This window comes from Hyperoodon ampullatus, assembly GCF_949752795.1.
Source record: "Hyperoodon ampullatus genome assembly, chromosome: 18".
NCBI classification, from domain to species: Eukaryota; Metazoa; Chordata; class Mammalia; order Artiodactyla; family Ziphiidae; genus Hyperoodon; species Hyperoodon ampullatus.
In genome coordinates this window covers 44,712,879-44,776,757 of record NC_136931.1, presented here as the reverse complement: position 1 = coordinate 44,776,757, position 63,879 = coordinate 44,712,879, and the positions used below count along the sequence as shown (strand labels likewise).

At 46.4% G+C, this 63,879-nt stretch overlaps 1 protein-coding gene across 1 annotated transcript; it reads left to right on the top strand.

The window, feature by feature from the left end:
* Positions 1–9,807: 9,807 nt before the first annotated feature.
* On the top strand, positions 9,808–60,982 carry ANKRD27 (ankyrin repeat domain 27; the record flags this gene model as incomplete). The annotated part of the gene is made up of 29 exons (XM_079723187.1): positions 9,808–9,924; positions 24,549–24,659; positions 26,557–26,713; positions 27,444–27,598; positions 28,026–28,085; positions 28,572–28,625; positions 28,732–28,797; positions 28,885–28,961; positions 29,783–29,904; positions 30,976–31,054; positions 31,554–31,686; positions 36,523–36,615; positions 37,680–37,807; positions 38,243–38,325; positions 39,110–39,225; positions 40,221–40,313; positions 41,707–41,904; positions 43,779–43,838; positions 43,929–44,048; positions 44,538–44,660; positions 45,090–45,134; positions 47,327–47,449; positions 54,521–54,718; positions 55,405–55,524; positions 56,722–56,883; positions 57,928–58,039; positions 59,147–59,225; positions 59,414–59,486; positions 60,749–60,982. The coding sequence occupies exons 1-29, from the start codon at positions 9,823–9,825 to the stop codon at positions 60,980–60,982; spliced, it is 3,276 nt and encodes a 1,091-aa protein (XP_079579313.1). The 5' UTR covers positions 9,808–9,822.
* Between the last annotated feature and the right edge of the window lie 2,897 nt (positions 60,983–63,879).

Sequence of the window (63,879 nt, the reverse complement as noted above, 5' to 3'; positions counted from 1 at the left end):
TAAAAGGCGATCTGCGGGACGGGACGGCTCACAAAACCTCCCCTTACTAGTCCAGCCCGCTTTCCAGCAACAGAGCTTGGACCCCACCCCTTGGATCAGATCTGCTCTCGGCCCCGCCCCCTCCCGTTCCGGGCACGCGCAGTCGGTGGCTCTGGGCTGGTCCAGCCTGAGTAGGAAGTGCTGTGTGCCGCCTGAGCCCCACCCCCGGCTGGGCGGACTCAATGATTGCTCTGCGCACACGTCACTCTGAATAAAGGCGACCTCTCATTGGGCTGACAAGAGATCTTGAGGCGCGGCTCCGCCCAACGGGGGTGGGCGGTGGAGCAGATCTGCCGCGTTGGGGTGGTGGGCCTGAGGTCTGAACCGAGGGGCCGGGAGGGGTCGGTGCCGCTCTGGGAAGAGCGGGGAGTGAGACTATGTAGGCTTTTAAGTAAGTGTCCTCCCTCCTGTCGCCTCCTGCGCCCTCCTTCCCTCGGGACTGCTGCGCCTCGGGGGCCAGAGGCCGGGCGGGGCCCCGGAGCTGGAAGGGGGAGGGGCTCTTTCCTTTCCTCAGCCGGCGCCCCAAGCTGGGCTGGCGGTCTCCGGGCGGCCCCCAGGGCCCCGGCCCATCGCCGGGTGGACTGCCCCGCCCGCGCTCTCCGGCTCCCGTCCTCAGCCGGGCTCGCTCTGCCCCTCTGGTGTGTTTGCGGGGCTAGGGGTGGGGTTGACGAAGAATGTGCCCTCTGACTCCCGCGGCTCCCGGACAGGTCAGCAGGTCCAGGATCCCGGGAGCTCAGACTTGGGGCAGGGCTGTCTTTCACGGGCTGGGTGGCCTCCGCGGTTTAAGGGAGGCCTGGCGGGGCGGGTGGAGGGGGAGGGTGGGGGTGGGGGTCCGGAGCCTCGGGTCGAGCTGTCGTGGTCCCCGCGGTAATAAAAGCGCGGGGGAGAGAGGAGGGAATCCCTGCTACCCTGCCTCTCATGGGGCGGGGTCTCGTCTTCCTGCTGGGTAAAGATTTCTCCAGGAAAACTATGAAGCACCAAGAGGTGTTCCGGACTCTGGGTCTGTTCAGTTCTTTTCGTTGAAAATGGACTGCCCATAGGCTCGAGAGCAAGGCCGTGCCGCTCTGGCTGCCCCTGGAGGTGCTGGGGACGTGGGCACTCGCGGCCCGTGCAGGGCCACGGGAGCAAGTGGCGTGTCTTCATTGAGGATTTAGGACATTCAGGGAATGAGGGGCAGGGGAGGCTGTAGGGACTACTAGTTTGCCATGCGAGCTGGAATTTTCCAAGTTTGTGGGTTTTAGGGAGAGAGGCCCCTATTTTGATTAAGCCATGTTCCCTCCCACCAGCCCTAGAGAAGAGTGGCAGATATTAGCAGGATATTTACATTTCCAGGCCGCCTTGCCAGGCCTGGTGTTGAGGCAGCCCCCCGGGGTCCAGAGCGGGTCCAGAGCGCTAGGTTCAGGGCTCGTTCTCACTCAGCAGTCTGTCCTTTAATTGGTTGTTTCACTGGTGGTTTGTGGCCAGGGTTGGGTGGTACTCTGGCCCTTGGCCATTCTCTGAGGTGGAGGGTCTCAGCCACCTGTGGGCCAAATGGGGCTTTGACAGAGGAAGAGTAGTTTTTAGGACAAAATGGGTAAAAGTAGGGAGAGCACATCTCTTTGGGGAGCTCTAGGGACAGCAGAGGGAGATGAAGCTGCAGAGGTGGGCAGGAGGCCAGGAGTGAGAGGCCCTCCATGCCATGCAGAGAAGTTGAGAGTTCATCCGGTAGGGCGTAGGAGGGGAAGTCATTGAAGAATCCTTCACAGACTTCAGTGTTGGAAAGATCGCTTTGTGTCTTTCAGGTGGACAGGTCTGTGGTGAATCAAGAGGCAGGGCCTGTTGGCCTCGGAGGGAGAAGTGCAGGATGGGAGGACACACAGGTACTTCTCAGGAGCCCTAGTGGCAGGAAAGCAGTTGGGCCGCTGAAGCTGGGTGGACACCTTGGGTGAGTTCTCTTCACCTTGGCTTGTCACCTGAAAGAATCCCAGCTGGCAGCACTGCCGGGAGAGCAGCAGTAAGTGTCTGCATAGGGCCTTGGGTCAAGGTCTTGATTGTGCCTCCTTGTGGCTCTTGGACTGTGTTGACCTCATGAGGGTGGCTGCTGGGGCTTTGCTCTTCACATGTCTGCCTCTGTTAGTGTTTCTGTCAGGGCTGTCCCTCTGTTTATGAAGTGCCAGGATTAGGTGGGTGTCCAGTAACTTCCTCCTTTCCTAGGGGAGCAGGGGAATGTGACTTTGCAATGATAGATACCAGATCTAGAAAGGATTCAGACCTGAACAATTGGACGTGATTTGTCCTGAGGTTGCTTCCACATCCGAGACACTGAGCAGTGGTCCTTGGCGTTCCTGCCCTCCTGCCCAAAATACTGGCAGGGATGTGGGTGCTGGTGGCTCCTCTGCAATTCTAGGAGCAGGGTGATGGCAATCCGAGGGGCAGTTATGCTCCTCCAAACTTCCCCGCTCTGTGAGTGGCCACACCCCTTTTCCAGCCCTGAGGCCTTCTCTCCTACCGAGATCCTCCACATTCCAGCAGTCATTGTGTTTAGCCAGCTCTGAGCATGTTCGTTTTTTCTGGCTTTTGGCCAGTGCCTGCAGGACCGCCTGGGCCCAGCCCCTCACCCTCCCCTGCATCTGGGCGGTGGATTTCCAGCTTCTGTGAGAGATGATCCCTTCCTGGGAGCTTGATCTTTTTCTAACACGTCACTATCATTTTGTTCAAGTGGGCCAGCAGTTACTGCATGCCTGCAGTGAGCCAGGCAGCGAGGCTTCATAGTGCTTTGAAGAAGAGCTTTGAGAGACATATGGCCAGGAGCCATAGACATTACAGGCCAGTAGGACACAAGTGACTGTAATACCATACGTTACATCATAAAATTGCTTCCATTTGGTATTAAACATAGATGTATAAAAAGTTTTCCCTTTTGGCCTTTTCCTTCTGAGTCACAAATTAAGCCAGTTGGAGAACATGCCTGGTCGGGGTCTTTGGTCAGGGCCCTGGCAGGGCAGGAGAAGCCACAGCAGTGAGATTTCAGCAGGGAGTGCATCTCTGGGAGGTGCAGACTTTCCTGGGCTGGATTCTGCTGAGCCAGGCTGCACGCTGTCACCAGATGGTCCCTGACAACCCAGACTCATCCGGGCTGGCAGGACGGTTGAAGACCACAAAACCACGAGTGCATACCGCCTCCTAAAATGCCCAGAACTGGTCCGAGGCCTCACGTGGCTGTCTTGTTCAGAGTAACCTCAGATAACTCACGTGCAGGGTTATTTGGTATCTCTGACTAACTTCACTGGATTTTCTATAAATCATCCCATCATTTGCACTTAGGAAGGGGTGGAATTTTTTTTTTAAGGAGTTTTATATATGAGGATTCACATGTCTTTCCAGTTTTACAAGGAAAAGTCAGTTTACTTTACATGTTACTCAATATTTTTTTTTTTTTTTTTTTTTTTTTTTTTTTTTTTTTTTTTTTTTGCGGTACGCGGGCCTCTCACTGTTGTGGCCTCTCCCGTTGTGGAGCACAGGCTCCGGACGCGCAGGCTCAGCGGCCATGGCTCATGGGCCCAGCCGCTCCGCGCCATGCGGGATCCTCCCGGACCGGGGCACGAACCCGTGTCCCCTGCATCGGCAGGCGGACTCTCAACCACTGCGCCACCAGGGAAGCCCCGTTACTCAATATTTTAAAATATAAAACCAATTCTTGCAAGTAAACTTGTCAGATTATTTTAAAGCATGTACCCCTATATAAGAATTCAACTCTGGCATTAAGCATTATTACATATTTTTAACACTTGGACAGAAAGGTCGAGAACAGTGCTGGACAGAGGTCTCTGAATCCCTACTCCTGGACAGAGGATCCAGTCATTGGCATCCAGGAGACTGAATGTCCAAGAGAAAGCAGATGACTTGGATTGAAAACCAGCCAGCTCCATCTCATTCACCAGCAATGCTTGCTGAGAGTCTTGTGTGTTTACACCATTCATGCATTTGAACAGAATGTTTTAATGTGGCATTCAGGGCCCTTCCCTTCCCATGCTGCCCCTCTCTGACCTGCTCTGTTTTTATTCTTATTATTTCTCAGAGCTCATTTTCACGTCTAGTCAAAAAAAGTTTATTCTTGAGTTTTCTATGCTCACCAGGAACCTGTTCCCACCTCCTGACCCTTTGGCCCTGCTCTGGTCCCCTGCCAAGGATGCCTCCCACACTCCCCACCCCAACCCCTTCCCTGTTGCTCCCTTCTCTATCTCGTCCTTACCTCTCCTGGCACTGTTCTGTTTTTGTTTTGTTTTATTATTATTATTTTTTAACTCTTCTTGCTTCCCAGTTAGGTGGTTAGTTCCTCCATCAAAGCCCATCTTGGGGGCAGGGGTGTTGGTGCTCTGCCAGCATCTTGTCTGAGGAGCAAGGAGGAGTGTCCCTTCCCAGCTCTAGTCTGACCTTGTCGCATCCTGTTTCTCATGTGATTTTTATGTAAGGCATCTTTACTTTTGTGCTCCACCATGTAGAACCAGCTGTGTCGGGAACCAGGAAGCATTTTGTTTTCTTGTGACTCTGTCCTAGCAAAATTATATTATCCAGTTGTTCTGGTAGAGACTCATAAAAGGATTATCTGGGTTACAGTAATAATTGAATTCAAATACCTGAATGGTTGCAGAGCTGAGGCCTGTGAAGGGATTATACGTAGCCATTTTCATGCTAGGCTCTTCTCCCTAAGAGGATCTGCAGGGAGCTCAGGGGTCTTCTTTAGGCAGTCCCCAGGATGGCCTGCAGCTAAGACAGCTCAGGCTGGACCAGACTGAGGGAATTTGATGCTGAGCCTGTGTGGCTGTCGTGGGGACTTTTCCTTTAGGAGAAATGAAGTGTGGAGTCTGTGCATCTGTGGCTCATGAAATAACCCCTAATCCAGGCATAATTATTTTACATGATGAATGTAGTGGTTAAAGGGATGGGTGTTAGAATAAATTCTGACATCTGTCTAACCTGGAGTTGGCCAGCTGACCCTCAGTTTCTTCATCTGTGACATGGGGCTAATGATACCTATGGTTATTGTGAGCATTAGTTCTAGTTAATTATCTATAGTTATTGTGAACATTAAAATGGGATGAGGATGTATAGACGTCATCACAGTGCCTGACCAAGGATGCTCTCGAATGGTGGCTGTTTTTAACATTAGCTATAAGGAATAGAATTCATAATGCACGTATGCATACTCTTCTGGTGTTTTCCCAAAATGGTGTTTGGGAATACTGTTACATAATGAGAAAGTAATTCAGTTTTTCACTCATATTTCATTCATCTGATTGTATCAAGGGTAAGTTTACTTGATGCTCTTTAATAGTTGCTAATTTTCTTCTTTTAATGAAGAGAAGAGGCCCCAGGCTCAAGTTCAGAACCTTTGGCAGGCATTGGTATGTAGCCAGATTTTAAATAATGTCAATTGGATTTATAATTTTTAATTTTAAGATGATCTCATTGGGAAGTGATACTATTTTTCCATTTAAAGTAGTAATAAGGGTTCTTTTACAAATAAATTTTAAATGGGAGTAGGTGTTTAAAGGAAAATGTCAAACTTTAACAATAGGGCCATTGTGTACAACTGTACAGGTTATTTACTGCACAGGTGTCCTGCCCGGGGGAGGAGAGGTGTTGGCAAACTAGGCTGATATATATAGCCTATGAGTTGCTTACTAAGCCATGTGCCCTGGCACAGGACTGTACCTACTGGGAAGATGGGGTGCCTTTTTGTAATTCTCACAAAGGCACCATGTGGGCCAGCAGAAAGTGGCGGTACATTGGTGTGCAGTGTGGCAAAAATAGTGAAGGTAGCATGTAAATGGGAATCCTGCAAGACAGGTATTCATATTCTCCATTGTACAGACTGAAATGGAGGCTCAGAGAGGTGAAATGACATGGCTAAAACTCTGACTTCTTTTCTGTGCCCATTTTTCATATTCCTCTCCCACAGTCCAGTAAAACCACACTGATGTATGGTAAGGGGAGCAGACCGGGGCATTGGAGGCCCCATTCACAACAGGAGCAAATCTATACAGAATATATAAATAATGTCTAATAAAAGTTTTATATGATCTATGATCTTTAATGAAGAAAATTTAATTGGAGGACATAAAAGAGGATGAAGGTGGAAAGACATACCATGTTCATGGATGATAAGATTCGTTATTATAAAGACGTTGGCTCTCCAGCCCATAAATTTAGTACAGTTCCAATAAAAATCCCAATAGGAATTTTCATGGAATTGATAAGCTGACTCTAGTTCATGTGCTATCATAAAGAATTAGGAATAACCAAGTAATTTTGGAGAACAAGGGGAGAGGCCTTCCTCTATGAGATGTCAAGACTTATTATGAAGCTGTAGTCATGTAAATGAATGTGGTCTAGCCCTTCCCCATCCAGTGTATTAGCTACTAGCCACATGAGGCTATTAAGCACTTGAAATGAGGCTAGTATGAATTGAGGAGTAAAATACACATCAAATTTTGAAGAGTTAGTAGAAGTAAAAAGAATGTAAAATATGTCAATAATTTTAAAGTATTGATCACATGTTGGAAATGTATTTTGGCTGTATTAGGGTAAATAAAATATATAATTTAATTTCACCTTTTAAAAATATGGCTATTAGAAAATTTTAAATAACATGTAATTATGCATAATGTATATGTAATTACCTTTCTCACATAAATTTGTTGGATGGCTCTGGTCAAGACCATTGAAACAGAATAGAGCCCAGAAATAGGCCAAACATATATGGCAACTTGGAGTACGACAAAGGTAGCATTATCAGCTAGTGTGAAAGGGATAAAATATATAAAAGATGACAATGGGACGGTTGGCTTATGCTATGGACTGAATGTGTCCCCCCAGCCCCAACCCAAGTTCATATGTTGAAGCCCTAATCCTTAATGTGATGGTATTTGGAGATGGGGCTTTGGGTTCTCACCGGGGTTAGATTAGGTCATGAAGATGGGGCCCTAATGATGGAATTAGTCGCCTTACAAAAAGAGGAAGAGACAGGAGAACTCTTTCTCTGCCATGTGAGGATACAGGGAGAAGGTGGCCATCTATGGTACAGGAAGTGGGCCCTTACCAAGAACCAAATCTGCTAGCACCTTGATTTTGGACTTCCCAGTTTCCAGAACTGTGAGGAATAAATGTTTGTTGTTTGAACCCCCCAGTCTATTGTATTTAGTTATCAGCACCTAAGCAGACTAAGACAGCTTACCTTCAGAAAAAAATTAAATTAGATGCCCAATTTATAGCATATGTAAAAATAAAGATGACTTGAAGACCTAAAAATGAAACCCTTTAAGATTCTTAGAAATTACAGGGACTATTTTTGTGGCCTTGGAGTTGGAAAGGATGTGGTTTCAGGTAGCCTTTGCTGCGTAACCAACCAGCCCCCAAATTAGTGACTTAAAACTGCTACAATTTATTATGTCCTATTAATCTGTGGGCTGGCAAGGTGGTTCTTCTGCTAGTCTCACCTGGGCTCACTCATGTGGTTGCATTCAGCTGGTGGGTTGGCTGTCCTCACTGGACTACCTGGGCCTCTCTCTCCCCACATGGGTTTTCATCCCATAGGCTTCTGCATTGCATGGTGGTCTCAGGGTGCCGAACGAACGAGAGTGAAATTTGCAAGGCCTCTTGAGGTTGATACTCAGAAATCACAGAGCATCAATTCTGTCTGTTGGTTAGTTAAAGCAAATCACAGGGATGGGTTAAATTCAAGGGGTGGGGAAATAGATTCCACCTTCTCAGAGGGGGAATGGTGAAGTCAGTTTACAAAGGGGCATGCCAAGATGATAGGCTTTCCTTAGATCCCAAAAGCACTGGCCAGTAAAGGCAAAGACGGACAAGTTCAATCACATTAAAATCAAGCACTTTTTGAGAGAGTGGCATTGACATGTATACACTACCAGATGTAAAATAGATAGCTAGTGGGAAGCAGCCACATAGCACAGGGAGATCAGCTCGCTGCTTTGTGACCACCTAGAGGGCTGGGAGGGAGACGCAAGAGGGAGGGGATATGGGGATATATGTATATGTATAGCTGATTCACTTTGTTACACAGCAGAAACTAACACAACAATGTAGAGCAATTATACTCCAATAAAGATGTTAAAAAAAAATCAAGCATTTTATTTCTGAAAACACCCAGTTGGAAAAATGAAGAAACAAGTCACAGATTGGGAGAAGATATTTGCAACATCTTTTGGTGTCCAGATATATAAAGAACTACCAATCATAAGAAAAAGGCTAAGAACCCATTAGAAGAGTGGTCAAAAGACATGATAAGGTAATTTATAGAATGTAAGGAAATGATGTTCCACTTCATTAGAGAAATGAAAATTAGAAACAGTGAAATACTACTGTATACTCAGACTGGCAGAAATGAGCTAGCCTGACGTTACTAAGAAGCGTTGGCTAGCATGTGACATGAAGAAGGGAAATGCTCATGGACTTTGCATGGAGGTTGGAAGTGGTCCAGCGTTGGCAGCATGTGGGGAAGGTGCAGGTGGATGCATGCCACAGTGTCTCCTAGCAACATTCCTGGATATGTGCTCCAGGAACACATACGGGTATAAGAGCGTTCATTTTAGCATTGTTTTTAATTCTGAAAATGTAGAAGCAACTTAAGTATAGGATATTAGATAAATAAATTGTGTCATGTTCACTTAATACTGTACAGCAGAAATTAGTGAATGAATGGGAGCTGTATGGATCAGCACGGCTAGAACTTGAAAACATAATGGTGATTGAAAAGCGTATGTTCCAAACTACTTATAGTGTGATAACATTTATGTAGATTTTGGAGCCCTTAAAACAAGACTTTAGGACTTCTCTGGTGGCGCAGTGGTTAAGAATCCGCCTGCCAATGCAGGGGACATGGGTTCGAGCCCTGGTCCGGGAAGATCCCACATGCCGTGGAGCAACTAAGCCCGTGCGCCACAACTACTTAGCCTGCGCTCTAGAGCCCGCAAGCCACAACTACTGAGCCTGCGTGCCACAACTACTGAAGCCCGCACACTTAGAGCCCGTGCTCCACAACAAGAGAAGCCACCACAATGCGAAGCCCGTGCACCGCAACAAAGAGTAGCCCCCACTCGCCACAACTAGAGAAAGCCTGTGCACAGCAGCAAAGACCCAACACAGCCAAAAAATAAATATTTTAAAAAACAAGATTTTATATTATTTATGAATACATGAGTTTAAAAAGGAGTACAAACATGAGCAAGAAGGATATAGAAACCACTTCAGATAGTGGTTGCCTCTGAAAGGGGAGGAGAGAATGGGATGGGGGGGCACATGGGAGATCCAGTCCACTCTGATATACTTTATTTCTAAAAAGAAAATCTGAGGCAAATATGGCCAAGTGGTAAGATTCGGTAATTCTGGGTGGTAGGTTAGCATTATTACTCTACTTTTCTGTATGGTAAAAATATTTCATTAAAAACATATGCATATCTTTAAAATGTTATAATTTGGGTCATGTATGATGTTCTAAAAACAGCCATTTTTTACTTTTGCAGTGATTTGGAGTCAAGTAGATTTTCTGAGCATAATTTATACATTTAACCTGTAAAAAAAATTCATCTTGGAATTGGTGGGTTATCTTTCATCTTTCCTGATGGCGTGTTAGGTCTGTAGTGTAGAGTAATATGTGTCAGGGATGCTTTTTAGAAATTGTTAGATCAGGACTTTTATGTGTTAGGTCATTCTGAAAGTGGTCATTTACTGCTTTTTCCTCTCTCGTCCCAGGAGACTCTTTTTGCCCCATCTGAAGTCCATATGGCTCTGTATGATGAGGACCTCCTGAAAAATCCCTTCTATCTGGCTCTTCAAAAGTGGCGTCCTGACTTGTGCAACAAGGTGGCCCAAACCCGTGGCATTGTAAGTGCATTGATCCCGAGGGTGGTCCTTCTCCACTAGGCTTGGACCGAGCAGTGCTGACAAGGCCACAAATATGGTAGACTTCAGTTAAGTTTAGAGGGAGTCAGGTACAGGCCTGCTAAGTGCACCAAGCCCCAGGCCATGCTCGGTATGTGAATGAGCAGAGAGGGACCGCCCCAAGCTGCTTCCTCCAGGCAGCCTCCTGGGACTGCACCAGCCCAGGGTGTAATCCTTTCTCTGAACTCTCAGCCTCTGTTGTCACTGGTCTCACGGTATTCACCTCTGTTTCTCTTGTTTTCATGGGGACCAGGAGGGCTTCTCCAGGGCAGAAATCATATTCCTCCTCGTCTGTGAGATGGGCGCTCACTCCCATAGGATAAGGGAACGTGTGTACACACACATGTACGTCGCCTTCAAAGGCATTTCCTAAAGAGAAAGAACCGAGAGAACTTTTGTAATAGAGGCCACAACCTCAGAAGCCTACAGGAGCAGCCAGGGAACAGGAACAAAAGAGAGAAACCATAGTCTGCTGCCTGGAGGGAGGGCAGGCCCTGTGCTGCAGGTCTTTCTGGTTCCCAGACTGTTGAACTTGGCAGGCATCTTACTTACACACCGTGGGACACAGCGAGCTGGGTGCCTTTGTGCCACCCATCTGCCTTGGGCCCTCTTCTTTTCCTACGTTGTCCTCTTTTCTTCTCCTACTTGTGTTCCTGCTTCTCTTGCCATGTGATACGATCTTAGGTGTGTCAGGCGGCTGAGGATTTGAACCAATGGAGAAATCAGTTAACTCGGGTTTCTCTGCAAGCTTGGAACTGGCTTTTCCCCATACCCAGTCCAATTCTCTGCCCTCAGAAGCCTGATTTTTTTTCAAGTCCCTTCTTGTTTTTATGATTGGTTTTGTGATTAATATCTTTTTCCCAGAATTTTTTTACTTTGGATTTTAGAAGTTATAAACTTCGTTATAAAAAAATTAGAGAATAGAGCTGTTTCCAAAGAAGAAAATAAAAAGCTCACCAAAGGCATTCACTCTCATCCATTCATTTCACAGTAGCAATTACATGCTGCTGTATGCAAGGCACTATGTTTGATGTGGGGATTCAGCCAAAACCATGAATAGGCATCATGATCTTTACCCTCATGGAGCTGAAATTCTAGTGGGAGAGATGGTCACACTGTGGGTACATATTGACTAATTATGGTAAGTGTCACAGAGAAAGAGTAGAGGCTGCCAAGCCATCATGTTAACTGGGAGGGCCTGATCCAGCTTGGGAAATACTTCCTTCCCATCTTTGTTCTATGATATTTAAAAAAAATATTGTCTAGATAAGAGTGTGTCATCATATGTAACTTTCTCTTTTTAAAATGCTACACTGCGGACCCCGCTGTTCTTTCTCAGGAAGCCCTGGGGGACCTGTCTGTCTTGCTCATCACTGTGTTGCCAGCCCATAGCACGGTTCCTGTTGCCCAGTAGGTGCTTTTACAGCTGCAAGTAGTGAAAACCCAATTGAGTTCACTTTAGCCAAAAGAAAATTTTGAATCATTTTGGTCACCTTCCTTTCAGTTACACTGAGGAATGAGAGATGCTTCTTTTTTTTTTTTTTTTTTTGGAGCAGAAGAAGGTTTATTGCAAGGCCACGCAAAGAGACAAGGTGGCTCCTACGCTGAAAAGCCTCGAGCTCCCGGAAGGGTTTTGGCAAAGCATTTTTAAAGGCGGGCGTGGTGGGGGGGTGTCGAATGGTATATGATCAACTTGTACACAGTTCTCTGATTGCCTGATGGTGAGGCAGCAGGGTGGTGTCACGGGTTATCAGTCCTTAGGCTCCAGGAGGCCTGGGCTATGTGCTCATGGTCCTCTAGTAGTTCTTCCATTTGTGGGGGGGCGTGGTTCACATCTGCAAAACAGCTCAGGAAATTTGCAGAGAGATGCTTCTTAAGCTGTGTCATCCTGCATTCCAGTGGGCCCTAGGCCCCTTACTGCAGCCCCCACTGAGATCCATGAGGGGCTGCTTGGGGCCCACATTGGGCAGCACTAGATTTCGGGCCTTCCTTGGCCTCGTTTGGTGGACTCGAGAATCAGCAAGGCCAACTCCTCAGCACAGGTCAGCTGTGGGAAGGAGCTAGCTCTCGCCATCCTGCTCAGCCTGGCCAGGTGTTGGTGACTAGCCCCTGCCAGCTGTTGGCCGTGTGATGGAGCCCCAGCTCGTCCCTGTCTAATCTGTCATAGTGCTCCTTCCGTGTCCGTTGGTTGAATGAAAAAGTAGAGTATCCCAGTGGCCTCTAGAAGAGTGCTCATCCTTTCTGCCACCGCTGAAGGACCCACGTGGCCTCAGCAGGTGAATGCTGAATTTCCTTCCATGGGGCTTGGCCTTTGGGCCAACTTTGACGGCCTCTGAATCTTCCCTGGGGATTAGAGTCCTTTACTGGGCTCTGAAAATGTGAAGTCACGACTTTTGAATGTGTGTATCCCCAGGGTTAACCGCCTTCCCCCTTCCCCCTGCAAGCTGAGCTTGGGCCCCGCCCTCACACGCTGGCTGAGGGTGGAGGTTAGCGGGCTCCTCACCTGCCCCAGCCCCTCCCCGGGTTTGGCCGCCTTTGATGGGACTGCCTCCATGTCCTCCACCGTCCGCTCTCTGACTGATCCGTGGAGGCTCCTCTCTCAACGTCCCTCCATTCCAATCCCAGAGGCCTGTGACACCCACACACTGCTTCTCATGCTTGCCTGTTCTTGTAACCATCCAGCTATTATGCACTGTGGCTTTTTCAGAGCCAGCTGGGCAGGCCTGCTGTACCCCTGGGTCTCTTGTCCATGGAGCTTTGGCGAAAGTTCTCTAGGTTTCCCTGGTGGACTGCGGGTGGGTCCATTTGCCTGTAGGAAAAACAAAAATGACAAAAGGGGATTAAATTTGGTCCTTTTATTGTGGCCCTCTAATTATGGGGTATGCAGGCTTCTGAGGGCTAGCCTGAGAACCCAGCAGCAATGGCTTCCACGTTCCAGAGAACTGACTTTCCAGTAAATACCCATACAGCTGAGCTCAGGGTGCTGAGGTCCATATTCCAGTTCTCAGGATTTGTTTAGTACAGATTCAGGTGACAGACATTGAACATCTAGGCACTGTGCTGGGTTTGCAGGGTTACACGGATGAATGAGGAACACAGCATGCCTTCAGGGAATCCCAGAAACAGGCCATTTGCAGCACAGAGGGATGAGTATTAGAACAGAAGTGGTCATGGGCTCCTGTGGAGTGGCTGACCCAGCCTGGGGAGGAGTCAGGAGGGCACTCTGGGGTGATAAGACTAATGCTGCTTCTTGCTTTTATTCTTTTTTTTTTTAAGTTTGAAGGAGATTTTAATTTTTTTTTTATTAGTTTCTGCTTTATAACAAAGTGAATCAGTCATACATATACATCTGTTCCCACATCCCTTCCCTCATGCATCTCCCTCCCTCCCACCCTCCCCATCCCACCCCTCCAGGCGGTCACAAAGCACCGAGCTGATCTCCCTGTGCTCTGCGGCTGCTTCCCACTATCTATCTACCTTACGTTTGGTAGTGTATATATGTCCATGCCTCTCTTTCCCTTTGTCACAGCTTACCCTTCCCCCTCCCCATATCCTCAAGTCCATTCTCAAGTAGGTCTGTGTCTTTATTCCCGTTTTACCCCTAGGTTCTTCATGACATTTTTTTTTTTTTAATTCCATATATATGTGTTAGCATACGGTATTTGTCTTTCTCTTTCTGACTTACTTCACTCTGTATGACAGACTCTAGGTCCATCCACCTCATTACAAATAGCTCAGTTTCATTTCTTTTTATGGCTGAGTAATATTCCATTGTATATATGTGCCACATCTTCTTTATCCATTCATCCGATGATGGACACTTAGGTTGTTTCCAGCTCCGGGCTATTGTGAATAGAGCTGCAATGAACATTTTGGTACATGTCTCTTTTTGAATTATGGTTTTCTCAGGGTATATGCCTAGTAGTGGGATTGCTGGGTCATATGGTAGTTCTATTTTTAGTTTTTTAAGGAACCTCCATACTGTTCTCCATAGTGGCTGTACCAATTCACATTCCCACCAGCAGTGCAAGAGTGTTCCCTTTTCTCCACACCCTCTCCAGCATTTATTGTTTCTAGATTTCTTGATGATGGCCATTCTGACTGGTGTGAGATGATATCTCATTGTAGTTTTGATTTGCATTTCTCTAATGATTAATGATGTTGAGCATTCTTTCATGTGTTTGTTGGCAGTCTGTATATCTTCTTTGGAGAAATGCCTATTTAAGTCTTCTGCCCATTTTTGGATTGGGTTGTTTGTTTTTTTGCTATTGAGCTGCATGAGCTGTTTATAAATTTTGGAGATTAATCCTTTGTCAGTTGCTTCATTTGCAAATATTTTCTCCCATTCTGAGGGTTGTCTTTTGGTCTTGTTTATGGTTTCCTTTGCTGTGCAAAAGCTTTGAAGTTTCATTAGGTCCCATTTGTTTATCTTTGTTTTTAGTTCCATTTCTCTAGGAGGTGGGTCCAAAAGGATCTTGCTGTGATTTATGTCATAGAGTGTTCTACCTATGTTTTCCTCTAAGAGTTTGATAGTTTCTGGCCTTACATTTAGGTCTTTAATCCATTTTGAGCTTATTTTTGTGTATGGTGTTAGGGAATGATCTAATCTCATACTTTTACATGTCCCTGTCCAGTTTTCCCAGCACCACTTATTGAAGAGGCTGTCCTTTCTCCACTGTACATTCCTGCCTCCTTTATCAAAGATAAGTTGGCCATATGTGCGTGGGTTTAACTCTGGGCTTTCTATCCTGATCCACTGATCTAGCTTTCTGTTTTTATGCCAGTACCACACTGTCTTAATTACTGTAGCTTTGTAGTATAGTCTGAAGTCAGGCAGCCTGATTCCTCCAGCTCCGTTTTTCGTTCTCAAGATTGCTTTGGCTATTCGGGGTCTTTTGTTTTTCCAAACAAATTTTGAAATTTTTTGTTCTAGTTCTGTGAAAAATGCCAGTGGTAGTTTGATAGGGATTGCATTGAATCTGTAGATTGCTTTGGGTAGTAGAGTCATTTTCACAATATTGATTCTTCCAATCCAGGAGCATGGTATATCTCTCCATCTATTTGTATCATCTTTAATTTCTTTCATCAGTGTCTTATAATTTTCTGCATACAGGTCTTTTGTCTCCTTAGGTAGGTTTATTCCTAGATATTTTATTCTTTTTGTTGCAATGGTAAATGGGAGTGTTTTCTTGATTTCATTTTCAGATTTTTCATCATTAGTGTACAGGAATGCCAGAGATTTCTGTGCATTAATTTTGTATCCTGCTACTTTACCAAATTCATTGATTAGCTCTAGTAGTTTTTCGGTAGCATCTTTAGGATTCTCTATGTATAGTATCATGTCATCTGCAAACAGTGACAGCTTTACTTCTTCTTTTCCAATTTGGATTCCTTTTATTTCCCTTTCTTCTCTGATTGCTGTGGCTAAAACTTCCAAAACTATGTTGAATAAGAGTGGTGAGAGTGGGCAGCCTTGTCTTGTTCCTGATCTTAGTGGAAATGGTTTCAGTTTTTCACCATTGAGGACAATGTTGGCTGTGGGTTTGTCATATATGGCCTTTATTATGTTGAGGAAAGTTCCCTCTATGCCTACTTTCTGCAGGGTTTTTATCATAAATGGGTGTTGAATTTTGTCGAAAGCTTTCTCTGCATCTATTGAGATGATCATATGGTTTTTCTCCTTCAACTTGTTAATATGGTGTATCACATTGATTGATTTGCGTATATTGAAGAATCCTTGCATTCCTGGAATAAACCCCACTTGATCATGGTGTATGATCCTTTTAATGTGCTGTTGCATTCTGTTTGCTAGTATTTTGTTGAGGATTTTTGCATCTATGCTCATCAGTGATATTGGCCTGTAGTTTTCTTTCTTTGTGACATCCTTGTCTGGTTTTGGTATCAAGGTGATGGTGGCCTCGTAGAATGAGTTTGGGAGTGTTCCTTCCTCTGATATTGTTTGGAAGAGTTTGAGAAGGATGGGTGTTAGCTCTTCTCTAAATGTTTGATAGAATTCGCCTGTGAAGCCATCTGGTCCTGGGCTTTTGTTTGATGGAAGATTTTTAATCACAGTTTCAATTTCAGTGCTTGTGATTGGTCTATTCATATTTTCTATTTCTTCCTGAGTCAGTCTTGGTAGGTTGTGCATTTCTAAGAATTTGTCCATTTCTTCCAGGTTGTCCATTTTATTGGCATAGAGTTGCTTATAGTAATCTCTCATGATCTTTTGTATTTCTGCAGTGTCAGTTGTTACTTCTCCTTTTTCATTTCTAATTCTACTGATTTGAGTCTTCTCCCTTCTTTTCTTGATGAGTCTGGCTAATGGTTTGTCAATTTTGTTTATCTTCTCAAAGAACCAGCTTTTAGTTTGGTTGATCTTTGCTATCGTTTCCTTCATTTCTTTTTAATTTATTTCTGATCTGATCTTTATGATTTCTTTCCTTCTGCTAACTTTGGGGGTTTTTTGTTCTTCTTTCTCTAATTGCTTTAGGTGCAGGGTCAGGTTGTTTACTCGAAATGTTTCCTGTTTCTTAAGGTGGGATTGTATTGCTATAAACTTCCCCCTTAGAACTGCTTTTGCAGCGTCCCATAGGTTTTGGGTCGTCGTGTCTCCATTGTCATTTGTTTCTAGGTATTTCTTAATTTCCTCTTTGATTTCTTCAGTGATCACTTCGTTATTGAGTAGTGTATTGTTTAGCCTCCATGTGTTTGTATTTTTTACAGATCTTTTCCTGTAATTGATGTCTAGTCTCATAGCATTGTGGTCGGAAAAGATACTTGATACAATTTCAATTTTCTTAAATTTACCAAGGCTTGATTTGTGACCCAAGATATGATCTATCCTGGAGAATGTTCCATGAGCACTTGAGAAAAATGTGTATTCTGTTGTTTTTGGATGGAATGTCCTATAAATATCAATTAAGTCCATCTTGTTTAATGTATCATTTAAAGCTTGTGTTTCCTTATTTGTTTTCATTTTGGATGATCTGTCCATTGGTGAAAGTGGGGTGTTAAAGTCCCCTACTATGATTGTGTTACTGTCGATTTCCCCTTTTATGGCTGTTAGTATTTGCCTTATGTATTGAGGTGCTCCTATGTTGGGTGCATAAATATTTACAATTGTTATATCTTCTTCTTGGATCGATCCCTTTATCGTTATGTAGTGTCCTTCTTGGTCTCTTCTAATAGTCTTTATTTTAAAGTCTATTTTGTCTGATATAAGAATTGCTACTCCAGCTTTCTTTTGATTTCCATTTGCATGGAATATCTTTTTCCATCCCCTTACTTTCAATCTGTATGTGTCTCTAGGTCTGAAGTGGGTCTCTTGTAGACAGCATATATATGGGTCTTGTTTTTGTATCCATTCAGCCACTCTGTGTCTTTTGGTGGGAGCATTTAGTCCATTTACATTTAAGGTAATTATTGATATGTATGTTCCTATTCCCATTTCCTTAATTGCTTTGGGTTCGTTATTGTAGGTATAGTCCTTCTGTTGTGTTTCTTGCCTAGAGAAGTTCCTTTAGCATTTGTTGTAAAGCTGGTTTGGTGGTGCTGAACTCTCTCAGCTTTTGCTTGTCTGTAAAGGTTTTAATTTCTCCATCAAATCTGAATGAGATCCTTGCTGGGTAGAGTAATCTTGGTTGCCGGTTTCTCTCCTTCATCACTTTTATTATGTCCTGCCACTCCCTTCTGGCTTGTAGAGTTTCTGCTGAGAGATCAGCTGTTAACCTGATGGGGATTCCCTTGTGTGTTATTTGTTGTTTTTCCCTTGCTGCTTTTCATATGATTTCTTTGTGTTTAATTTTTGACAGTTTGATTAATATGTGTCTTGGCGTATTTCTTCTTGGATTTATTCTGTATGGGACTCTCTGTGCCTCCTGGACTTGATTAACTATTTCCTTTCCCATATTAGGGAAGTTTTCAACTATAATCTCTTCAAATATTTTCTCAGTCCCTTTCTTTTTCTCTTCTTCTTCTGGAACCCCTATAATTCGAATGTTGGTGTGTTTAATGTTGTCCCAGAGGTCTCTGAGACTGTCCTCTGTTCTTTTCATTCTTTTTTCTTTATTTTGCTCTGCATCAGTTATTTCCACTATTTTATCTTCCACCTCACTTATCCGTTCTTCTGCCTCAGTTATTCTGCTATTGATCCCATCTAGAGTATTTTTCATTTCATTTATTGTGTTTTTAATCGATGCTTGATTCATCTTTAGTTCTTCTAGGTCCTTGTTAACTGTTTCTTGCATATTGTCTATTCTATTTCCAAGATTTTGGATCTGGGAAATAGAATCTTGGATCAGCTTTACTATCATTATTCTGAATTCTTTTTCAGGTAGACTGCCTATTACCTCTTCATTTGTTAGGTCTGGTAGGTTTTTATCTTGCTCTTTCACCTGCTGTGTGTTTTTCTGCTTTCTCATTTTGCTTATGTTACTGTGTTTGGGGTCTCCTTTTTGCAGGCTGCAGATTCGTAGTTCCCGTTGTTTTTGGTGTCTGTCCCCCGTGGCTAAGGTTGTTTCAGTAGGTTGTGTAGGCTTCCTGGTGGGGGGGACTAATGCCTGTGTTCTGGTGGTTGAGGCTCGATCTTGTCTTTCTGGTGGACAGGTCCACGTCTGGTGGTGTGTTTTGAGGTGCCTGTGGCCTTATTATGTTTTTAGGTAGCCTCTCTGCTAATGGGTGGGGTTGTGTTCCTGCCTTGCTAGTTGCTTGGCATAGGGTGACCAGCACTGTAGCTTGCTGGTCATTGACTGAAGCTGGGTGCTGGTGTTGAGATGGAGATCCCTGGGAGATTTTCGCTGCTTCATATTATGTGGAGCTGGGAGTTCTCTTGTGGACCCGTGTCCTGAAGTTGGCTCTCCCACTTCAGAGGCACAGCACTAACTCCTGGCTGCAGCACCAAGAGCCTTTCATCCACCCGGCTCAGAATAACAGTGAGAAAAAGTAGAAAGAAATAATTAGTAGAAGAAAGAGAGATTGAAAGAAAGGAAGAAGGGAAGAAAGGAAGGAAGGAAGAAAGAAAGGAGGGAGGGAGGGAGGAAGGATGGAAAGAAAGAAGGCAAGAAAGGAGGGAGGGAGGGAGGAATGAAAGCAAAAGGGAGAGTGAATGGAAGAAGGGAGGGAGGGAGGGAGGAAGGAAAGAAAGAAAGAAAGACGGGAGGCAGGGAGGGAGGAAGGAAAGAAAAAGAAAGTGGAAAGAAGAAGGGTGGGAGGGATGGAGGAAAGAAAAAGAAAGAAGGAAAGGAGGAGCGGAGGGAGGGAGGGAGGAAGGGAAGGGAGAAAAGAAAGAGCAGGTAAAGTAAAATAGAATAAAGTATGAAATATAGTAGCGTTATTAAGATTAAAAAGTAATTATTGAAAAAAAACACGGACCGATAGAACCCTGGGACATATGGTGGAAGCAAAGCTATACAGAGAGAATCTTACACAGAAGATTACACATACACATTCACAAAAAGAGAGCAGGGGGAAAAATCAAAAATCTTGCTCTCCAAGTCCACCTCCTCGATTTGGGATAATTCGTTGTAAAAAGAGGAAAAGGGCGAAAAGTCTGAAATCTTGCTAAGTCCACCTCCTTAATTTGAGATAATTCGTTGTAAAAAGAGGAAAAAAGGGGGGGAAAGTCTTAAATCTTGTCCTCAAAGTCCACTTCCTCAATTTGGGATGATTCGCTGTCCATTCATGCACTCCACAGACGCAGGGCACATCAAATGGACCGTGGAGCTTTAATCCGCTGCCTCGGAGGCTGCACAGAGAGATTTCCCTGTCTCTGCTCTCACAACTCCCGGGTCTCAGCCTTGGACCTGGCCCCGCCTCTGCGCGTAGGTCGCCGGAGGGCGTCCGTTCTTCGCTCAGACAGGACTGGTTTAAAGGAGCCGCTGATTCGGGGGCTCTGGCTCACTCAGGCAGAGGGGAGGGAGGGGAATGCCCTCTCCTCGCGCACCAGGCAACAAAAGGGAAAAAAGTCTCTTGCCTCTCCGGTAGCTCCAGACCCTTTCCCCGGACTCCCTCCGGGCTGGCACTAACCCCTTCAGGGTCTCTTCCTGCCGCCAGCCCCAGACCTCTCCCTGCGCTCCGACTGAAAGCCGATACCCGAGCCTCAGCTCCCAGCCCCGCCCGCCCTGGCGGCCGAGCAGACAAGCCTCTCGGGCTGGTGTGTGCCCGAGGGCACCGATCCTCTGTGCCAAAATCTCTCTGCTTTGCCCTCCACACCCCTGTTGCTGTGCTCTCCTCCGCTACTCCGAAGCTTTCCCCCTCCGCCACCTGCAGTCTCCGCCCTCGAAGGGGCTTGTAGTGTGTAGAAACCTTCCCTCCTTCACGGCTCCCTCCCACTGGTGCAGGTCCCGTCCATATCCTATTATCTCTGTTTATTCTTTTTTTCTTTTGACCTACCCAGGTATGTGGGGAGTTTCTTGCCTTTTGGGGGGTCTGAGGTCTTCTGTCAGCGTTCAGTAGGTGTTCTGTTGGAGTTGTTCCACGTGTAGATGAATTTCTGATGTATCTGTGGGGAGGAAGGTGATCTCCGCGTCTTACTCTTCCGCCATCTTCCTCCGGCCTCTGTATTCTTTCTTTTATTTAATGACGATTACTTATTAAAAAATTTTTATAAAGGGGCTATAATAAAAAGTTTTATTGTTAAGCTCTGAAATGAGTAGGTCCCTAAGTTATGGTCTGCTTGGTCACTGTAAAGTTTGTGTCCTCCACACCGGCTGTTAAAACTCCATGACCTCGGGACTTCCCTGGTGGTGCAGTGGTTAAGAATCTGCCTGCAGTGCGGGGGACATGGGTTCGAGCCCTGGTCCGGGAAGATCCCACATGCCGCGGAGCAACTAAGCCCATGCGCCACAACTACTGAGCCCGTGAGCCACAACTACTGAAGCTCGCATGCCTAAAGCCCGTGCTCCGCAATAAGAGAAGCCACCGCAATGAGAAGCCCACACACTGCAACGAAGAGTAGCCCCCACTCGCCGCAACTAGAAAAAGCCTGCATGCAACAACCAAGACCCAACGCAGACAAACAAACAAACAAACAAACAAAAACCAACTCCATGACCTCTGTTCCAGAGATAGTCTGAACCTCCATCTCACGAGAGCCTGGCCCTGTCTCCGGAGGGCTGCTTCATAGCTGCTCCACCCCACTCCTCCGTGGCTGGCTTCCTCACCCCGGTCTCAGCAGGATCCTGGTGGAGATGGATGGGGCCACAGAGAGCCAGCCCTGGCTTGCGTTTGCAATGAAATGCCCCGGGCAGCATTGTCTTCCTGAAAACTTTGGGGGAGTCCCTGAAATTGGAGGCCCCCAGTGCACTCAACAGATATTTATTGGCACCTACCGTATGGTGAGCAGTGTGCTTGGTGCTGGGGATTCAGTGAAGCAGGAGCGGGTCATGCCTTATTCATGCTAAGGAGGCGGAAAAGGTGTGTGTAAACAGGCTCACAGAATGCAGTCACAGGTGTGGTGGGGACAGGGGTGGGGTGTCTCTGAAGGCCCTTCCTCAGATGGGACTATGTGACTCTTTGATCCATTGAGCTGGAGCGGGGCAATCACTTGGCCTGCGTAAACATCCCCTAGGCCTGGTTCATGCTGTCCCCTGGCCTGGGGCCAACCCTCGGGTTTCCAAGATCTTTCTGTGTTCACGGCTGCCTTGAGGCCACCTAGGAACCTTGAGGCCGTTTCTCAGTTCTGGCTCATACCTGAGGGCCTCCCGTTTCTTTCTTTAAGTTGCACTTTCATTAACATTTAAAATTTTTATGTTTTTCTCCCCCATATCTCATTCCACATCTGCTACCACCAAGCCCATTGAGGACCTTTGCACATGCTTTCTTCTGACAAAAATGTTCTTCCGTTAGATCTTTAGCTGGTGGTTCCTTCCCTTCATCCATTCCTTGCTCAAAAGCTACTTCCTCAGAGACCTCCCTAACCACTCTACCTGAGTTAGCGAACCCTTGCCCCACTCCAGTCATTCTCTGTCCTGATATTCTGCTTTATTTTCTGCATAGAACTTACTGATATGTGGAATATGTGTTTTATTATTCAGAAACCTGTATCCTCCACTTAGAATGTAACGTCCATGAGGACAAAGCATTGTATCTCCAACAGTGCCCAGTGTCATGAATATTGAATGAAGAAAAAACAGAAAAACCAAACTCAAATTTTAATAATTAGTTGAATAAAGTTGGCTATCTGAAAATTAAAAAAAATTATTATGTTTAATTTCAAACATGTACAAGTGGAACAAATCATGCAGTGCACCCACGCCCCCATCACTCAGCTTCCACAGTGCCCGGCTCAGATGCCAGCACATCTCACTTCTATCCCTGCTGCCTTCTCCCCTTAGCCAGGGGACCACTTTGAAGCAAATTCCAGAAAATTATATAAGGTAGTCATGTGATTTCACCTGTAAATATGTAGGAATGGAGTTTTAAATGATAAGGACTTAAAAAAAAATCACGTACCATTATCACAGCTAAAAAATTCCTCAATAACCCCTTACTGTTGTCAAATGTCTAGTCACTGTTCACATTTCCCAGATCGTCTCATAATTTTTTGTTTGTTTGTTTTCCAGTTGGTTTGTTTAAATCAGAATCCAAAGGTGATCCACACATTATTCTGGATTGATAGGACTTTTTAAAAAAAATTTAAGTATAGTTGATTTACAGTATTATGTTAGTTTTAGGTGTATAGCAAAGTGATTGTTTTATATATATATATATATGTATATATATATATATATATATTTTTTTTTTTGCGTTACGCGGGCCTCTCACTGTTGTGGCCTCTCCCATTGCAGAGCACAGGCTCCGGACGCGCAGGCTCAGCGGCCATGGCTCACGGGCCCAGCCGCTCCGCGTCATGTGGGATCCTCCCAGACCGGGGCACGAACCCGTGTCCCCTGCATCGGCAGGCGGACTGTCAACCACTGTGCCACCAGGGAAGCCCCTGTATATATATATTTTTTCAGATTCTTTTCCATTATAGGTTATTACAAGATATTGAATATAGTTCCCTGTGCTATACAGTAAATTCTTGTTGCTTGGTATGCCTTTTAAATCTCTTTTCCTCCTAACTTTCTTGAGCTAAACTTTGAAAAGAACAACTAAACTGTACCTACTCAGTGTGTAAGACTGGATCCATTTTGACATGTGTGTAGACTTGTGAAATCATCACCACAGTCTGTTTTTAACTGTAAGCCCCACTTTCCTCATTTTCCTTCTTTTCTCACAATTCAAGTGTCAAGGTCATTCATCCTGTAGAGTTTCCTGCCTTCTGGCTTTTGCCGGTTGCAGTCCTGTGGTGGTGTTTACCATGGTCCTCTGGTCTCTGCAGTTCCTGAACTTGGTAGTTAAGTCTAGCTCTGGGTCTGATTGAGTCTTGATTTTTCGCAGAGAGGCAAGCCCACTTCATAGACAGTTGTGATCTTCCATCAACGAGGGCCTCCCTTTTCTGCCGTGAGCCATTGGCCTATCCCTCGTGGGGAGAGAAGCTCTTTCTGACCTGCCTGAGGAAGCTCCTAATGACAACTGCTCTTGAAGGCCCCAGAGTTTCGTGGTGTCTTCACAGAGGAAACTCCAGCAGATGCTGGGCTGTGCTCCCTGCTCCCAGCACTGGCCTCCAGGAGGCCACAGGACTGGGCTGTGGTGAGGTGGGGAACAGGAGGTTGAGTCCTGGCTCTGTCACTCACTGGCTGCGTGCCCCTGGACAGGTTGCTGAACTTCCTTGAGCCTCAGTTTCCTTATCTGTACAGTGGGGATAGCGCAGAAGCTGCTTACCTTGCGCCAGGCTGCTTTAGGAGCTGGGGCTCTGAGGGACTTCACCACTTTGGTCGTCGTCTTCCAGGTGCACTTGAATCTGAGAGATTCCTCTTAAACGTGAGTCCCTGGGCCAAGCACAGATCCACGTGTGGTTGCCAGGGCAGCTCCTTGCCTTTGCTGTGTTGAGCAAAGAAGCTGGTGCCCGGTCAGCATGGTGGCCACGGTGGGACCAAAATTCACGTTTCAGGTTGAGCCTGCCCCAGAGACACAGTCTGGCACCTGAGACATCTCTGGTGGAGGTGGCAGCCTGCAATAGGAAACTGTATTTCTGTGGCTGGTAAAACAAACTGTGATCACAGTTCAGCTTAAAAAAGCATAGAAGGAAGATGGGAAGGAAACGGTCTTCATTGTGCTGCATTTATCATTCAGGTGGTGGGATTCCGTGTGTTTTTTTAGTTTCACTTTTCTGTACTTTCAAACTATTGTTTCTTCATCTGGAATCATTCCTGAGCCTGCTGAGGACAGAGGGGGCCCCTGGGGTAGCTGCAGGGAGGGCCCTGCAGGGTGGGAGTGAGCGCTATGGTCTGAGGCCCTGGGATGGGAGAGGCATGTGCTTCCTCCCTCGGCTGGGTGGGGGCCTCAGCTTCCATCACAGTGACAACAGATCAGCTGCTGCCCCTTTGGCCAGTGACCCCAGAGGTTCTCTCTGCCAGCAGGTCCCCGTGGCAGTTCCGCTGGAGCATCTTTGGATGCCTCGTGTTCTGCTGAAGTTGTAAATGACACGTCTGTTGAGTATTCACCCTAATTTTTTTTTTTTCCAGGTGTTAGTACCCTGCAAAGGAAGCCTGTCAGGCCGTGTTCAGTCTACTTGTCAGTTTGAGTCCTATATTTTGATCCCAGTGGAAGAACACTTTCAGACCTTAAATGGAAAGGTATTCTTTCGTTTCTTGTGGGTCAACCAGGGCCACTCACTCAGTGTTTGGGAGTGGGGGAGGGGAGAGAATCCTGCTTCTCACCCTTGCACTGTCTGTGTTACATGATGGCTTTGACACCACAGCAGCCCTGCTACCTTTGAGGGCGGAGGAGCTGGCAGTGGGGAGGAGGGTCCTGGCTGCAGCCAGGAGGTGAGGCGGGGCTGGGCATCTCTCCCTCAGCCCGTGGGTCTTCTGTCGGGGAGTGGCTGGGACACCTCCCCAGAGAGGCCCTGTCAGAGCAAGCTGTTTATCCCCAGTGCCCTTGGGATCAGGGATGAATTTATAATTTTAAGAATTTTCTGTTTTGAAATCATCTCAAACCTATAGAAAGTTTCAGTAAGGTACAGAGAATTCTCACATACTTTTCTGCCCAGATTGGTCAACTGTTAGCATTTTGGCCACATCTGTTTTATTTCCTCACCCCTATCCCCATCTATCCATCTGTCTATCTCTCTATCTGTCTACACACACACATTATTACTTTTTCTCAACTTTTTCAGAAAGAGTAAGAGTTGCAGACACCATGTCCCTTTGCTTCAAAACAGCGTGTATTTCCTATGTAGTACAGCATAGTGATCACACAGAAAATTTAGCATTGATAGAACATGCTTCTCCAACATACTGTCCTTTTTTTATCTTTTTTGGTTTTTTTGGCCGCACCCTGGCATCTGGGATCTTAGTCCCTGACCAAGGATTGAACCCACGCCCCCTGCATTGGAAGTGCAGAGTCTTAACCACTAGACCACCAGGGAAGTCCCAGCATACTGTCCTTCAACAAATTCTGCTAGTTGTAATACCCTATTACAGCAAAAAAGTTCTATTTTTGTAGATCCAGGATCACGTCTGGGATCATGCAGTGTATTCAGTGGTTAGTCTTTGTAGTTTCCTTCCATTTGGAACGGTTCCTCAGTCTGTGTCTTTCATGACATTGACATTTTTGTCTTGCTTTGTAGACTCTCCCTCAGTGTGGGTTTCTCTGATGTTTCCCATGATTAGATCGCAGTTATGCCTTTTCAGTAGGAACGCCTCCTCGGAAGGGTGTTTTCTCTCTCTCAGTGCATCGTGTCAGGAGGCACGTGACGTCAGTCTGTCTCATTGTTGATGTAAACTTTGGGGTAGGCATTCTCTTATTTTTTTAAAGCAGAAGCAGATAGGTTCCGAGAGGGGGAGGTTCCATCCCTGGTCAGGACTGGCCGTGGTCCCCAGCCTACCCACAGTCAGGAGTGGGGGCCCACACTGGTGTAGCCGGGGCCATGGGCACTGCGGTGGGGGTCGAGGAGGGGTGGGTACCAGTACGCCAGTCTGGGGTGAGGGGTGGTCTGCAGCCCTGTGGCTCCCAAGCATGCTGCTATTTTCCTGCCAGGGATCTGCTCACCACAGCTGCCCATCAGTTTACTTGTTTTCTTCCCGGTACCCAAATCTACCAAGAGAACAGAGGCACTGGGCTCATCGTGGCTGGTCTTCCCGGGCACCTTGGCCACGGCCAGAGTGATGAGCCACGGAGCGGATGCAGCGCGCATCCTTCGGTGCTTCCGGGTTGCAGCGTCGGGTCATTCTGATCTCTTATTCAGAGAGGGGAACCTTCTTACTTTTTTCCTTTTGCAGAGGGTACAGTGCTTTTGGGTTGCAACATGTGAAAAGGATCAGGGTACTGTGTAGCTGGAGTGACAGGGTGAACAAAGAGGGAAGAAAACATTTTAGTATCAAAAAGCAAGCTGGAAGAGTGTTGGTGCCCCCCGCAAACCCACACTGGAGCAGAGGCAGGCGGGTGGGGTGAAGTGCCGGATGGGGACCAGGCTGAGAGGGGTCGGCAGTCACACGGGCTGCTGGTACAGTGACGGCTCTCTTGTTCCAGGATGTCTTTATCCAAGGAAACAGGATTAAACTAGGAGCTGGTTTCGCCTGTCTTCTCTCAGTGCCCATTCTCTTTGAAGAAACATTCTACAATGAAAAAGAAGAAAGTTTCAGCATACTGTGCATAGCCCATCCTTTGGAAAAGAGAGAGAGTTCAGGTATTCTGGGAGAAAACCCCTTTCTCCTGATTCGGAGAAACGTGCTTGTTGAACTTCCTCCCGACACAGCTGTTGTAAACATCCTGTAAAATATTTCAAGAGCCCACTAGAAACCTGCATAACTGTTTACAATAATTCCCCCTAAAACTTAATCAGAAAGTCATCTTGAGCCAGGGTGATGTGGATTAGGCTGCCGTGTGTGGTTGCACATGTTGGATGTTTCACACATAGAGCTTAGTGGGAATGTCGCCCCCTGGAGTTGTGCAAAGTGGCAGCCCTGGCTTTGTCTCTGGGCCTCGGCTTTAGGGCTACCTCCTACAGCATTATTACCCACCCAGCCCCACTGCTGTGCCTCTTTGAGATCTCATTATTTTTAATAGATAATAATTCTTTGGTGCTCCACGAAGCTGAGATAACAATTAATGTGCCAAACGCTCCTATCCAAGGCTCTTATTGTCAGGAATCAGGGCTTCCTCACCACGGCCTCACAGGTCATGCCTAGGGTCCCAGATAATTCAGGTGTGGTCCCAGGAAAGGGCTTCAAGAGGACCAGGCTCTCTGGACCCCCAACTGGGCTGCTTTTGGGCGATATCTTGAAATAAGGTCATCCCTCTCCTCCTGTGGAAGGTGGAGCGTCAGATCCTGGAGGAGCAGGGTTAGGGTTGTGGGACTTGCCCTGTTAGGAAACAGTGAAGCCTTCGGCCAGCCTGACCCTCTGTCCTTTTTTCAGAAGAGCCTTCAACACCCTCAGATCCCTTTTCCCTGAAAACCATCGAAGACGTGAGAGAGTTTTTGGGAAGACATGCAGAGCGATTTGACAGGAACATCGCCTCTTTCCAGCGAACGTTCAGAGAGTGTGAAAGAAAGAGCCTCCGTCATCACATAGTCAGTGGCCGTGTCTTGCTTTGCTAGGCGTGCCTTGTCTCAGGCCAGTTCAGAGCACCAGGATCCCTCTCGGTTCACTCTGTAACTTTGCTGCCTCCATCGTTGGAAGTTTTGTTTAAATGTTTCTTTTTACCTATCAAAGTAGTACAGACCACTGTAGAAAACTTGAAGATCACAGAGAAGTATAAAAATGAATATTGTTATCATCTATGTTAACCCTAAGGGGAGTTTTTTTCCTACTTTTAATGCTTGTACCTAAAAAAAGTGGAAAAACAAATCACACACTTGATTTGATAAGCTGACTTTAGGATTTAGAGCTTGTCACCCAGGAAATCCATTCTCTTTGCCCCAGGGCACGTTACATGTCCCGGGTTTTGTGTCGTGGCCTCAGATCACGAGGGTGACCTCTCTGCTCTGTGTTGCACAGGACTCCGTGAATGCTCTCTACACCAGATGCCTCCAACAGCTGCTGAGGGACTCCCACCTGGTAAGCAGCACGGCGTTCAAAAGAGATACTTGCCAGAAAGAGGGAGACAAATAGCATGTATCACTTATGCGTGGAATCTAAAATATGCCACAAGTGAACCTATCTACGAAACAGAAACAGACTTACGGACAGAGAGAACAGACTGGTGGTTGCCGAGGAGGAGAGGGTTGGAGGAGGGATGGAGTGGAAGTTTGGGGTTAGCAGATGTAAACTATTATATACAGGATGGACAAACCACAGGGTCCTACTGTACAGCACAGGGAACTATATTCAACATCCTGTGATAAACCATAATGGAAAAGAATATTAAAAAAAGAAGGTATATATATGTATAACTGAATCACTGTGCTGTGCAGTAGAAATTAACACAACATTGTGAATCAACTAAATAAACCAAAAAGAAAACAAAAAAAAGAAGAGAGAGAGACTTACAGTTTGCCCACATGCTAGTCCATGCTCTGTAACTGTACTCGTCTTGTCCTCCAGAAAGTGCTCGCCAAGCAGGAGGCCCAGATGAACCTGATGAAGCAGGCTGTAGAGGTAAGGGGCCAGGGCAGCGAGGGGAGAGAAGACGGCAGTGCCGGGGCCTCCTTTGTTGCCCACCCCCCACTCACATGCCTTGAACTGGGTCCCGTTGATTTCACAGATGTACGTCCAGCACGATATTTACGACCTGATCTTTAAATATGTGGGGACCATGGAGGCAAGTGAGGTAGGTTCTCCATCATCATCATCCAGGATGGAAGCCCTGTTCTAAGCCTTTTAAGACAGTTGAAGCTTCATTAAAATCTCTTGTTAGGATGCCGCCTTTAACAAAATCACAAGGAGCCTTCAAGATCTTCAGCAGAAGGATATTGGTGTGAAACCTGAGTTCAGGTAAGGGTTTGCGCTGCTGTGGCCATGTCCTCAAGGGGCTGGGGTACCGTTTGCCATTCCCCACCCCCGCTGAAGCAGCAGTGGCGGCACTGATTTGACATGGTTCAGACCCTGGAGCAGGGCAGTTATTTGTGACCAAAGATAAAGGTGTTGAGGTTGGCAGGTGCCTGTTTCGGAGCTGGCCTGCTCCTGCACCCGTCTGCCAGCATCCGGTGAGTGGGAGCCAGAAGGGGCGGGGTCATACACAGCTGGTCTCTGGGCAGGCACGCAGCTCACCCAGGTAGGCCCTGCACACAGATGTCTCTTCTCACCTGCCAGTCTGAGGGACCCCTGCTTTAGGGGCATCTCCTTCTGGATTAAGTTTCATTTTATTACAAAAATGTCTGGAGACTTCCTTGGTGGTCCAGCAGTTAAGACTTCGTGCTTCCCTGCAGGGGGCACGGGTTCGATCCCTGGTTGGGGAACTAAGATCCCGCATGCCACGCAGCTCAGCCAAAAAGTTAAAAAAAAAAAAAAAAAAAAAAAAATCTAAACTCCCCCCCGCCCCGGCCCATTGGCCTGTTTCACTCTGGGACTAAGGCTTGCTGATTTTTTTTCCTAATTTTCTGGTGCAGCTACATCACCTGGCAGCTTGATTGGCACCTTGAAAGCTGCTGGGTTTTGCCAGTGACCCGAGTCAGATTACTTCTGAGTTCCTAGTTTTGTTTGTCTTTACTTACGGTTTGCTGTAAGAAATGTGAATCTGAGGTATGGGATTAGATCCGAGAAGGAGGGCCCTCACACCGTGGTCTTATGTGGTCACTTTCCAAATTATTTTGCAGCTTCAACATACCTCGTGCCAAGAGGGAGCTGACTCAGCTGAACAGGTGCACGTCCCCACAGCAGAAGCTGGCTTGTTTGCGGAAGGTGGTACAGCTGATCACCCAGTCTCCCAGCCAGAGAGGTGTGTGCTCGGGGAAGGGGCCTGCAGTGGGGTGGCTGCATACATCCAGCTGCAAACATCTGTTGAGAAGCAGTGCCATCTTAAAGGGTCATAGAGATGGGTGGATGTGCAGCAGAGCATTTCTGTGTGAGTGCCCCGGCATCTGATCTGAGGAGTGGGTGCCTAGTAATGGGGGTCGGGGGGCGGGGTAGGTGAGGCATCTTTAGGGTGAGAAAATGCTGGTGGAGAAGCAGTGGCCTCAAAAACGAGTCAAACTGGTGATGGAAACATGGGGGTTCAACTGTTAAGTTGTTCTCTCTAATTTTGTATACGTTTAAAATTTTCCATTATGAAAAGTAAAATAAGTTAAGGAAAAGTAATGAGAAGGCAGATCTGTGTGGGCAGATAGGGGGTGATCTTCGAAGTGTATTATCAATGAATGAAATGAACAGGAGTGTATACGGTAGGTACCCTTCCAGCAGCATTGTGGAAAGGGGGCGACTCTATCCATATATACAATGGGGAGATCATAGACTGTCTGTGGACAGGTACGTGGGAAGCAACAGCAGTGACCTCTGGGAAAGAAGTCTGGGTGGCAGGGATGGGAGAGATGTGCACAGTTTGCTCTTTTGTACTTTTTGAAATTTTAAATGTGTGAATGGATTACTTAAACAAAATTTTAATGAAAAAAATAGAGTCAAGCTGCAGATCGGCATTAGACTCTGAGGTGTATGAAACAGAAATGATCCCAGGAGGAAAGAGGCTTTTGGCAGTGGCTCTGGCACACCTTCAAGTTGTATCCACCATTGCTGACTTCCTTGGGCTCTTTATCTGTCCCGGGAGGTAGCAAGGGGTGGTCTGCTTGCAGTTTGCTTCTTCTGCACGTGTTCTGAGGATGCTAAGCATTCATTTTCCCCTGGAGTCTGACATCTATTCAGGACACTAGAAAGGAAATTGTGCGATTGAATTTCTCCCTGATGTGTCATCTTCCTGGATTGTGGTTTCGTGGGTTGGATGGTGGTGGGGAGTTGATAACACTTGTCAGTCCATTGAGTCCCAGGATGGCTTTGAACATGTGTTTCCCCCTTGCAGTTAACTTGGAGACCATGTGTGCTGATGATCTGCTATCAGTCCTGTTGTATTTGCTTGTGAAAACAGAGATCCCTAACTGGTAATATTTTTTGTTAAAATGCTTTTTCAAAATGGCAGCACTATACTGGGGTGGTTTTTGTGTCACTCTAGGAAACTGAGTGCCCCTTATGAGCCAGGCACTGCCCTGCCTTCGTCCTGCAAGGGGTGGCTGTCATTCCATGTACAGATGGGGAAACTGAGGCCCAGTGAGCTTACGTTTCTCATTCTGGAGCATGTGGCTAGTCAGTGGCTGAGCGGGAAGCAGACTCCAATTCTGTCTGGCTCCAAAGCCCGTCCTTTTCCCACAGAAATGCAAGTTCCCTGTATAATTACCAGCTTTCTAAAAACTAGCCCATTCCAGGAAAGTCGCAAGTAGCTTTACTTATTTTCCTTATTGTGCTCCTTCTAAATAAAGATCCAGGGACAAGCAGCCCTGGCTCCCAGGAGCTAACTGACTTGATGACGAAGCCAATAGCATTGTTTCTGCCAAAGTGTTAATTGGGTATACAACAATAAAACTTTTTTCTTCCTTTTATTAGGATGGCAAATTTGAGTTATATCAAAAACTTCAGATTTAGCAGCTCAGCAAAAGATGAACTGGGATACTGCCTGACCTCAGTTGAGGCTGCAATTGAATATATTCGGCAGGGAAGCCTCTCCGTTAAGCCACTGGTAAGCCCTCCCTCCTTCTCTGCCCTTTCTTTGTGGGTGTCACGGCGTGTGTGATGGGGTTCTCAGGGTGGTGTGGGGGAGGGGCAGTCAGAGATGCTCTCCTGAGAGAATGGGGCCTCAGCCCAGTGGGTGAACACTAGCCCCCCGTAGGTTGTGAAAGTTTGCGCATTATCTTGTCTTTCACATTGTTGATCTGCTTCATTAATCCTTGTCATCCTCAAAAGCACACGGGCAGAAGGGGAAGCTAGAAGTGGTGAATTGGGGTATCCTGATCACGATGGGCAAGAGATGAGATTACTAATGTCTGCAGTTTTCAGGACTCAGTGGCCCTATTATTATTTTCTTAGTTGGTTGGTGAGCTTTGGCTAGTGGAGGCGATTATGTTCCCATGAGAACTGTGAGACTCTTGAACCAAGATTGCACTGCTGGCTTATTTCACTGCCATACCAACCAGCAAAACGTGACAGTACTCACAGAAATTGCAAAGTTGAAATCAATCGAATGAAGAGATTTCTGTATCAAAAACCAAGAGTCCTGGGACTTCCCTGGTGGTGCAGTGGTTAAGAATCTGCCTGCCAGTGCAGGGGACACGGGTTCGAGCCCTGGTCCAGGAAGATCCCACATGCTGCGGAGCAGCTAAGCCCATGCGCCACAACTACTGAGCCTGTGCTCTAGAGCCTGCGAGCCACAACTCCTGAGCCCACAAGCTGCAACTACTGAAGCCTGCGTGCCTAGAGCCCGTGCTCCGCAACAAGAGAAGCCACTGCCCCGCAACGAAGAGTAGCCCCCGCTCGCTACAATTAGAGAAAGCCTGCATGCAGCAACGAAGACCCAAGGCAGCCAAAAAAAAAAAAAAAAACAAAACAAAACCACCAAGAGTCCTGAGGATTGAACTTGATCTTAATTTTCCCCTGATGTTAGAAGCTCCCAAAGTAATAAGTTGAAACACGTGGAAAAGAACATAGGCCTGTTCAGACAGGAACACTCAGGTACAAGCAGTTCCCTGAATTCATTTATTGTTAACATGTTTATGTATTTTCTAGTCTTTTTACTTGCCATGTATACTTTACATAATTGAAATTGTATTGTAGATAGCCTTGTATACTTTTTCCCCAAAATGAATAGCTCTATTTTTTTCTGATTAGAAAACTATTTGCTTATAAATAATATGTGAAATATAAAAAGTAGCAGTGAAGACAACAGAAGCCTCCCATGAACACACTAGTTGGGGATGACTTATTAACATTTTGGTATATGTCTTTTTTCTGCACTTATACAATTATATTTTTAACCAGAATTTGAGCTTATGCTGCACTTGCTGGCACATAGCCCAACAGTATCACGGTGCTTGCTGAAGAATTAAGTTCTGCTCTGATTTGATTGCCCACACACATACGCAGGTGAAATTAGAGGCTGTGCATCTCATCTCAGATGTGGCTGGCTGTGACTCTCATGAAAAGTTGTTTCTAATTTAGGGGGAAATCATTAACATTCTAGAATGCACACGTGTGTGTTCACGGGTGCCTCTGCGTACACACAGGTCTGCAGAGTCAGAAATGCCACTCAGGGCTTCCCTGGTGGCGCAGTGGTTAAGAATCCACCTGCCAAGGCAGGGGACATGGGTTCGAGCCCTGGTCCGGGAAGATCCCACATGCCGCGGAGCAACTAAGCCCGTGCGCCACAACTACTGAGCCTGCGCTCTAGAGCCCGCGAGCCACAACTACTGAGCCTTGCGTGCATGCCGCAACTACTGAAGCCGGCACGCCTAGAGCCCGTGCTCCACAACAAGAGAAGCCACAGCAATGAGAAGCCTGTGCACCGCAACGAAGAGTGGCCCCCGCAACTAGAGAAAGCCCGCACCTAGCAACAAAGACCCAGCGCAGGGCTTCCCTGGTGGCGCAGTGGTTGAGAGTCCGCCTGCTGATGCAGGAGACACGGGTTCGTGCCCCGGTCCGGGAAGATCCCACATGCCGCGGAGCGGCTGGGCCTGTGAGCCATGGCCGCTGAGCCTGCGCGTCCGGAGCCTGTGCTCCGCAACGGGAGAGACCACAACAGTGAAAGGCCCGCATACCGCAAAAAAAAAAAAAAAAAAAAAAAAAAAAAAAAAAGACCCAGTGCAGCCAAAAATAAAATAATAAATAGATAAATTTATTAAAAAAAAAAAAAAAGACATGCCTCTCACCTCCAGAGTTGGGCAACAAGATTTCTTAGTTTAAGTTGTCTTCTGTGAGGTTCTAGGAACACGTATTGTTCCCATGGTGCCTGAGGAGGTTTTCCATCATGGCTGCCCTTCTGGTTCTTTCCCTCTGATGGGTCTCCCCTCCTGGACCCACTACCCTGCAGAGGACTTGCCTGATGCTCCTTGCTGGGGCCAGGGGTGCCCCTTGTCACCTGGAGGGAAGTGCCCACCTCTTGAAGGTGCTCCTGTCCCCTTGCTGCACCCATCCTGTACCACAACCATCCTGCTTTCTTACTTTCCGTGGCATGTAGGCAGGAAGTCCAACGCTTGAAGGCCTTTGGCCAGAGAGTAAAGAGGTGGTTGACCAAACACTAACAGTCAGCTTCTCACACATACTTTTCCTTCAGAAAATATTCCAAGTGGGATTGTGGCAGTGTTTGAGGGGTGGCCCCTCTTGTGCTGGTGTTGGTTTGAGTCCAGCCCTTGGGCAAGTCTGTTTGTCTCTCTGAGCCTCTGTCCCTCCTGTCTACCCTGGGGATCGTGTTATGTATTTCCCCCTTGCCAGGTGGTTGCGAGGATCAAATGGCATATTTGGAAGTGCCTTTGCGAAGTGTGAAGTGATACAGATGCCCTTCCTTGATCTTGCAACACCTGCATCTGGATGTCTCTGTTTCCTGACTCTCTGGTGCATCCTGCGTGGATAGCCCCAAGGATGGCCGTTAGCTTGGGTGGGCAAAAGCGGGGACACAGCCCAGTGTGCCCCTCTTGTCTGGGCTGTCAAACCCTGGTCCTGCCCTCCCGGATTGGAGGGTGGTTGGTCCCCCTGGACTTGCGACAAGGTTGCATCATCCTCTCGGCTGGCCATGGAGCCCGAGCCTTGGGTCTTGAGTGGGTCATGCCTGAGAGGTGTCCTTTTACCTTTATGGACAGAGCAGGTGTTGTGGCTTCCTTGTCTTTTGTGATGCCAGCGTTGGGATTCCATCTGTGGCATTGCCTGTGCCTTAGCGCAGTTCCATCTAGGAAAGTGCGAGGCCACGGCTGCTTGTTGGTATTGATAGAATTTCCCGGGGAAAGAGCCCAAGTGTATCTCCACACAGCAGGTGAACTTTCGGAAAAGCATTAAGGACTAAGTGTTAGGAAATCAAATTAATGTTTTACTATTGACTCTTTATATACTATAATGTAGTTTCACAGAAACTTTCTCCCCAAGACATAATCATACTTGAGATGACCGTAAACATTCTTTAAGCATGTTCATTAATGAAGACTTGAGCTTTTTTGAAAATAACCATTACTGGGATGACTCTAGATTTACCTTTGTGGACAGAAAAAAATGGAGGAGAACCTTGAAAGGATCTCCGCCCTTCTCTGCTCCAGCTTTGCAGGTCTTTTTCACATTACTGGGCTTCCAGTAAATAGTATTTAACCTTTTCCCGAATTGATCTTAGCTGATATGCTATCTCTTCTGGTTGCGCATTCTTCCGTGAGCAGTCAGTCCTGGAAGACCTGCCTCTTTTCATCAGTGCCCTTCAAACAGTCACCTAAGTGGAGGAAAGAGCCCCAGATTTACCTGAAGGATAAGGTCTTTGATGTTTCTCTGATTTACAGCTCAGCTGTAAATCCCTGAATAAAACAGGTTGATCTAGCTTTACACAGCATATACTGACTGGGAGCAAAGGTGGCTCTACGTCTGAGGGTTGGTGTTTGTTTGCTAAGACAGCCCCATGAGGGCGGCTGGCACGAGGGTCCCTGCTTGGCAGTGGGCCCCAGAAATGCTGCCAGCTCTGTGTTTAACTGGACCTCTTCATCAGAATCTAGGGGGCCACAGAGAGAAATGTTCCCATAATTTTCTCAGGGTTTGGTGAGTTCTTCTGGCAGCAGCTGGCTGGAAACAATTCCATCTGTCTCCCACCAAGATTCTTTTGGAGGAAGTTAAGTTGTTACCAATTTAGTCACAGGTGCTCAAGTGAGCATTGAAGTGTCTCACTAGAAATGATTTCATAGAGAAAGGATACATTTTTAGATTTCTATATCTAGGTAAAAATTACCTGCACTATGAAGACCTGAGTTTATTCATTGGGGTGGACCCCATATTTTATTGGACTTGGGGCCAGTGGCCGTGTTGTCTGATGTTTTAGTAAGTATGTTCAAAAAACAGGACCCTTCTCTCTCTTGCTGGTTCACACTGGGAAGGGTAGACCAGCCTGTCACATGGTTCCCCTGTCTGTGGGCCCAGGTATCATGCAGCGGACAGGGCTCTGCAGGCATTAGGACAGATGTTTTGAGAGGAGGGGGAGGCCGGGACAATCCAGGTTTCCACGTGGGGGATGGTGCTGTGTGCACGCCACATTTCACACTTAGAAATGCCACATTCCACACACACACACACACACACACACACACAGCCATCATGCTGCCCCCTCCCAGATTCCTGCCGGGAAGCTGTCCTCAGAGCCCCACTTCCTGGAGAGGCAGACAGGGAGCCCCTCTCCCAGCCTGATGAGGGTCTGTTGTGCGGCTCCCTGGGGGCGGGGAGAGGCCCTGCCAGTCCTGTTTTGTGGGAAACAGCAGGGATCCTTCCTGGGTCCTCTGTTTTCAAGGATCTGCACTGACAGTGCATGACGTGTGATAAAACGGATTGTCGGCTTTTCCTGCAGGAGTCCGAGGGATTTGGCGACCGACTGTTCCTTAAGCAGAGAATGAGCTTGCTGTCTCAGATGACCTCAACTCCCATTGACTGCTTGTTTCAGGTAAGACACGCAGAGGTCCTGCGGGCACGGATGTGTGAGGGGCTCTCCATCCTCCCACACCGCTGTAGAATCCATCAGGGTGGTCTGCGTAGTTCAATGCAGGAGTTCGTTTTGTGATCGAGGGAGTGATAGGGATGCTGGATCAGCTCGGCTGCCCATCTCCCCCGACGTGAGCCACGCTGTAGCCCGACTAGGCAGCATAGCGAGGGCACCGGACCCTGCGCGTGGGACCCTCTGCCTGGCTGTCCTCCTCTCCCCATTTGGCGAAACATGGCTGGTCCTTCCCAGTCAGCTCAGTGGCACCTCACTGGCAGCACTGCCAGAACTGATGCCTCTTCTCGGCTCCGGGAGCCCCAGTTACAGATGTTTGTGTGAGTGTGCTGGGCTGGGAGCAAGGCACCTGGTGGTGGTCTGATCCTCAGGCACAGGCAGGCGGTTCCTTCCCTCAGTTCTGGTCTACCGCTGGGAGGCTGGCGAGCTTCCCTACGAGGCAGTCGTCAGAGGGCCACCGGGGGCCAGAGTGGGTTCCATGGAGGACCCAGAGCTATGCACCCCTCAGAACATCTCACTCCCTGTGGGGAATACATCCAGGCCTCACAGGGGTGAGCCCTGCAGGTTTGCTTGTTGATGGGGTCTTGTGATAATTACAGCTGTTCTGCAAACCAAGGCTCTATTAGATTACAAGACGATTTGACCCTTTAATGAGGGGTCAAAATCTACACCAAGGCTCAGGATGTATTGGCCACCCCCCCACTCCTGTTGCTCTGGAAATTTTGTCATATTGTTGTTTCTTTAGTTTTGGAAAAACCCTAACATTTATAAAAATCAGAGAGTAGTACAGTGAAGGAACTCCCGCGTAGCCATCTCCCAGTCCTGTTTCATTTCTATCCCCCCGCCCCACTTTTCCCCATCCACCCAAATTATTTTGAAACAAGTCCCAGAGAGCAAGTTGTTTCATCCATCCATACGTAGATGTGTGTTTCTGTAAGGATGCTCAGAAAATTCACAGCTTAGAGAGCGAACAGTTCCTTCATATCAATAGCGCTTTTGATGTCACTTTTTAGCACATCGCATCAGGTAACCAGAAGGAAGTGGAAAGACTTCTGAGCCAGGAAGACCAAGATAAAGATGCCGTCCAAAAGATGTGTCACCCTCTGTGCTTCTGTGATGACTGTGAGAAACTCGTCTCTGGGTACGAGGGTCCTATGTGGGCTCAGCGCCAGGAAGGGGGAGACTCGGGGCCTGGGCGGAACTTTCCCACTTGTTTGCTGTGAGATTTGGAATAAGGAACTTATCCTCGCTGCACTCTACTTCCTCTGCCGTGAAGTGGAGAGAGTAACGTCTGCCCCTTTGGAGAATCAGGTGGAATAAAGATTGTAAACATACCTGGCACCCTGCTCGGCTGCTTTACCAGGGGAGGTGGGCAGAGGGCGTGCCCCAGGCTCGGAAAGTGGGTTTTAGGATGGGAGGACTGTCAGCTCCTGCCTGTAACCTTTCTGGTTTCCCCTTATCGGGGCTTCTGCTCTCTGGGACACGGTAGAAGAGACCCAGCTTGGACCATACCCGGAGATCTGCCTTCTTGTCCCAGGACCCTGGTGTATTTCTCTGTATCCTCTTTCTCTTTTAGGAGGCTGAATGACCCCTCCATTGTCACTCCATTCTCCAGAGACGACAGGGGTCATACACCGCTCCATGTGGCTGCCCTCTGCGGTACGTGGGCAAAGGGATGGGGCCGAGGGTGGCCCTGCAGAGAGAGGGTGGCTGCTGGGTCTTACCGTGTGGATGCTTGGTACTGCCCCTGGGCTGGTGGTCCAGCCAGGGAAGGCTTGAATCTGAACTGTGAGAATGGCCTCAGAATTGGGGTTCTTATATTCCTCCTTTAAAAAATATAACTTTACTGTCTTTATTTTTTTTTTTAAACATTCTTTTCCAGTATGGTTCATCATAGGGTACTGAATATAGTTCTCTGTGCTATACTGTCTTTTAAAGTGCACGTGCAAAAAAAAATGTGCACATTCAAGGTAGAAAACACAAACACAAGCATCTGTAGTACCACCCGCCATCCTTCTGTCTCCCAGAGATCATTTTGATTCATGACTGTCTGAAATGTCAGCATGCTTGTGAGTGTGTGTGTATAAAATAGATGATGCTGTGGGGATCATACTTTTCTGTACAGTGTTTTTTTCACTCGGCGACACGTAAGAACATTTCTCCATGTCAGTATTTTTTTTACTGGTTGCACAATATTCCATCCTGTAGATTGATGCACCATGGACTCTTCTGTGGACGTCTAAGGCTCTTTTCTCCTACCTTCTGTGGCTGGGGGCTGGACTGGAGCCGAGTCCCCTCCAGGGGCTACCCCAGAGTGTTTAGAATCTGGAGGCAGAAAAATGCCTCCTGGCGTGTCTCGTGCCAGAGGATGAGAGGGTGAAATAATGCCGTGGCTTCGCTTGCAGGGTTTGGAAAGCCCGCTTTCTTCCCTTCTGTTCTGTAGGGCAGGCATCCCTCATCGACTTGCTGGTTTCCAAGGGCGCGGTGGTGAATGCTACAGACTACCATGGCTCCACCCCGCTCCATCTCGCGTGTCAGAAGGGCTGTCAGAGCGTGACGGTGAGCAGCTGGGCTCGGACGGGCTGGCTTTGCGCGCGGCTTTGCAGGGCTGGCCCCTCCTGTGTTCCACGCTGGCTCGGTCAGGCCACAGGGAGGGCTGGGGTCTCAGGCACCTCGCCAAGGGTCTGCTGGGCAAAAGCTGTTAGGTGTAGATTTGAAATGTCACGGTAATATGGGGGAAGAAGGGTGGGGCTGTAGATTTTTTTAATCTCTAAACTTTTTATTTTTGTATCATACTTTTTAATAATGAGATAGGATTTTCCTTCACCGACCCCCAAGATACTAGAAATATTTTAAATAGGGCCCCAAGATGGACTTTCCCATAGACTTAATACCTACTGATGAGAAGACGGGCCAGAAGCTAGAAAGGCAAAATTATTTTGCCAATCAGTGATGTTTCAATTTCAGCTTAAGTTGTTTGGTACATAAAGTGCCTCAGCTACTGCTAGTGATTGATGGGGGTTGTTTTTCTTTCTTTTTTTTTTCTTATTTTAATTTTTATTGGAGTAGAGGTGATTTACAATGTTGTGTTAGTTTCAGGTATTCAGCAAAGTGAATCAGTTATACATAAACATATATCCACTCTTTTTTTTTAATAATCTCTAAACTTTTTATCAGGAAGGATGAGAGTGATGATAGTATTTTTCGCTTTGGTTTTTTAAAATTTAAAAATTTTTTTGTTTAAAAGTATAGTTGATTTACAGTGTGTTAGTTTCAGGTGTATAGCAAAGTGATTCAGGTATATATGTGTGTGTGTATATATATATAATGTATTTCTCTCTCTATATATATAGTATATATTCCTTTTCAGATTATTTTGCATTATAGGGTTGATATAATTTTAATTGTAGTGTAAGTAGATAAGGTTGAAAATGGAGACCAGCAACTTCCCGCTGTGAGGCTATAGGCCGTGCTCCTGAGGAAGTGCTCCTGAGGAAGTGCGCCTGCACTGCCGGGCTTGCTGGTGCTCACTGCTCTCTCCTCTCCTTTGGAAGCTGCTGCTGCTGCACTACAAAGCCAGCGCCGAAGTGCAAGACAACAACGGCAACACCCCTCTGCACCTGGCCTGCACCTACGGCCACGAAGACGTAAGTGGTCCTGGCTGCGCCGAGGGCGGCCGTGTTTACCCTTTCTCACAGAGAAAAGTGAATTTCCAGTTGGTTGAATGTCGTATTTTATGTTGACAGTTATTGGAACATTTGGCGTATAATTTTTTTAATTAAAAAATTTAAGAACACATTACAGATGCTGTATTGAAATAACAGAAATCTAAAACATAATTGTCTTTTCCTGAAATGAAATCATGTACATTCATCCCCGCTACCATCTGCTTCTTACCTTTCTTCATACTCAATTTTTACATTTTATATTTTTAAAGAAATATCAAGGAATTTCATCATTTCCGTGTTTGCTTAATATTTAACTCTGTGTGTGTGTGTGTGTGTGTGTGTGTTATTTTTTTCCTAACCACCCTCTCTCGCTTCTCTCCATGGTAACATCCAGATAGATTTATACAGATGTGGGTTGAGCCTGGGTTAGGTGGTTGATGAGCGAAAACGAGATCATACCCTACACAATTTTATGCAGCTTATTTTCCTAACTTAATCCTGGACATCCCATAGGTCAATAAATGTAGATCTAACCCGTTCTGTAATCGCTACACATAGTCTATGACGTGTGTTGTGTCAGGGTCCTTAAGACCACTCCCCAGTTCAGTGGTTCGCTAGGAGGGCTCACAGGATGAGCATATGGCTGTAGTCACAGCTGTGATTTATTGCAGTAAAGGGACACAGAGCAAAATCAGCCAAAGGGAAGGTCCAAGGATGACGTCCGGAGGAAACCAGGTGCAGGCTTCCAAGAGCATCTCCCTGTGGAGTCGCTCAGGACAGCTTATTCCTCCAGTAACAAGTTGTTAACAACACACGCAAAGTGTTTTCCTTCTGGGAAGTTCATTAGGGACTCAGTGCCCAAGATTTTGGTTGGAGGCTGGTCGTGTGAACACCCTTTAGCCTAGAACATTTCAACATTCCAGACTCGCAGAAGGACAGCAGGTGTTCAGCATAAACCACTGTTGGACAAACTAGGCCCAGTGAGCCCCTCTCATCAGTCAGGGGACTGTGAGAACACTCCCCAGATCCAAGCTCCCAAGGAACATCACAAGTCAAGGGGGCCAGCCTTGCAAGCAGGCCTTTCCAGTGATGGCGGTCTCAGGCCTGCTCTGGTGACTCCTTTCTGCACATGATGTGTGACAATTTATTCAGCCATTTCTTATTGATTGGAAGTTGGGTTCTTTAAAAACAAAAACGATGTGTCCTGATCAGGTGATCTGGAACCCTGGAGGTCTGATGTTCTGTTACTGTATGTTTGCTTGGCAGATGGTGCCTTGATCAAATTGGGACATGGGCCGAGGCTGCGGGCTGCACAGATCTGCCCGAGGCCGGGCGTGTGAGTTCACAGTGGCCTTTCCCATTCTGTTTGCAGTGTGTGAAGGCTCTGGTCTACTATGACGTGCAGTCCTGCAGACTAGATATTGGTAACGAGAAAGGAGACACTCCCCTGCACATCGCTGCCCGCTGGGGTTACCAAAGCATCATAGAGACATTGCTACAGAACGGAGCGTCCACAGAGATCCAGAACAGGCTGAAGGAAACGCCCCTCAAGTGCGCGTTAAACTCAAAGGTAGCCTTTTTCATCTCGGAGCAGCAGTATGACTTTAAACAATATCAGCATCCGCAGCTTAGGTCTTGGCTGTGCTGTTCAAACTGTGCATTAGTCCCCAAGGCTAGAACTTGGCCGCATCCTCTCTGCTACACTCGGGACCTGGTCCTTCATGGGTTTTACCTGTTCATCTTATTTTCCATCTTAGTAGGCATTTTTCTCAGTGTCATGCCAAGAGCTGTTCCCAGCAGAGTTTGCCCTGGCCTCCGAGTGCTGTTGGTTTCTGGGCAGGTGGAGTGAGAGGAAATGGGATGGTGGCTCCAGCCGGGAAGAGCGGGGATGGGGTGTTGGAAGCAGCAAGCGTCAGCTCTGTTTTCCTGTTCCTTCACCCTCAGCGCCTAAAACTTTATTCTGATTTGGCCAACTTCGAAAATCGTTGGGTGTAATTTCCTTCATAAATGATTCATTAATGAACTACTAGCCCGTCCAGCTGGTGATTTCTGGAAGCACGTAGTTTGGGGCCACATGTCGTGCACTGCTTGCTCATGAGCAGGTGGGGAGCGATGGGAGCTTCCAGAGGCCAGGCCTTCCCAGCAGCAGCTCTGTTGAAGGGGTGTCCTCAGAGAAGCGTGTTTGGCCAACTAGCCAGAGGAAGCCTAGGGCCACGTGCGACGGCCATCCGAGGTCCTGATGCCCAGAGCATCCCGGCTAGTGACTCACATAGGTGATGCCGTTTTAATACAGGTGTCCAAGTGTCTCCCTTTGTACAGGCCCTACTTTCTGCCTCTTGATGTTTTATAATTTCCAGTCCTCTTCTAGGGAGTTCTTTTAGTTTGTTCATGTCTTCTTCTAGGAGTAGCACAGTTTTTGTTTTTAAACCACTTTATTGAGGGGTGATTGACGTACAAAAAGCTGTACGTATTTAGTGTATACAACTTGATGAGCTTGGAGACAAGTCCACACCCATGAGACCAACACCACAATCTGTGCCATAAATACATCCATCACCTCCAGAAGTTTCCTCCCGCCCTCTTTATTTATCGATTATTATTATTATTTTGTGTGTGTGATAAGAACACAACATAAGACCTGTAGGAGTGTGGTTTTTTTTGGGTTTTTTTTTTGCGGTACGTGGGCCTCTCACTGTTGTGGCCTCTCCCTTTGTGGAGCACAGGCTCCGGACGCGCAGGCTCAGCGGCCATGGCTCATGGGCCCAGCCGCTCTGCGGCATGTGGGGTCCTCCCGGACCAGGACACGAACCCGCGTCCCCTGCATCGGCAGGCGGACTCTCAACCACTGTGCCACCAGGAGAGCCCAGGAGTGTGGTTTTTGAAGGTTTAAATCTCTGCTCCTGACCCAGGGGCCTCAGCTGCCCATGCCCTCACGGGGTCTCAGCTTTGTAGCAGCCAGAGCCACGGAACTGGGTGATACCGCCCTTGGCCTGAGATGCCCATGAGGGGCTGAGGGCACCTCTGCACTGGAACTTCTGCAAAGGCCCTTCCAGAGGGAGCTCTGCAGACACAAGGAGCAGACGGTCTTCTGGGCTCAGCTCCAAGCTGGTCCCACTTAAGGCCCGTGGCTGCCAGTGGAAAGGTCATGCTTCAGGCCTGTGGACCACCAGCCCAGGATGGATGAGGCAGCCTTTGGGGCCCCTCTGTGCCTGGGCTTCCCTTGTCCGCTGAGCCCATTCGTGGGGAGCACTGGCTCCTGCTGTTGAACTTAGCGTGGTCCTGAGTAGGTTCCCGCCTGCTCTGGGCCTTGGTGTCCCCCCTGTCTCTCTGAGGGCCTGGTTGGGCCGCGCAGCTTTCCGAGGAGGTGGACGCAGTGGGGCCGTAGGGGTGATGAGACCTGGGCGACCCATCTCAGTACTTTTCGCGTCCCCTTTGGCCTCCTAGATTCTGTCCTTGATGGAAGCCCACCATCCGTTCTTCGAGAGGGGGCAGAAGTCTTCAGAGGTAAGAGAACGGGGCTGCGCTTGCCGGCCCTACTTGAGACCAGCCTCTGTCGGGCCCTCACCCACCCCTCACCGGGCCCCCTGGCTGCAGGTGCCCGCGCGGCCCCCTCAGTGCTCCGTGGATTCCATCAGCCAGGGCTCCTGTGCCTCCAGCTTCTCCTCCGCCTCGCTGAGCTCCAGGCAAGAGGAGCCCAGAAAGTTCTACAGGGAGGTGAGGCCCCCGGACCAGAGGGCAGAGAGGGGTGGGGGGCGGCCTGCATTCCGGGGGCCAGTTAGAGAGCCGCTGGGGCAGCGTGTCTGCTGTGGCGAAGGTCAGCGCCCTCGAGGGGAGCCCGGCCAGCCTCACCCTGCTTGCCCTTCCTGGACGGACGTGTGTGTGTGTGCACATGTGTGTGTGTGTGAGAGAGAGAGAGAGAGAGAGAGAGATGGGAGGGGGGATATTCTAAGAAACGTACAGGTAAAGTCACCTGTAGGTTCACTGCTTTGAGATCAGTTTACGAAGTAAATTCTCTGCCCTTATCCCCCTCTCCATTAGCACCCCTGTTAACCTGATGTGTCTCGCTCCTGACTTCCTGCAGAGTTTATTTAGACGTGTACATGTTCTCACACATTGCGTTTTGTAAAAGCTGACTCATAGCCTGTTTTGTTTGTTTGTGTGTTCTTTTCCATCTAACCTACCTTAGACCTTGTCCATTGTCAGCCCACAGAGCAGACCATGGCGTGGATGTGCCCATCCCCTGCGGGTGGGGAGCCCTCACTGACTCCGCCCCGGGCTCCTCCTCCGCTGTCACCCCCAGGCTGTGACCTGCTCTTGGAGGACCCAGTAAGCCTAGCTCGATGCAGAACCGCAGCAAAGAAAGCCAAGAGGCGTGCTCCAGAGTCTAACAGAGGCCTGGAGTCGTTCCTAGGGGGGGTGCCCACCCTCATGGTACCTGTAGCTGGCAGATAATGAGAGCTGAATAGATGCAGTTCTGAAGGGTGGCTGCCCTCTTAGGAAGCGCTTGTGCTCCCAGGTGGCTGTCGTCCCACCGTGCCACATGAATGGCAGGTCATCTTACAGACCTTACGTGGAAGGTGCGCGCCGGCCCCTCCTGGATGCCCTATCTGAACAACTTTGGGGATGTGTTTGAAAGATACTGAATGAGATCAAGAGACACATGAAAGCTACTAGGTTTTCAGAAGGTTGTTTTTATTATTTCTATTCTTATTGTATTATTATAATTTTCCTTACATTCTTTTTTCTTTTATTAAGGTAGAAAAACTTTTAAGAGCCATTGCTGATGGAGACCTAGAAATGGTGAGTTTTTGGAAGTGAGTTTCAAGCAGCTTGCTCTCGGCTTAAGCAGCTGTGCTCATGTGTCTTGTCTCCAGGTGAGTCAGGAGCTGTCAGGGTTCTTTGTTCACGTTCACGCAGTAGGGGTGCATTTCATGAGTACTTGCTGATGGGATGTGACGTGCCCCCTGCAAGTAATGAGGCAGGTGGAATAAAGCTGCAGTGTGAGCCTATCCCTGCCCTTTAGACATTCATATTCCAGGAGGGCAGCGATGTTGGCAAGGGGACCAGCCTGTGTCCAGGGGCACAGAGTGTGGGCTCGGGGCCAGAGTCCACTAGCCGGGAGCAGGGTGAACAGACCGAGTGGGGAAGGGTGGAGGTGGCGGAGGGGAGGCCAGAGCCCAGAGGGCGTTGGTGTGGCCCTGCAGGAGTTGTGGGCGGTGTGAATCCCTGGCTGGGAGGCTGAGTCTCCGACTTGGGGCTCCAAGGACTCACAAGCAAGTGTCCGAACGAGATGGTGCTAAGGTGTCAGGGAACATCTATGATGAGATCACTGGAGACTCCCATGGGCAGTTCCCCTGGCTTGCCTTTGGCTTCCTGAAAGGAATTCGTTCTGTCTTCTACTTTAAAAGGAGGGGTAAATTAGCGCTTACCAGATTAGGAGGCCTGAGTGGATCAGATTTACAAGAGTGCTTCACAGGGATGTGTATTTCAAGAGTGCTTTTTGCCAATGATGGAGCTTGAGGTGGTGGACAGAAGTTCCTGGCATCTGATCATCACAGCCTCCGGGGTATTAAGAATCGGGGGCTTCCCTGGTGGCGCAGTGGTTGAGAGTCCGCCTGCCGATGCAGGGGACACGGGTTCGTGCCCCGGTCCGGGAAGATCCCACATGCCGCGGAGCGGCTGGACCCGTGAGCCATGGCCGCTGAGCCTGCGTGTCCAGAGCCTGTGCTCCGCAACGGGAGAGGCCACAACAGTGAGAGGCCCGCGTACCGCAAAAAAAAAAAAAAAAGAATTGGAAGGTAGCTGGCAGTGTCTTAGCCTCTGCCCAGAGGCCACTGTGAATCCATCAGCCTGACACGTGGTTACTCGGGGTGGGGGGAGGACACAGGCGTTTGGATCTGGCTGTTGCTCCCCTTGAGAGACCAGCCCCAGGGTACCCAGTGTTCTTGGGGGGAAGCAAAGGAAGAGTTCCTTAGGCTCCCTAGGAGCCGTGGCGAGAGCCAGCGTGGAGAAGAGATTGTGACCATCCCCGTGTCATGATGCGTCTGCTCTGTGCCCGAAGCTGCCGCCCCTCGGCTCCCTTCCCCCCATCTTGTTCCTTCTAATCACCAAGAGGAACTGCCCTCGGTCCGGTCCGTCCCAGCCAGTCTGTTAGGTGAGGGCCCGGTTCAGGTGAGGGCTTTGGTGTTTCCACCCTGAGGAGCATCTGTTGTCAGAAACGTGGAAGGGACCTGGAGCGGGGCATGTTTGGGCTTGAACGGGGTCTTCCTGGGGCCCTTTGTCACTCCTTGCAGGCTTTTGCTGACTTCCTCAGTGCTCAGAACCAGGCCTAGAAATGTATTTATATTGTTTTCTTTTCTCACGTTTAATATCCTAGAAACTTGTGTTTACCGGAACATAAATTTGACCTGTTAGGGGTCTTTTCAGTGCTTTCACCTGTGGGCTAGGGCATTCAAGTGGAAAGGACACTGGCATGGCATCAGAGAGCCTGTGATTAGGTTCTGGCCACCACCTCCCCATCCTGTGGCCTTGAACAAGTGCCCCCCGGAGTGAGTCTCCTCCCCCGTAGGATGAGACGGACCGGTTGTTGAAAGCGGACAGTTAGATGACGTAAGAGGAGGTGCTCACGAAATGCTCCAGGACAGGGCTCTAAAGCCATCACACTGAAGCAACACCGCTCTCCCCTATTTAAGAGGGAAGAAAAGAATCTAACGCAAGCTGCAGAAATGGGAGCTCAGTCTCTCTCTGTCACTACTGAAAGGATTGAGAAAGGCTTGAGCACGGGTGAACCCTGGAATCCTCAAGAGGGAGCAGCCATCATTTATAAGTTACTTTGGTGGTTGAGGAAATGTATCAATACGTCCTGATTAGAGAAGAGAGAGAGAGAGAGAGAGTGTGTGTGTGTGTGTGTGTGTGTGTCTAAGATACCATAACTTGTAAAGAAGCTGAGGATGGGTTTTAAGTCCCTGTTTCTCCTTACTGCCCGGCGCCAGGTGCGCTACCTGTTGGAGTGGACAGAGGAGGACCTGGATGAAGCGGAGGATGCTGTCAGGGCGGAGGATCTTGAATTTTGTCACCCCTTGTGCCAGTGCCCCAAATGTGCTCCAGCTCAAAAGGTTTGGCTTTTCTTCTGTTGGGGGATGGGGGTAGAGGGCAAATTCTTCTTTTTCCCCTTAGGAAAGTTGTCTGCTTCTCAGCCAGCTAACGGCCGAGTGGCTGGTTGTAGGTGTCCCCTGAGATACAGCTCAAGGTAGAGGAAAGTGGACGCTCATGCAGGATCTGGCTTGGGCTGCCTGCTTTCTGAATGGGCAGGTCAGGGAACAGGGCCATGAACGCGGGCTTAGTGTTTCAGTGGTTCTCAGGGCCCCTGAGTCACAAGGCAGGAGCTTATGAACAGACATGCCCGGGGGTCTCTGTCCATGTGGCCGTGGTCCCTTGGGAGGATGCAGGCAAGAGCCACTGCCCACTGCCTTTGCTCACGTTGGTGCACCCTCTGCGGGAGCACCCTCTCTCCAAGCACAGAGAGACCCCTGTGCCTTTTACCCTGTTTCCCCCAATGGTAATAGCTTGCAAAAACACAGTACAATATCCCGACCAGGATATTACCATGGATACAATCCATCCGTCTTACTCAGATTTCCCCGCTTTTATCTGTGCTTGTGTGTGTATGTGCACGCGCATGCCTGCACGTGTGTTTATTTACGTGTTCTGTCTAGTTTTGTTTTTTGTTTTTAATTGCAGTATAGTTATTTTACAATGTTTTGTTAGTTTCTACTGTACAGCGTGGTGAAGTAGAGTTCCCTGTGCTATACAGCAGGTTCTCATCAGTTATCTGTTTTATACATATTAGTGTATATATGTTAATCCCAATCTCCCAATTCATCCCACTCCCCCTCTCCCCCCTTGGGGTCCATACATTTGTTCTCTACATCTGTGTCTCTATTTCTGCCCTGCAGACCGGTTCATCTCTACCATTTTTCTAGATTCCACAAATATGTGTTAATATACGATATTTGTTTTTCTCTTTCTGACTTACTTCACTCTGTATGACAGTCTCTAGGTCCATCCATGTCTCTACAAATGACCCAGTTTCGTTCCTTTTCATGGCTGAGTAGTATTCCACTGTATATATGTACCACATCTTCTTTATCCATTCCTCTGTTGACGGACATTTAGGTTGTTTCCATGTCCTGGCTATTGTAAATAGTGCTGCAATGAACACTGGGGTGCATGTGTCCTTTTTTAAAATGAATTAATTAATTAATTAATTTTTGGCTACGTTGGGTCTTTGTTGCTGTGCGTGGGCTTTCTCTCGTTGTGGCGAGCAGGGGCTACTCTTCGTTGTGGTGCACAGGTTTCTCATCGCGGTGGCTTCTCTTGTCACAGAGCACAGGCTAAAGGCGCGTGGGCTTCAGTAGTTGTGGCACAGGGGCTTAGTTGCTCTGCAGCATGTGGGATCTTCCTGGACCGGGGATTGAACCCATGTCCCCTGCATTGGCAGGTGGATTCTTAACCACTGCACCACCAGGGAAGCCCTGCATGTGTCTTTTTGAATTATGGTTTTCTCAGGGTATATGCCCAGTAGTGGGATTGTTGGGTCGTATGGTAATTCTACATTTAGTTTTTTAAGGAACCTCCATACTGTTCTCCATAGTGTCTGTATCAATTTACATTCCCACCAACAGTCAAGAGGGTTCCATTTTCTCCACACCCTCTCCAGTATATATTGTTTGTAGATTTTCTGATGAGGCCCATTCTAACTGGTGTGAGGTGATAGCTCATTGTAGTTTTGATTTGCATTTCTTTAATGATTAGTGATGTTGAGCATCTTCTCATGTGCCTCTTGGCCATCTGTATGTCTTCTTTGGAGAAATGTCTATTTAGGCCTTCCACCCTTTTTTTTTTTTTAATTTATTTTTGGCTGTGTTGGGTCTTTGTTGCTGTGTGCAGACTTTCTCTAGTTGCAGCGAGCAGGAGCTACTCTTTCGTTGTGGTGTGTGGGCTTCTCATTGCAGTGACTTCTCTTTTTGTGGAGCATGGGCTCTAGGCTTGCCGGCTTCAGTAGTTGTGGCATGCAGGCTCAGTAGCGTGACGCATGGGCTTAGTTGCTCTGTGGCATGTGGGATCTTCCTGGACCAGGGTTGGAACCCATGTCCCCTGCACTGGCAGGCGGATTCTTAACCACTGCGCCACCAGGGGAGTCCTCCCGCCCATTTTTTGATTGGGTTGTTTGTTTTTTTGATGTTGAGCTGCATGAGCTGTTTGTATATTTTGGAGATTAATCCGCTGTTGATTTGTTTGCAAATATTTTCTCCCATTCTGAGGGTTGTCTTTTCATCTTGTTTATGGTTTCCTTTGCTGTGCAAAAGCTTTTAAGTTTCATTATAGGTCCCATTTGTTTCTTTTTGTTTGTATTTCCATTACTGCCCTACGTTCTGTTTAGTTTTATCACATGTGTAGGTTTGTGTGTCCACCACCACATTCAAGGTACAGAACAGTTCTCTCATCACAAGGAGAATAACTCATGTTGCCTTTTATAATCACACCCACGTCTCTCCCTGTCACCCCAGCCCCCCATCCCTGACCCCTGGCAACCACTAATCTGTTCTCCAGTTCTAATATTTTGTCATTTCAAAAATGTTATATATAAGTCATCATACAGCATGGAACCTTTGGGGATTGGCTTTGTTCACTCAGCCAGATTTCCAGGTTGTGTGTAATCAGCGGTTTATTCTGCATCGCCGAGCAAACTCTAAACACACCACTGGGCTAGAAGAATAGTTTTAATTTAATCACAGCATGAAGCAATTTACTTTTGTGGCTTTTTGAGAAATTACAAAAAGAGAAAAAGATAGTAGGCTTTAAAAGAGCAAGGAACATAAATTTATCCAATAAATTCAACAGATGTTGTAATGTGTAATTCAGTTTCTTGCTACAATTAATGAACTGTGAGGTGGGGGAGAGCAGAGTAGGTAAATGCCCAGAAGGACAGCAGAGACACAGTAACTGCTTCCAGCCATACAGTCACTGATGGGCCTGAGGGCTGTGCTACTTCATTCACATCACATCCTTTGAAACAGCATCTGCCTTTTTAATCCCTTTGTTTTTCACAGCAGCCCACCTTGGGGAAGTCAGTTTTTGGACTGTACATATCCAGCTGCATGCAGACAGAAGAAAAGTTGTACATCCCAATGTACACAATACTCTGTAGCTAAAAAAGCTACAAGTGAATGAAAGACTACAAGTCATTTCAATATTCTTAGGTTAGAGACATCCATGGTGAAGCTTTTTTTTTTTTTTTTGGTGCACACGGGCCTCTCACTGTTGTGGCCTCTCCTGTTGTAGAGCACAGGCTCCGGACGCGCAGGCTCAGCGGCCATGGCTCACGGGCCTAGCCGCTCTGCGGTATGTGGGATCTTCCCGGATCGGGGCACAAACCCGTGTCCCCTGCATCGGCAGGTGGACTCTCAACCACTGCGCCACCAGGGAAGCCCCATGGTGAAGCTTTTTAAATAAGGTAGTATTATCTTGCAGTACAAAGGATAACACCACTATATCTGTTTTGTAAAGTCAAATTAATTTTCTTAGCATGGGACATACACATTGAGTTCGACAGCTAGCACATGAATGAGCACATGCTATGTATACAACGCCATTTACAACTGCTCAAAAAAAAATGAACTACTTGGGTATACACTTAACAAGACATGGGCAGGATCTGTATGCTGGAAATCATAAAATGATGAAAAAAGTCAAATGCGTAAATACTTAGGTATATCTGATCATGAAGACTCAACCTAGTAAAGATGTTATTTCTCCCCAGATTGATCTGCAGTTTTAATGCAGTTCCTATTAAAATCCTAACAAAGTTTTTGTAGACATAGACAAGCTTATTTTAAAATTTATATGGAAAGGTGCAGGCCCTAAAATATCTAAAATGATCCTGGCAAAGGAGAATAAATTAGGATCACTCTACCCAATATTAAGGCTAACTATGTAGCTACAGTAATCAAGACAGCGTGGCCCTGGTGGAGGGACAGACACACAGATCACTGGGACAGAACAGAGAACCCAGAAATAGACCCACACATATATAGTCAACTGAGGTCTGACAGCAAGTCGGTGGGGGAAGGATGGCCTTTTCAACAAACAGTGCTGGAGCAAGTGGACATCTTCAGGCAAAAAAATGAACCTCAACATAAACTCACACCCTGTACAAAAATTAACTCAAAATGGATCACAGACTTAACCGTAAAATGTAAAATCATAAAACTTTTAGAAAAAAACAGGAGGAAATCTTTGGAACCCAGGGCTAAGCAAAGAGTTCTTAGACTTGACACCCAAAGCATGATCCATAAAGAGCAAATGGATAAGTAGGACTTCTAAATTATAAACTTGTCCTGTGGAAACCCATGCAAAGAAGCTATACAGGCAGATTACAGACTAAAAGAAAATGCCTGGGCTTCCCTGGTGGCGCAGTGGTTGAAAGTCCGCCTGCCGATGCAGGGGACGTGGGTTCGTGCCCCGGTCCGGGAAGATCCCACATGCCGCAGAGCGGCTGGGCCCGTGAGCCATGGCCGCTGAGCCTGTGGCGTCCGGAGCCTGTGCTCCGCAACGGGAGAGGCCACGGTGGTGGGAGGCCCGCGTACCGCAAAAAAAAAAGAGAAAATACCTGCAAACCACATATCTGACAAAGGGCCAGAATCTAGAATATATAAAGAACTTTCAAAACTCGATAGTAAAGAAAGAAAACAAACCAATAAGAAAATGCGCAAAGGGAATGAACAGACATTTCATTGAAGAGCATTTAGATATGGCAAATAAGCACATGAAAGGATATTCAAGGTCATTACCCATCAGGGAAATGCAAATTATAGCCACAGTAAGTTAACGCTATGCGCCTATCAGAATGGCTAAAATAAATATTAGTGAAAAGTGACACCACCAAATGCCGGTGAGGATGTGGGGAACTTGGTTCACTCATCCATTGCTGGTGGGAATATAAAAGCCACTCTGGAAAACTGTTTGTTGTCAGTTCCTTATAAAACTAACCATAGAATTACCATGTAATTACCATATGATTCAGCAATTGCGTTCCTGGGCATTTATCTTAGAGGAATGGAAACTTATGTTCTCACAAAAACTTGTAAACAAAGGTACACAGCAACTTTATTTGCAGTATCCCCAAACTGGAAACAACCCACGTGCCCTTCAATGGGTGAACTGCTAAACAAAGTACGGCAGGGGCGTGCCACGGGGCGCTGTTCCGCGATAAAGAATAAACCGTTGATTACATGCGACACCTGGAATCAGGACATTTGGTAGTCTCCTGTTTTTGGCTTTGTGAATAAAACAACCGTGAACATTTGTGTACAGTTCTTTGTGTAAATATATTTTTACTTGGGTAATTACCTAGGAGTATAATTGCTGGGTTATGCAGGAGGTATATGTTAACTTGAAATGACCAGTTTTCCACGGTGATTGTAGCTTTTTTTTTTTTTTTTTTTTGTGGTACGTGGGCCTCTCACTGCTGTGGCCTCTCCCGTTGCGGAGCACAGGCTCCGGACGCACAGGCTCAGTGGCCGTGGCTCACGGGCCCAGCCGCTCCGCGGCATGTGGGATCTTCCCGGACTGGGGCACGAACCCGCGTCCCCCGCATCGGCAGGCGGACCCTCAACCACTGCGCCACCAGGGAAGCCCGATTGTAGCATTTTTCATTCCCGCCAGCAGGGTGTGAGAATTCTAGTTGCCCCAAATCCCGGTCAACACTTGGTATTTTGACTTTTTAACTTTAGCCATTCTGGGAAGTGTGCAGTGGTACTTCATCATGTTCTTCCCTTCTACTTCTTCATCTGCTTGTTTTTGATTTTTGAAGTATAGTTTATATACAGTGAAATTCACCCTTTAAATTTAGCGTGGCTTTTTAAAAGAGATAACATTTTTAATCATCGAAAAGTGAACTAGATCACCCAAGTTTTAATCCTTGATCAATCACAGAAAACATTGACGTATTAATTCCACTGTCAAATATATGATTCAACCTCACAATTTAATGTTTGTTTTTAGTTCTATTGGTTTGTTTTGTTTGCCCTTTTAATTACTGATGGATTGTTCTCATATCCACATGATTGGTTTTAAAACCATTGTGAATAAAAAGGAAGTTCCATGGTAAAAATGAAGGTGAACTTCAGAGATAAGTAGCAAACAGTTTTCTGAGGTTTGACAAACGAATGTGTAACCACCAGCACAGTCAAAATATAGACTATCTCTATCACCCAAAATATTCTTTCCTGCCCCTTTGAAGTTCGCCCCATCCCATGTTCCATCCCCTGACCATCACTGATCTGCTTTCTGACCCTTTGGTTTTGTGATTCCTGATTTTGATTTGCATTTCCCTGAAAACTACGGATGCTATTTTATGTGCTCATTGACCGACCATTCAACTGTCTTCTTTTGTGAAGTCTTTTCAAATCTTTTGCCTATTTTTTTTCTTTTGCCTGTTTTTTTTTAAAAAGTTGGATTGTCTTATTGAGTTGTAAGAGTTTGTTTTGTTTTCCTTTTAAATTTTGGTTGGTACAAGTCCTTTGTCAGATACACATATTTGCAAACATTTTTCTCCCCTTCTGTGACTTGCCTTTTCATTTTCTTACTTGCCTCATGCAAAGAGCAAACATTAAACATATTTATTAAGTCAGTTTATCAAACTTCTTTTTATGGCTTTTGCTTTTTGTGCCTTATCTAAGAAATCTTTGCTTATCCCAATGTTGCAAAGATTTTCTTTTGTGTTTACTTCAAGAAGTTTAATAGTTGTAGCTTTTACATTTAGGTCTGTGATGCATTTTAGTGTTTGTGTTTGGTGTGAGGTAAGGGTTGATGGGCAGTTTTCCCATATGTGGATGTCCATTTGTTCCAGCACCATCTGTCAAACAGACTTTGCCTTCCCCGTTCAATTGCCATGGCATAAAACGGTATCATCGTAGGGGGCTTGCTTTCTTGAAAACGGAAGTTAATCCTTCGATGTATCATACCTTTCTAAAGTAGTAATTCACCTGTGGGCAACCCGATTCAGGATGCCGTTGTGACTCCAGATTTTACAGAGGGCCTGTGAGGGACGGATGGCTTCAGTTCCTTCAGCCGGGTTCCTTAAGTACTAACAACATTTCCGTTTCCACATCTGCACTTATTAGAAGCTGGCAAAGATTCCTGCCAGTGGGCTTGGTGTGAATGTGACCAACCAGGATGGTTCCTCCCCACTGCACATTGCTGCCCTGCATGGTCGGGCGGACCTCGTCCTCCTCCTCGTGAAGCACGGTGCCAGTGTGGGGGCCAGAGACGTAAAGCAGGCCGTCCCACTCCACCTGGCCTGCCAGAAGGGCCACTTCCAGGTACGGGTCCTGGCTCTTGGGCAGCGGGTATAGGGTTAGAACCTCACTTGGCAGGAGTGCTGCCGAGGGAAGGGTTTGCTTGCTGGCCCAGAGGATGGGCCCATTTCCTTCCTCCCAGCACCGAGATTCTGAGATGCACACGGTAGGACCACTCAGCAACAGAACACAGAACCCTGGGGCTTCTGGGGGTGGAGCCAACCCCCCTCCCACTGGCATTCACGCCTGGCAGCACAGAGGCTGTCATTCTGATCCTGACCCCAGCCGGGAGCTGTCTCTCTGATTCTTGGGTGTTGGTCATCTGTGCCAGACAGTTCAGTATCTATTTATTTTTTCATTTTTCCTTATTAGGTCCACTGTAAGGTTTTTAAAGCTAGGAATCATATCTCAGGTAATGCCTAGCATGAGTTTTCTAACATGTGAAACTGGAGTAATAATTACAGCTCTCCACAGAGGAGACGGAATGATTAAATGAAACACACGCGTGCCTAGTACACCGCCTCCACACACACAAGACCCTCAGCAAATGTTAATCCCTCCCCCTTCACTGGTCTGCTTTCTCCTGAGGGTCAGACATGGATCTAAGAGTTTTCTAGATGAGCTTACAGAAAAGTCAAAAGAATAGCAAGTTAGATGATCTGTCCCTGCAAATTTTAATTAAAGTTGAACACTTTTCTTCTCTGGCCTAGGTGGTGAAATGCCTACTAGATTCTAATGCAAAACCCAATAAAAAGGATATAAGTGGAAGCACACCCCTCCTTTATGCCTGTTCCGGAGGCCACCACGGAGTTGCGGCACTGTTGCTGCAGGTAAGGACCCCTCGCCCCCAGCCCAGGAGCTGCTGACCCGGCTTGGTGATGGGCATCCCGCCACGCGACGAGCCTCTGGCAGCGCACCGGGGAGGGGCGGGAGGGGGAGGCCGCTTGGCTTTTGCTTTAAGCTGGCCCTGGGGTGGGGAGCTTTGCAATAACGGGGTCTCAGCGTCCGAGCGGCATCAGGGATGCAGAGTTAAGGACCGAGACGCCGCTTTTGCTGAGGGTTTGGATCTTGCCTCGTTTAACCATGTCAGTTGAATTGTTACCTGCAGTGTGAGCTGAACGTCCTTTTATGTCACTGCTCCTTTTTGCCTCTCTTGATAAAGGGCATATGTGTTGACTGTAGAAGGAAGAATTTTTAAAAGTAGGGAAAAACCCAACTTTTCCATAACCCTGTTTCTCAAAGGCAGCTAACTTTGGTGACTTCTTAAAAATGTGCATAGTTTAGATCAGTATTGTTTTCTATCTTGCTTGTTTTAACGTAACATAGAAAGCTGTTTATTTTATTTATTTAATTTTTATAATTAATTTATTTTATTATTTATTTATTTATTTATTTTTGGCTGTGTTGGGTCTTCGTTGCTGTGCGTGGGCTTTCTCTAGTTGCGGCGAGCGGGGGAGCTACTCTTCATTGCGGTGCGCAGGCTTCTCATTGCGGTGGCCTCTCCTGTTGCGGAGCACAGGCTCTAGGCGGGCAGGCTCAGTAGTTGTGTCTCGCGGGCTCTAGAGCGCAGGCGGCTCAGTAGTTGTGGCGCACGGGCTTAGTTGCTCCGCGGCATGTGGGATCTTCTTGGACCAGGGCTCAAACCCATGTCCCCTGCATTGGCAGGCGGATTCTTAACCACTGGACCACCAGGGAGGTCCGAAAACTGTTTATTAAAACCTCAGTTTTTAGTTGAATAATTGAATAATTATTAGTTGAATAATTATGGATGTACCATGGTCTTTTTTTTTTTAACTGTTTCTGCTCAATACATTTAGGTGACTTTTATTTTTTTTCCTGTTATAATTATAAATGCTGCCATGAATATCTCTGTAGATAAATCTTTCCTCCTCAGTATTACTTTTACTCCTAACATCTTAAGAAAAATTTCCGACATACAGAAAAGTTGAAAGAATGTTATAGGCCACACCCATATAGGTGCCACACCGATTCAACATTCCTTCTGATTGTGCCGTTTCTCTCTCTAGCATGGGGCCTCCATTAATGCTTCTAACAATAAGGGCAACACAGCACTGCACGAGGCTGTGATAGAAAAGCACGTCTTCGTGGTGGAGCTGCTTCTGCTTCATGGAGCATCAGTTCAGGTCTTGAACAAGAGGCAGTGCACAGCTATAGACTGTGCTGAACCGGTAGGTGGGAGCGCTTCATTGCTGAGGGCATCCCAGGCTCCCTTGCAGCTCACGGGGATCCCCTGTGTTTAAACCAGATCTGAAAGAGCAGTAGTCAGACCTCTGACTTGCCGTGCCAGGCTGAGTAGGTGTGCTGGAAGTCTGTGAGTGTGGCTGCATCCCTGGTCCTTGGTCACCTGATCAGAGGTGGCCTGCTGGGGTAGTTTTCAAAGGCCTGGGTAGAGGTGCCCCCTACCCAACACAGGCCTCGGCGCCTCTGGCACACAGTCCAGCAGTTAGGTACTCGCGGGGAAGAGCAGGTTGACACAGCATCCTGGTCTCACCCTCCCTGCACTGGGAATACGCCTGTGGTCCTAGCAGCACGAGGGAGGGAGTGTGTGCAGTTAGTGAACAAACCTTGAGTTCTGTAAGGAGAAGTGTGATGCGCGGTTTACCACCCTCCCAGTGCGTGGACGTGCGCCATGGAGAAATGGTGAGGAAGTAGGAGGAGACTGAAGGAGGGACCTCTTACTGTTCCTCTTTTCATGTTGAATCTTTATCTACTTTCCTACTCAGGTAGACAACTACTGGGCTGTGAAATGACACCACTGACATATTAAAGTCACCATAAATCCAACCTACTTATAGGCTTAGTATATTAATTTCTAATTTTCAATTGTGTTTCTTAACAGAATTGAAAAATTTTATACTTTCAATTTAGCACTTTCTCAAATGATGAATATCTTTTATTGAGCACTTACTATGTGCTGGGCGCTTGATAACCTCATGGTAACTCTACAATAATAGATCCTATTCTTGTCAACCCAGTTGCACAGAGCAGTGAAACACGGGCCCAGAGTCCCACCTAGTAGAGGGCAGAGCCAGCCCCCAAATGCGGTGCTGTTCTTCACCACTAGGCTTTATGGCCTCAGAGTTTTGTCTGTAGCTGCTTCTTAGCTTTTCTGCCCAGCCATGCCAACACTGACATTTAGATCAAAAACAGGCAATAACCTGCTAAGAAAGCATACAAAACGTCACTGTTACCTTTTTCCTTTCACATTGTAGAATTCAAAAATAATGGAATTGCTTCAGGTAGTACCAAGCTGTGTGGCCACATTAGATGATGTTGGAGAAACAGACCACAATGAGTACGTTACTGTCAAGATCAGGAAAAAATGTAAGAACTCACATCCTTTCTGTAATTCTCAACTTGGGTTTATTTGGAAGTTCATGAGTGGTTGGTTGCTGGTTTTCACTTAATTGTAAATGTAAAACATAATTATAATCATGACTGGGGGTGGGATATAGGCACCAAAGAAATGTGTGTTATATCCTGTTTCATCCATCCTGTAACATACATTTCATCCAGAAATGTATGTAATATCCTTTTTCATCCATTGTTTGGATACTGGTTTTCTGCTTGATTGTGATGCTCCCTAAGAGGTAAGATGGACACTCTGGGCATTACCCTGAAGGTCAGGCCTCCACTCGCCAGTCAGGGAGGAGGAACCACCTCTGGTAGTTTCTTTCATGTCTCATGTTCTGAATCCAGGCCTTTTTCTCAGCATTTCCTGGACATCTGGGGTAAATGCTACCTTTAAAGATTTCTTTTTTAATCTGCAGGTGTACAGAGGTAGATGGTCATTAGAACAGCAGCTGCCAAACAGGGGTGGGGCTGAAGTATTTTCCTCTTTTCTTTTTTTTTTTTTTTGTGGTACGCGGGCCTCTCACTGTTGTGGCCTCTCCCGTTGCGGAGCACAGGCTCCGGACACACAGGCTTAGCGGCCATGGCTCACGGGCCCAGCCGCTCCGCGGCATATGGGATCTTCCCGGACCGGGGCACGAACTTGTGTCCCCTGCATCGGCAGGCGGACTCCCAACCACTGTGCCACCAGGGAAGCCCATTTTCCTCTTTTTTAAAAAGTTGTTACAGTTTAGATGGGGTCCTTGTTCAACTTTTAAAAAAATTGCAATTGTAGTTTGCAGTGCAGTAATGTGAATAAGCCCATTCACATATCTGGATAATCCTGAGGCTGTCTCACCCTAGTTGGCTGTGCCTGGGGAATATCAGTGTATTAAGAATTTATCTTTGTTTCATGGGGGTTCACACAGTAATAAATAGGTATCTACAAATATGTTTCTGTAATCAAATGCAGTGCTTAATTTCCTAAATTTTGTTAAACTTTAACAAAAAGAAAGTTGAAAGTTTGCATCTGTGCTATAATTTTTAAACAATTCTGAAACTAGTTTGGAAGTTTTCAGATGTTTATCCTCTTACCTACAGGGAACTCCAAAATGTATGATCTACCAGATGAACCTTTTACAAGACAGTTTTACTTTGTCCACTCAGTTGGTCAGTTTAAGTGAGTATAAGATTCGAGTTGATTTCTGTGCTTTTGACCTTAGCTTTACTTACAACTCAAACAGATTATATGCAGCTTTAATGGGTTATAAATAAATCTGTACTCATGAAATGCTGCCGCCTCGTGGCCAACAAGAGTATTTCGCACCACTATCCCTAACGTTTATTTTAGTTTGTTTTGGGTTTCAGGGGAAGGACCTCAAGGGAGATGATGGCAAGAGATAGAAGTGTCCCTAATTTTGCTGAAGATTCTTTGCATGAGGTGAGTTATTAAACACTGGCTTGTAATCTTACTTTTTCAAGCCTGAATTTTTCAAAACTAATCCATGGTAAACACATTTCTCATTTCATTATTCCCTTCACTGATAAGAGCTACTAACAATTAAAATGAGTTCCTTAGTGGCATGGTCACTTATTGTTATATTTAATAATGCATTTCTGAGCTGAGAAAGGAAAGTGAAGAAAAAGTGGGAAATAGTTGTAATGCATGGAAAGATGCTGCAGTTTACAGTGTGCATACTAGATGAACTATCTCACATTTTACTATGGAAGCAAATTCACTAATGTGTTAATCACTAATGTAAGGAAGAAAACACGTTTGTATATAGATGGGTAAAAAACTTCAAGTATGGTATAAAGTTGCTCGTATAGACAATTCTGTATGTGGCCATCTTCCTATAGCACTATTTAATTCTCATTATAAAAAGAAGCCTGCTTTACATTCTGTGGTGTTTTTAGGTGGCTCTTCTCAGAAAACATGGCTTGGCTTGGCTTTTTTTTAAATTGAAGTATAGCTGATTTACACTGTTGTGTTAGTTTCTAGTGTACAGCAAAGTGATTCAGTTATGTATTCTTTTTCACGTTTTTTCCACTATAGTTTATTACAAGATATTGAATATAGTTCCCTGTGCTATACAGTAGGACCGTGTTGAAACATGGCTTTTCTTATTGCTGCTTGCCAATATAAATATATGCCTTATTTATGAGAACTCAAATTTATAGTATGTGTGGCATAGGCTTGTTGGAACAAATACACTGAAGTTCTAAATCTTTTAGAGAATTAATGATTTTTGTTAAGATGATTAATTTTGATTTCATAGTTAATCTTCCATGGCTTTGCTAATAGACCTGCTGCTGGCTGGGAAACCTGCAAACTTTGAAATCTGCCTGGGTTCAATCAAGTGTTAGCTTTTCCCTTGATAGCTGGGGGACTTAAGGCAGATTGCTTAACTTTTGCTGATCCTGTTTCCTCAGCTGTATGTAAAATGGGGATAACAATAGTACACACTTGTTAGAGTTGTAAAGATTAAATGTGAAAACATGTAAAGCGTTTACATTGTGTCTGACACATGGAGCACGCAAATGTCATACTTTCACTGCAGGGATGTTAAGAGTTGAAATTATGCCTGGAAAGTACTGAGCACATTGGATGGCACATAGAAGCACTCTATGGTAGCTGTTATTGTGTGGGTTGTTTCAAGTATAGCACAAATGTGAGCTGTTTGAATCATACCTTTTCTTTAGCCAGGGAGGCAAAGAGTCACTCGGAAGCAGAATAACCTGCCAGACCAGAGCAGCTCTCAGACGGCTGACAAAGGAAACGATGGTCAGCCGGAGAGGCCTGGACCGAGACAAACTGCTCCCGGACAAAGGCGAATGCTCTGTAGACACACAGTCAATGATGCGGTTGTACCCAAGGGCCCAGAGACTGCTGGCAACCTGACCACTCCCCAAGAGGCTAGCATTTCCCAGTCTTAACAGTAATAAGGAATTATCTACTGCCAAGAAGTGAGTCCTCAACAAGAAGATGCCAAGCATGAGTACAGCTTAGAACTAAATGAACTTACTGTTTGTCTTGAGAGAAAAGCAGAAAGGTCCTGAAAGCTTTTCTGTGGCTGATGGAAGGAATGCAACAACAAAAAGCTATCACCATCTCTTTCCTCTTCAAAGCTAATGGATACACTTGAAAAGGAATGGACAAAAATTCCAGTAGTGTCCAGATCCTTAAGACGCTTCTTCTTATGTATTAGGGTTCCTTGGTTACAGTGAGGTTTCATCACCAGATTCTGACCTCCTTCTATTGAAAGGTGCTAGACCTCTGGGATGTGTATAAACTTGCAAACCACAGCTAAAAGAATTCCTCCCTCTGCGATAAGCTGAAGAAAAGCAATTTAGGTTTCATGGTACCATGGAGGCCGGGCGGAAATGTTGCATTGGAATGAAGGAAATAGGACCTGAAAAATGTCCCTTTGCAAGCAACACTTGAATCCAAAGATGCCTAAATGCCATTTTGATGCTCATTTTAGTTGAAAGGACACATACGACATGTTCTACACTATGTATGTGAGGAAAGTTGGTTATAATTTTTCTTCTAAAAAATTAAGTACAGATAATTGATCACTGCACTAATACATCTGTAGCAGTGCCTCTGGAAAAATCCCTTTCCGTTAAGAGCCTCCCTTAAATGTCACACCTGATGGATGGTTCCTGAACTAGACAGTAGACTTGGCACACCTTTTCTTAGTCTTTTGATTCAGATTCAAAACTTACAGCACAAACCAGGTCAAAGCTACCTTAAATTAGAATTTATTGCCATTTATAAATTTCCTTTTTATAAATTTCTATAGCTTATACTCATTTTTTTGTTATCAATTGGTCTAGAGCTGCAAACATGGGTTTGTCCAGAGTACATTTTCAAACAACTTTGTAATAGGAAAATGGTTCTGTGCACGTTCTTGGAAACACTTGCGTATGTACAGAAGGGAGGGGCTGATTATTTTTCTACAAAGTAATTTATGATTTTTAATTTTCTAATGTGCCTTGGACATGTGCCAAATGATGGAAAAGAAACAGTAAACTTTATGATTCTTGAGCGTGTCACAGTGTACTTTTTTGTTTGTTTTGCTAGGGAGATGTATTTCTCAGCCTTTCTGCTATAAACATGTGCTTTGTATATGGAAAAATCTTCCCCCATTGGATGGAGATATTTTATTTTTCAGTTATAGATATAAGTACGACTGAAGCATGTAAACTGGATCATCTGGAGAGCATTACCCATGTACCCTGAGTAGGGCTGACCTAATCCAGTAAGCCCGGTGTCTAGGGCCCCCACAAGGATGTTTGAATTTCCTTTAACATCAGAAGAGCAAAACCCAATATAATACAGCTTCTGAGCCCAAACAGGAAATAAGCACTGTTGCTTTGCAAGTTTCTTTGTTCTATTTTTACTCCTTTCCCCCACTTTTAAACAAAACCACCTTATTGACTTAAGTTGCTGTACTTCTCTCCCATCCTAAGTAAGAAACTTGACCCTATGCAGTTTATCAGCATGGCCATTTCCAAGATGCAAATACATATACTTGACACCACCTAATTTTGGGGGTGGTGCAATATAATATTGAAAACTTTCACATATACCCCCAATTAATTTCTAACAATTGTCCTGGCTTGTAGAATTGTCAAATGAGGGGCCAGGTTCATGGAAATAATAAGGGGGCTAATTTGCACCATCAGAGCTGGGGTCAGGCCCTGGCTGGCAGTGTCACCTGAATTGGCAGATTCCAGCTCAGTGTGCCCTTCATCTGGAGATGTAAATGCCATGAATGGGACTGTCAATGTTAGGGGAGAAGATTCCTTTCGAGCTACTTTGGTAATCAGCAGAGTGAGCAATCTGAAATGATTACCTCAATTATTTTTAAAAACACTTGTGTTTTTCTCCAATTACTTTCCCACTTAAAAATAAATTTGGCAATTCAGACATTGGTAGTGCCCGAATTTCTGTTTTGTGTAAGAATGTTCTGAATTCAAAGTTAAATTAGAAAGTTGAGAATAACCACCCCCCCACCCCGTGGACGGAAACGTACTCCACCCCCTTGATGCAATCAAGAACCTCTATCCTTGTACACAGAGTCACTTTCCATTCTCGCGTATCTCTGAAGGATGGGAGGCTGACAGTCTTTAAACACATTCACATTGGTAGCTGCCATCAGGACAGTGGTTATTCTGCAAGAGAAAGTGCGTAGCAAACTTGCTGAGAATTGTCTAGTCTCCCTCCAGCATTTCTACGTAAATGAGACATAAAACAAAATTTACCTGTAACTGGGATTTTTGTTTTCAAAATCCTTGATCAGATTTTACTTTTGATGATTTACTCTGTTACTCTGAAAAATTTTTGATGTTCTTAATGGTTCTACTCATTTGTTTATTCAGGAATACTAGACACTTTATTCTAACACTGACTTTCTTCAGCATCTATGGTTACAAATCTCAAACATAGTGAAATCTCAAATATAGTTTAAACATATATCAGCAGTGTGCTAGCTAAAGCAGAGATTGGGATTGTAAACCACATTTCCCATCACTTTCCTATTAATCCTATTCATCTCATTAAATGTTAGCTCCTTCCTCCAGGGCTAGGCCTCCCAGGACTAAGACATCTATCTACAAGCTTACACCAAACAGCTCACTTGAGAATTCAGTTTATTTATTTATTTTTGGCTGTGCTGTGCGGCTTGTGGGATCTTAGTTCCCTGACCAGGGATTGAACCCGGGCCATGGCAGTGAAAGTGCCGAGTCCTAACCACTGGACCACCAGGGAACTTCCTACAGTTAAGCTTATGATTTAAATTTATGAGCACAGTTTTTCATAACCTGGT